The sequence below is a fragment of the Balaenoptera physalus genome, assembly GCF_965194825.1.
Source record: "Balaenoptera physalus genome assembly, chromosome: 3".
Taxonomy (NCBI): domain Eukaryota; kingdom Metazoa; phylum Chordata; class Mammalia; order Artiodactyla; family Balaenopteridae; genus Balaenoptera; species Balaenoptera physalus.
In genome coordinates this window covers 50,451,725-50,512,672 of record NC_138890.1, presented here as the reverse complement: position 1 = coordinate 50,512,672, position 60,948 = coordinate 50,451,725, and the positions used below count along the sequence as shown (strand labels likewise).

Here is a 60,948-nt window from a genome sequence, read left to right as displayed (position 1 = left end):
AATTTCACAATTTGTATAGAAACACAAAAGACCCCGAACAGCCAAAGCAATCTTGAGAAAGAAAAACGGAGCTGGAGGAATCAGGCTCCCTGACTTCAGACTATACTACAAACCTACAGTAATCAAGACAGTATGGTACTGGCACAAAAATAGAAATATAGATCAATGGAACAGGATAGAAAGCCCAGAGACAAACCCACGTACATATGGTCACCTTATCTTTGATAAAGGAGGCAAGAATATACAGTGGAGAAAAGACAGCCTCTTCAATAAGTGGTGCTGGGAAAACTGGACAGTTACCTGTAGAAGAATGAAATTAGAACACTCCCTAACACCATACACTAAAATAAACTCAAAATGGATTAAAGACCTAAATGTAAGGCCAGACACCATCAAACTCTTAGAGGAAAACACAGGCAGAACACTCTATGACATAAATCACAGCAAGATCCTTTTTGACCCACCTCCTAGAGAAATGGAAATAAAAACAAAAATAAACAAATGGGACCTAATGAAACTTAAAAGCTTGTGCACAGCAAAGGAAGCCATAAACAAGATGAAAAGACAACCCTCAGAATGGGAGAAAATATTTGCAAATGAAGCAACTGACAAAGGATTAATCTCCAAAACATACAAGCAACTCACACAGCTCAATATCAAAAAAACAAACAACCCAATCCAAAAATGGGCAGAAGACCTAATTAGACATTTCTCCATAGAAGATATACAGATTGCCAACAAACACATGAAAGAGTGTTCAACATCATTAATCATTAGAGAAATGCAAATCAAAACTACAATGAGATATCATCTCACACCGGTTGGAGTGGCCATCATCAAAAAATCTACAAACAATACATGCTGGAGTGGGTGTGGAGAAAAGGGAACCCTCTTGCACTGTTGGTGGGAATGTAAATTGATATAGCCACTATGGAGAACAGTGTGGAAGTTCCTTAAAAAACTAAAAATAGAACTACCATACGACCCAGCAATCCCACTACTGGGCATATACCCTGAGAAAACCATAATTCAAAAAGAGTCATGTACCAAAATGTTCATTGCAGCTCTAATTACAATAGCCAGGACATGGAGCAACCTAAGTGTCCATCAACAGATGAATGGATAAAGAAGATGTGGCACATATATACAATGGAATATTACTCAGCCATAAAAAGGAACGAAACTGAGTTATTTATAGTGAGGTGGATGGACCTAGAGTCTGTCATACAGGGTGAAGTAAGTCAGAAAGAGAAAAACAAATACCGTATGCTAACACATATATATGGAATCTAAAAAAGAAAGAAAAATAAATGATCAGAAGAACCTAGGGGCAAGACAGGAATAAAGATGCAGACCTACTAGAGAATGGACTTGAGGATATGGGGAGGGGGAAGGGTAAGCTGGGACAAAGTGAGACAGTGGCATGGACATATATACACTACCAAACGTAAAATAGATAGCTAGTGGGAAGCAGCTGCATAGCACAGGGAGATCAGCTCAGTGCTTTGTGACCACCTAGAGGGGTGGGATAGGGAGGGTGGGAGGGAGGGAGATGCAAGAGGGAAGAGATATGGGGACATATGTATATGTATAACTGATTCACTTTGTTATAAAGCAGAAACTAACACACCATTGTAAAGCAATTATACTCCAATAAAGATGTTAAAAAAAAAGAAAAGAAAAGAAAACACTTATGATTACCAAAGGGGAAAGGGAGGGAGGGAGGGATAAATTAGGAGTATGGTATTAGCAGGTACAAACTACTATATATAAAATAGATAAGCAACAAGGATTAACTGTATAATATAGGGAACAATATTCAATATCTTATAATAACCTATAATGGAAAATAATCTGAAAAAATATAACTGAATCACTTTGCTATAAACCTGAAACTAACACAATATTATAAATAAACTATACTTCAGTTTTAAAAAAAATGTTATGTAACTTGGCCAAGATTACATGAAATCCATTCTATATATATATATATATATATATATATATACACACACACACACACACACACACACACACACACATACATACATATCTTTCACATTTTCTTCATCCATTCACGCATGGAAACAACTTTTTCCATGTCTTGGCTATTGTAAGTAATGTTGCAATGAACACAGAGGTGCAGATATCTTTTCAAGTTAGTGTTTTCTTTTTCTTCTGATAAGCTGCTAAATTTTGAGATACTCTGTTACACAGCAATAAGATAACTAATATAACCAGCTTCCCTTCCCACCACAACAGTTAAACTTTGTTGCACTGTACACTTGTCCTTTCATCTCTGCCCCCTCTACCATCCTTGCATCACCTTGTGTACTTCACATCACCCAACTATCTGTAGCCAAACCCAGAAGTCATCAAACCTGCTGAACCGCTTGTGGTACAAACAGGAACAGATCATGGACTAAACTTGGAATTTGAGGAACATTTAATGAAGGGACTATTTGCAAAAAGTGTGAGTGGGGTGGAGGGTAATCACAAGGAATACTGCCATACCCCAGGGCTAGTGGAGGTGGGCTTCTGTTTGTAGCCTGAGGCCTGACAGGGTAAGGGGAGGGAGCACCTGCTGGGATCTGGAGACAGAGAGAACTGTGTGAAGAAGGCCCCTGACAGGAGTTGGACCTTTGGGTACAGGACAGAGCCAGGCATTGACATCTCGGGGGTAGAGCATAGAATGCAAAACACCTCAGTTCCTGCTGGTGCTTCCCTCTTAGCTAAACCCAGCAGAAAGTCAGACATCAAGGAAACCTATGTTAGTTTGGGTTCCCTTAGAAGCAGACTATGCAATAAGGGTTTAAGTAAAAGTCACTTATTTGAGAGGTTCAGGGTAAACTATTAGAGGAGTGAGGAAGTGACACAGGGAAGAGAAGGTAGCCAATAAGATTGTGTTATTAAACCAGTTATCAGAGTGGGTGACTGGAGCTGAGACCCATAGAGAAACTCAGGAAAACAATGTAAACACATGCCTCAAAATGGTTCCAACAATTTTGCTGTTAAAAAAATAATTCCATCAAAGGGTGAGGGAGTTGGGGTATTTATACCTCTACAGTCTTTGGTCAAGAGCTGCTCCTGGAGATGGGTGTTAATTCCTGGGTATGTATGGAATGCCAGGCTGGCAGACTGGCCTTGTGTGGTTCTGGGAAAAGCCCTCAGACACAAAGGTGCAGATAGTAGCAGTTGGAAGTCTGTGGAGAACAGAAGTGGGTGAGGTCCAAAGGATTTGAGTAAGGTATTGACAGTGTCTCCTACAGGGCCTATTGATGTGGGATAGATGTGGTACAGATGCACCTCCCCGTGTACAATGCAGAATGGAGAAGTATGTGGAGGGTGAATCTGGAGGGACAAGTAAAACTTACATGCATATCTAAAGTAGCTAAGTAATATTTACCAATACTCTGTAAAATTTAGAAGCACCATTTGGATTTCAAAACAATTTTTCATTTTGATTCTCACAATTACTGTCCTCTACCCTCTATCACTGTCATGCCTCTAATGGTCTGACTGTGCACTAACTACAACAGGAATTACTCCAGTTCATGGATTAGAAAACAGAGGCACAGAGAGGACTTAACTCAGTAACAGTCAGTTAGGTGCAGGACATTTAGTCAGTTCTGCCACTTAATGGCTGGGTTATCTTAGACAAGTTAACTTATCCTCTTTGGGAGGTTAAGTTAATAACATTTTCACCATAGAATTGTTACAAGGAATAAGTGGTATGATGCATGTAAAATCCTAGCTACACGGTACGTGCTCTTAAAACAATGTCTTTTAAGTAAGTAATCTTTTTTGGGAAAAAAAAAGGCAAAGGCTTTTATTACATATATTTTTCTTGAGCTCACAGTTTACATCAAAAATTAGTCCAACTGGACTGAGATATCTTCCAGTAATAGGCATTCTCTTTTCTCTCAGCTACATGACTGTGTGATAATTGAACACTTTTGAATTAAGCCATGAGAATTGATTCAAATAATTATAGCCACATTAACGAGACCATGTGACCATCACTCTGCTTGAAAGCTATAAAACAGAAACTTTCATTTCCTTTTCTTTCTTCCTGTCTGCTCAGAAACTTGTTTAATCTCAAATTCCACGTGTTTGGAGAGTTCCATCATTTTACCTTCTTGCCTAATCATTAGTTCAATTAGTTCTTTCAGCTACAGTAAAAAAAAAAAAAAAAAAGTTGTAATTTAAAAAATTCCTGCATCTAGTTTTCAGGCTAAAAGCATATTTCTTTAGAGAATTAGCAAGCAAGTGGGGCTTCCCCAAAAAGTAAGAAGGCATTTTGCCCAAGGATGTGTAGAGCAAAAAGACCTTGGGAATTTTTTCAGGGGAGAAGGGGAAGGGAGGGAGCACAGTGATCTCACGAGTCCTGGTGCTCAGTTCCGGACTTCCTGGAAAGAACTGAGCTGTTCAGGGGCCTGTGAAGAGGGAGCTTATGTCTGAGCCAGGACATAACCATATGTGGAACAAGATGGATCACCTCACATTCACATACTTTTAACTCAAAATGGTAGTCATTTTATGATCTGTGAGTCTTAGCTTTAAAGGGATTTTGGAAGTGTAAGTGACTTCAAAGAATATCTAATTTAACTCCTTTTTTTTCACTTTTGGGGTCAAAAGACCTAGAGAGGGGTAGGGACTCATTGAAGATCACATAGCAAACTAGTGATAGAGCCAGCAGAAGAAGCCATGATGTAGTATGATTTAGTGCCAGTTTCGTGCCCATTACCTTGTGCCCATGCTGCACTCACTTCCCTCTGTCTCCCCGGCCCTCCACCATTCCAGTGGAATCCTCTGCTTGTGTGCCTCCAGTGTAAGGAGCTCATGAACACCCCAAGAAAGCTTATTCTGTTCCATTTTCAGACAGCTCTAAAAAAATTGTTTCTTAGAGTGAACTCAGAGTTGCCTCTCCTTGGCTGACACTCTTTGGTTCTAGGTTGGCCCTCAAGATGGCTTGCTCTGTCCTAGTGTGTCGTGGAGCTTTGCTCAGAGTCCGCATGGCCTCCATGAACCCCCCATCTCTAGATCCTGGTTTCTTGCAATTCTGTATTTTTCTGGTCTGCTTTAGAAGCTGAGAGGAATCTTATATTCTACACACACGCAATTACCTAGTTAAGGTTTCCTTCGGACTGTGGGAACACAAATGTGATGACTAATTTTATGCGTCAGCCTAACTGGGAAATGGTACCTTGATACTTGGTCAAACGCTTCTTGGTATTGCTATGAAGGTTTTTTTTTTTTCATCTCAAGTCAGCAAACATTTATTAAGCATCTACTTTGTGGCAAGGACCATGCCAGGCACAGGAGAGGCAGAGACAAATGAAATCAGGTTCTCAAGGTACTTACAGCCTCCAGGGAGGAAGCTTTATTTATTTATTTAGGCTGCGCTGGGTCTTAGTTGCGGCACATGAGATCTTCGTTGCGGCATGTGGGATCTTTTAGTTGTGGCATGCATGCAGGGTCTAGTTCCCCAACCAGGGATCGAACCCGGGCCCCCTGCATTGGGAGTGCAGAGTCTTACCCACTGGACCACCAGGCATGTCCTGCTATGAAGGTATTTTTTTAGATGAGATTGACATTTTAATAAGTAGACTTTGAGTAAAGCAGGTTACTCTCCATAATGTGGGTGGGCCCCATCCAATCAGTTGAAGGCCTTAAGAAAAAGACTGTCCACCTCTGAGGAAGAGGGAATTCTGCCAGCAGATGGCCTTTGGACTTGAGCTGAAGCATCAACACTTCCCTGGGCCTCCAGCCTGCTGTCCTACCCTACAGATTTTGAAGTTGTCAGCCTCCACATTCATGTGAGCCAATTCCTTAAAATAAATAAATCTCTTTCCCCCCTTATCTCTTTACAATACACACACGCACACACAATTGGTTCTGTTTCTTTGGAGAATCCTGACTAATACGATGTTTTCAAGCATTGAACTTTGCCTTTAGGCAGAACATCAGACCTGGAAAGAGAAGCTTTGGTTGATCTCTCAGCATCCATCATTCATTCATTCAACAGAGGGAACATTATTCTGTACCAAGTGCTGGTGATAGAAAAGAAAATATTGCAATAAGAGTTATGAACTTAGGGCCTTGATAAAATCAGACCCTGGCCAAAATCATAGCACAGAGTGACAGAGAATTTAGGCTCTGTAGTCAGACAGTCCTGGGTTCATGTCTGGCTTTGACAATTGCCAGTGACCTTGGGAAGTCACTCACCCTCCCTGAGCCTCAGTTTATTCTCCCCATCTATATGAGGGGATTAGATTAGACGATCTTTAGTTTTCCCTTTAATTTTGTACAAGCAGTGTCCTAATTTATCAAAAATTCAGGAATTGAAGAACTGTAAATAGTATCAGTCAACCAATAGGATGACAAAGGATGCTGAAATAAGATTGATAAATTAGATGCAAAATGGGTTGATGCTCTATAAGGCAAGAAAAACATCTACTTTAGGGCCCAGGAGAAAAACCTATAGATGAATATAAAATTCATATTTACTATGTATACAAATAAGCAGTGTTATCAGTCATAAGCTCTTTCACGTTCATGAGTTGATCCTATTTCATGTTCACTAAAACCCCTGGAGGTAGGCACTGCATTCACAGTTTGTAGAAGAGAAGACTGAGACTCATAGACATTAAATACTTTGCCCAAGTCACACAGTTAGTAAGTGCCAGAACCAGGATCTGTTTCTAACGCTGTGTTCTCTCCAAATAGTTTGTCCAAGTATAATTTTGAAAATGTTAAAAATATTCATACATATAGTGAGTGTGTATCAAAGTTTTATTTAGATGTTTAATGGAGGAAATAGTAGGATGACAAAGAATGCTGACAAAATATTGATGTTAGGTACAAAATTGGTTAATACCATATAGGGCAATAAAAACACAACTTTTGGGGTTATCTTTTCTATCAGATAGAAATAATTTGCATCTCTACTAGACAAACCAACCAACCAAACGACCAAACAACCAATCAACCAAACAAACGAACTGTACCTTATCAAATTTTCTACAAGTTAGCATCTAACTTTACAGAGCTGTAAAATGTCTGGACCCTAATTAACAGTAAGGGACCAGTGGGGACTCTGGGGGTCCAGTGTTTAAGACCTCGCCTTCCAATGCAGGGGGTGCAGTTTCGATCCCTGGTGACGGAGCTAAGCTCCCACATGCCTTGCGACCAAAAAACCCAAAACATAAAACAGAAGCAATACTGTAACAAATTCAATAAAGACTTTAAAAATGGTCCACATCAAAAACATCTTCAAAAAAACAAACAAAAACCCCCCACAAAGAACAGTAAATAGTAAATCAAACAAACGTACATATTTCTAGAGAGTCAGATGATCTTTAAGCAGGCTTGTTAGGCCATGCTCTTGTATGATGTTGACAAGACATCTGGTTATCCTTTTGGTTTATATCTGAGTGCTGGATAAGTTTTCTTATCAGTCCACCTCTATGACTACAAACTTCAAAAATTATTTATGATCACAAAAATGGCTGATTTCATTATATGTTGGGGATATTTGACCTGACTCATTTGCATAGACGCCTCATTGTTGTATGGTCAGCAAATCTAGAGCATGGGTACTGAACAACTACTACAACCAGAGGATTGACTTCTGTTTGGAGATTTCGTAAAGAACTAGGATTGAATGTTCATTACCCACTATCATTCCACACATATTTTTAACTTGATTGAGATATAATTCACATATCATACAATTCATTCATTTAAAGTATACAATCCATCAGCTTTTAGTATGTTCACAGAGCTGTGCAATTATCATAACAATCAATTCAGAAGATTTTCATTATCCCAGCAAGAAATCCCACATTCTTTATATGCTGCTCCCCACCCCCTCACTACCCCCAGCCCTAGGAAACCATTAATCTTTCCATCTCTATTGACTTACCTGTTTTTGATATTTTATGTAAATAGAATCATATAATATGTGGTCCTTGTGGCTGGCATCTTCCATTCAGCATAACATTTTCAAGGTTCATGTTGAAGTCTGCACCGGTACTTCTTTTTTTTTGTTGTTGCTGAGTAATATTCCATTGTATTGTCATGAAGATTTATTCTATGTTTTCTTCTTAGAGTTTTACAGTTTTAACTCTTTCATTTATGCCTGTGATCCGTAGGAATCCAATTTTATTCTTTGGCACTTGGATATCCAGTTGTCCCAGCACTTTTTTTGAAGAGACTCTTCTTTTCCCACTTAATTGTTTTGGCACCCTTGTAATCAATTGACTGTAAATGTGAGGGTTTATTTCTGGACTCTCACTTTTATTCCATTGATCTATATGCTTATCATTATTCCAGTACTACACTGTTTTAATTACTGTAGCCTTGTAAGTTTTGAAACTGGAAAGTGGGAATCCTCCAACTTTATTCTTTTTTTAACACTGTTTTGGCTACTTGGGGTACCTTGCATTTTCATATGAATTTAATTTATAAGCTTGTCCATTTCTACAAAAAATACACTTGGGGTGTTCATAAAATTGCATCAGATCTGTGTCTATTGAGATGATCATGTTATTTTTGTCCTTTAGTCTCTTGATGTGGCATATTACATTGATTTTTGGATGTTAAACAACCTTGCATTCCTGGAATAAGTCCCGCTTGGTCATGGTGTTTTTGTGTGTGTGTGGCCTTGTTGCTAGGCGCATATATGTTTAAAATTTCCTGATGGATTGACCCATTATAAAATGTGGCTCTTTTAATATAATTGGATTTACAACTACCATTTCATTTTTTAAATATCTCATATGTATTTTTGTTCTTTTATTCCTCCTTTACTGTTTTCTTTTGTATCAAGTAATATTTTCTAGTGTTAATATTTCAATCATTTAATGATTGATGTTTAAAAATTGCTCTTCTTTGCTCATCTATTCCAGTATGAGAAAACCAAAGCTAAGAAATTAACCTCTATCAGGCTTTACTTGAAGTCCCTAAAAATAAGTGAATTCATCTTTTCTCGAGGTCCTCAACATTTGCTAAAGTTCCTGACCTGCCAGCAAGTGAAATTCTTACTATCTTACTAGCATAATGCTGGGCTCTGTAAGCCATAAAATAGGTTTATCAGGCCAGTCTCCTGGGAGGACTTCATAGTCTTGCTTCCACAAGGAGGTACAACTCTTGTTCCTTAATGGTTACACAATCATATTTTCTCAAATATAAAACTCTTTGGATGGCTTTGTTTTCATAATAGATTTGTCCAATTGCAGCCTGATAAAGATTAAGGGCAGCTTCTTTGAATCTTGGTGGTTATTCTTTGCAAATAATTACATTACTAGGGGCTCAGAGAAAGTATTCACTTTTGAACTTCGAGGGATCAGTGGGAACAAAATATCATTTAAAAATATTTCCTTTTAGTTTGTATAAGCCTACCTTGCTAAACTGAGGGTTAGAGATAGATCAGGAAGAAAGCAAAGAAGCAACAGAGAAAAAAAGGACATCCTCATAGGTATATCAAATACAAAACATTAAAAATAGTCCAGCAACAATATTCTACAATGCATAACCACAATCTACAATTATGTTCCCGTCATCAACTTATTAGGCTTATGTGATTTATTCTTGACTCACAAATCTTGGACCAGAAGTGTACTTCCATGAAGTTTTCACTTCTGGACTAACAAGAGTCCTAGAAATCCTGATATAGATATAGATATCTACTTGTGGTTGCAATGTCAGCTTATGTGGAGAAGCCTAGCACTATAAGTCTATTCCAGTTAAGAGTACCTGGTGCAATCTTTCCCACCAAGTCATTTGGACTGTCCTATGTTGAAGACTTTACATGCAGCAGAAGACTTGAGGTAAGCATGCAAGGAAAGCAAAAGTCACTTGATCTTGATTAGACTGAAGGCTTTATCAATTTATTAGAGAAAACAACTACATCAGAATAGAGGAGAGTAAAATCCTATTAGGTTGTGGACTTTGTCAGTGTTTCCTCAAAGGCAAGAATATACTGTGGACATGGGGATACTGACAAATCTACTTTAAAAGATGAACATAGGGAAGATAGAAATTATTTTTTTGATGGGACAGCTTGTCCCAGTTTGTGGGCTTAATATTTAATGCATATCCTACAACAGGATTAAGCCAATTAAGAAATATGGAGCATACCGAGACTTCCCTGGTGGTCCAGTTGTTAAGACTACACGCTCCCAATGCAGGGGGCCTGGGTTTGATCCCTGGCCAAGGGACTAGATCCTACATACTGCAACAAAGATCCCGCGTGCTGCAACTAAGACCTGGGGCAGCCAAATAAATAAATATTAAAAAAAAAAGAAATATAGAGCATATTAAACACAGCTAATTAACTTTACTATCCCTCCTGATTGTGAATGACACATCATGGGTTATATGGTAAGAGGCCAAGCCTTTGGTATTTTAGTCATCTAGGAAGCAACAAAGATGGTTTGACATGTAAAAACACATTAATAATTACATTTTTATAAACTACAGAACAGATCTTGGGAAGGTAATATTGTAAAGAATTTTCAAAAAACCATCAACAGCTTAAGATGGAAGCCTAGATGCCTAGGAACAATGAATGGTTGTAGCTTGGCTACCTATTAACCAGTGTGACAATACACTGGTGCTAAATAAACATAACTGTAGGTATAATTACAAGGAACTTCAACTATCTAAGAAATGAGGAATTTCTGCTACTGTTTTTTTTGTTTTGAAATAATCAAGGCCATGACAAAGTCAGCAGAAAGTACAGACAGTTATTCTGGTCAGATATATAATATCTGATATTTGGGCAGATTACACAGAAGTTAAAAATAACTATTACTATCTCTTGTTGATAACAAACTGAATAGTCCAAGACTAGTTTGTCATTTTAACATAAAGGAAAAAAATCAAGTTCTACTCTTGTATTAATATAACAATTTGCAGCACAGACCTTTTTTTTTTTTTTTTTTAAATCTCCTTTTTAATTTTTATTTATTTATTTATGGCTGAGTTGGGTCTTCGTTTCCGTGTGAGGGCTTTCTCCAGTTGCGGCAAGCGGGGGCCACTCCTCATCGCGGTGCGCGGGCCTCTCACCATCGCGGCCTCTCCTGTTGCGGAGCACAGGCTCCAGACGCGCAGGCTCAGCAGTTGTGGCTCACGGGCCCAGCTGCTCCGCAGCATGTGGGATCCTCCCAAACCAGGGCTCGAACCCGTGTCCCCTGCATTGGCAGGCGGATTCTCAACCACTGCGCCACCAGGGAAGCCCGCAGCACAGACCTTTTTAACAAGTCCTATGAGTAAACGCATTAAAGCTGAGCCAATTTTGTCAAAAGTTTTAACATATTTCATTCTTTCTTTTGAGACTTACAATTTGTAGGTATTATAAACCATAGAAAACAAGGTTTTCTTTCCCTGAAACTTCTACAACTTACCCATTCAAATTTTGTCTCTTACTAATCTTCACATTCTGGCACAGTCAGCCATTTATTTTACTTCAAGAAAAAATTGCTCTTTTTACGTTGATAAACACAATCACACTCATAATCTTACATACACATTCATATTTCTTTGCTACTTCAATTCTTAATATAGTCTCAATGGCCCATATAAATTAAAACTTTAAAAAAATAAATTTATTTTATTTTTGGCTGCATTGGGTCTTTGCTGCTGCACACGGGCTTTCTTTAGTTGTGGCGAGCGGGGGCTACTCTTCGTTGCGGTGCTCAGGCTTCTCATTGCGGTGGCTTCTCTTGTTGTGGAGCACGTGCTCTAGGCACGAAGGATTCAGTAGTTGTGGCTCGCGGGCTCAGTAGTTGCGGCTCACGGGCTTAGTAGCTCCGCAGCACATGGGATCTTCCTGGACCAGGGCTTGAACCCGTGTCCTCTGAATTGACAGATGGATTCTTAACCACTGCGCCACCAGGGAAGCCCAAAACTTTTTAAGCTTATACATTTATATGAAGAGAATTGACATTGTCACAACTAGATTTTTCTTCTAGAAAAGTGATAGGTTCATACATTAGTTCGTATCTTATTTTGTGTATCTCAAAAAGATTTTTCTAGTTCCCATCATATTGAATAAAATGGGATCCTAACATAATAGAGAGCCCAGAAATAAACCCACACACCTACAGGCAATTAATCTTCAACAAAGGAGGCATTAATATACAATGGAGAAAAGATAGTCTCTTCAGCAAGTGGTCTTGGGAAAGCTGGACAGCTGCATATAAAGCAATGAAGTTAGAGCACACCCTCACACCATACACAAAAATAAACTCAAAATGGTTTAAAGATTTAAATATAAGACATCATACCATAAAACTCCTACAAGGAAACATAGGCAAAACATTCTCTGACATAAATCGTACCAATGTTTTCTTAGGTCATCCTCTCAAGGCAAAAGAAATAAAAGCAAAAATAAACAAATGGGACCTAATCCAACTTATAAGCTTTTGCACAGCAAAGAAAACCATAAACAAAATGAAAAGACAACCTACAGAATGGGAGAAAATATTTGCAAATGATGTGACTGACAAGGGCTTAATTTCTAAAATATACAAACAGCTCACAGAACTCAATAACAAAAAAAACAAGCAACCCAATCAAAAAATTGTCAGAAGAACTAAATAGACATTTCTCCAAAAAAGACATGGAGATGGTCAAAAGGCACATGAGAAGATGCTCAAAATCGCTAATTATTAGAGAAATACAAATCAAAACTACAACGAGCTATCACCTCACACTGGTCAGATGGCCATCAACAAAAAGTCTACAAATAATAAATGCTGGAGAAGGCATGGAGAAAAGGGAACACTCCTACACTGTTGGTGGGAATGTAAATTGGTGCAGCCGCTATGGAGGTTCCATTAAAAACTAAAAATAGAGCTATCATATGATCCAGCAACCCCACTCCTGGGTATATATCTGGAAAAGATGAAAACTCTAATTTGAAAAGATACATGCACCCCAATGTTCATAGCCACACTATTTACAATAGCCAAGACACAGAAGCAGCCTAAATGTCTATTGACAGATGAATGGATATATATATATAATAAAATATTACTCAGCCATAAAAAAGAACTAATAATGTCATTTGCAGCAACATGGATGGACCACCTAGAGATTATGATACTAAGTGAAATAAGTCAGACAGAGAAAGACAAATATCATCTGATATCTCTTATATGTAGAATCTAAAAATAATGATACAATTGAACTTATTTACAAAACAGAAATAGACTCACAGACACAGAAAACAAACTCACAGTTACCTAAGGGGAAAGCGGGGAAGGGGTAAATAAGGAGTTTGGGATTAACAGTTACAAGATGCTATATACAAAATAGATAACCAACAAGGTCCTGCTGTATAGCACAGGGAACTATATTCAATATCTTGTAATAACCTATAATGGAAAAGAATCTGAAAAAAAAAATATATATATATCTCACTTTGCTGTACACCTGAAATTAACACAGCGTTGTAAATCAACCAAACTTCAATTTAAAAAATGGGATCCTATCCATTTCTCTTTTTTTCCAGCTTTACTAAGATATAATTGGTACTTAACATTGTATAAGTTTAAGATGTATAAAATGTTGATTTGATACATTTACAAACTGTAAAATTATTACCACCACAGTATTAGCTACCATCTCCATCCCATCATATAGCTACCATTCCTTTTTTTTGTGCTGAGAACATTAAGTTCTACTCTTTTAGCATATAAATTACAAATTTTAACCAATGTAACTACCTTCTATTTCCTCATGGAGGTAACTGTAGGCAAGTAACTGAGTATGGTTTGAAATACACAAACGTTTAGCTATGAGCAAAGCAAACATAAAACTTCCTATGGCCACACATATCCCTTTTAAATTTCTTAAAGGGGCAAATCTGAACATATACATTAATATACCCCAAAGGTTTATCTACTCTCAAACATAAAAATAAGAGGCATGTGTGGTGTGTATGTGTGTGTGTACATACCATGCTTGGTGACCAATGTTTTTGTATTCTATCTTCCTTAAAAATTATTCAGCCATCTAAAGATTATTCACCAACTTACTTGATTTAATATCAGTCAAAATTCTTAAAGACCTTGGAAATTATGTTTAAGCTGATATATTACAGAGTAACATAATCACAAATGACATAAACAGTTTAGGAAATTCAGGTTAACTACAATCTCCATGATAAAACACTCTCCATCACGGTATCACAATATCTTGTTGTGTAGTCTTCATGGTTTCACAAATTGATATCATCTCGCTTATTTATTTGTTTACTTACTTATTGTGAACATTTTACCACTAGATGTAAACACAAGAAAGAGAATTTGGGGCTTCCCTGGTGGCGCAGTGGTTAAGAATCCGCCTGCCAATGCAGGGGACACGGGTTCGAGCCCTGTTCCACGAAGATCCCACATGCCGCGGAGCAACTAAGCCCGGGCGCCACAACTACTGAGCCTGCGCTCTAGAGCCCGCGAGCCACAACTACTGAAGCCCCAGCACCTAGAGCCCGTGCTCCGCAACAGGAGAAGCCACCACAGTGAGAAGCCCGCGCACTGCGACGAAGAGTACCCCCGCTCGCCGCAACTAAAGAAAGCCCGCGCGCAGCAACGAGGACCCAACACAGCCAAAAATAGATAAATAAACAAATAAATTTAAGGGAAAAAAAAAAAAAAAAAGAAAGAGAATTCGCCTTCCTTGGTGGCCAGAACATGTAGAAGACTTTCAATGAATAGTTTTGAATAAAGAAATATACGAATACTCAATAATTGTATCAGACAGGAGGAATAGGTCTCATTTTACTACTTTACAAGTGAGGCAACTGAGGCATTAATGATCATTTAGCTACTGAGTGACAGACTCAGAATTTTGGTTTCCTGATTTCTAACGCAACATACCACATTATTTCTCACAACTAAATAAATGCTCATGTGCAAGTGAAAAATATACAAAAGAAAATACACTGAAGAAGAATATTGTTGCACAGATGTGATTCACAGAGAGGGTATCAGAAATGGATTTCATCCTAGTGGGGGGACCTTTAGGCAGTGTTTTGATAGAAGCCAATGTCATTAGACTACAGCTTCTTTTATTCAAATTCCCCCCACTATGGGGGGGGGGAGGGTGGAATCTCCCAGTAAGTATTACTTATTTCTTTGAGCTCCTGTTGTTTTTCCCTTTGGTGTACTTGTAATGGAGGATTAAGAAAGAGAAATGTCAGTTGTTCCCTGATTTTTGTTGTAACAAAAGCTTGTTGCTGAAATTAGCTATTCTCCCCCTCCTACTACCCCAACACAGCATCCATTATTCTTCCCTTCCAAAGCTGTCTTGGTAAAATCAGCCCAGCTGAGACACCAGACCTAACATGGGATATCTTCCATAGGATATTCAAATTTCTTCTTCTGGCTTGCCTTTTGGGTGCCAGGGCAAATTATTACTAAAGAGAGACTGAGACACTGCCAAATGGGAAAGGCAGACCAAGCCTGGCTGCAACTGGCTCTGTCCGGGGCCTCTTCATTCTCTAAGAAGGAAGCCAGTGTTCATACAGGGCACATGGAGTTACCAGCTGTCCACGCAAAGGAACCCCTGCGCCCTTCCACTAACCAGGGAATATTTTGTATTAAGTTGAGATTATCCTCCTTTAACTTTTTATTTTTCCCTGTCAATAGTTTTGTATTAAACTATTCAGAATTGTGTGGTACTTGTTTTTAGGATCCCATACTTCTCTTTTCATTAAAATATGCTGTTGAGTGACAATTCCCAGAATTTTCGTCAAATAACTTCTCACGTCAGTCCCCTTCATCCGCATTGCTTTCCCTCTAAAAGACTGGCATCTGGTAGTGATGATTTAGAAGTCATTTCTGCTCACCTCATCCCTGATTCAGAGAAAAGAGTAGGGGTTAAGTCTGGCGCTTACGCCGTATGAAATTTAGTCCTGAGCAAGTATGGTTCCTACTGTACAAATCTACTGGGCAAAGGAAGAAACTGAAACACAGCTGGGCTCCAAGACTCCTCAAGTTTGCACTGATGGTCAAGGCCTGAGCTCCTGTTTTTTAGAACAGTAAGACTGAAGAACGCTGGGCTACTGAATTAAATATTGTAGGTGCCGAGATGGGACTGGGAGTCCCCCTCACTGGGTAGATCACAGAGGTGTGTAGGAGATCGCAGAGTTGGCACTGTCCTTGTGGAAGCTGGGTGGGGAACGAGTAGGGCCTGGGAGGCCTCTCAGACACTGAGCTCTAATGGGCCTTAGATTGGGCCATTTCACTGTTATCACAAAATAAACAGGACGTGCAGAGGCACGTTATAGCGGGCAACCACCCAGCTTCATTCATGCTGGCCCTCCAACCCTGTCCTCACAACACGACTGGGAGACAGGTGTTCCTGTCCTCATTTTACAGAGAATGCAACAGTCAGCGAGGTGAAGCCTCTTGTTAAGGATCCTACGCTCAGTACATTGCACAGGAGGAGCTTTGAGTTGTGCTCCTCCATTCAAACCTCCTTCCAAACCAAACTCCAACCAAACTAAAGGGCTAGACTTTCCCATGTGTAAGACTACAGCTGGAAAGGATCACGGAGGACACATTTTAGGTCAAGTCTCTCTGTTTACAATACAAGAGAGTGGAGACCCTCGACAGGAGAAGTGATTGCTAAGGTCACACGGCGAGTGCGTGACAAGTGGCACTCTCGGAGCCCCGAGACTCGGTTTCTTCTTTCCTGTGCAGCCCGCTGGGGAGGCAGGGGGAGGAGCTGAGCCGGGCTGCAGCTGCCGAGGCCCCCGCGTTCCGGGGGCGGTCCCTGGCGGCCGCGCATTCCAGAGCCACCCGAGCAGAGCGTGCCCCGTGCCCAGCCGCGAGTCCCGGCCACTGCTGCGCGCTTCCGCCTGCCCGCGGCTTGGAGCTACGGGGCGCATTCGGGGCCGAGATCCCAGGGCTAGGGGTCGCATCCCGCTGCTGGGGCCCGTACCGTCCGAGGAGACCTGGAGAAGCGTTCCAGCTGCCTCTACCCCAGGAACTTTTCGCAGACCTGGCACGATCCAGCAGCGGCGGGAGCCGTGGGTTTTCAAAGGAGCTGTGCGGATCCAGGGTGAGTGGGGTTATTAAGTGTCGTGCCTGGGACTCTGGCTCTCGTGCTGCCTCTACCCCAGTGCTCTCCCAACTGCCCTCTTTTTATCTCCTTTTCTTCCACATTTCTCCCCCTTCATCACTTTTGCTTTTCTCTTTTCTCCTTCTGTCAGCCCCTAAGTTCCAAAGACCTTCGGTGCTCGATCTTGGGCCTCCCCGGAGGCCGGAGCTTGGATGGGTGGGCTCCCAGCCCCACCGGAAACGGGCCTCTCTCGCGTTTCCCTGCTCCTGCCCGGGGTTGGGGAGCGCGCCCCCTCCTCCAGCAGGCTCTGCTGCCTCTTTGCTGTGCAGGCGCGGCGTCAGGGCTCAGCTCCCCAGCCTGAGCACCGCTGTGGGCGCTGCGCCGGCAGTTTGGGTCTTTGCACCACCCAGAGCAGCAGGCTATCTGTCTTACTTTTCTCAACGTCCCACGTGGAGGGCGCCAGGGGTTTGGAGTCAGGGGTGGTGGGTTCCAGCCCTGGTCTGTCACGAGCAGTTTCTCTATCTGTGAAATGGAGAAAATACCCTTTGCATACAGATCAAATGAGAAAGGGAACGTGCAAAGTATCTTGGAGAGAAGCCTTCCTCCCAAGCTCCCTCCTGCCTCTTTACTTAGGACTTGGTTGTTGCAATTGCCAGTTCTCTTGCACCCCTGAGCCCCCTTGAGTGCAGGGACTGTCTCTCATCCTCAGCGCTTGGCACAGGGCCTGGTGAACAGGCGCCCGATACTGCCTACTGAGTGAGAGAGAGATGTAAACCATTAAAAACCCAAACAACTGTCAAGGTTGTTTTTTGGATTCAGTGGCCAGGCTGGGCTCTTATGCATGCAGCTCCACTTGTTTCTTCTTGACTCGTTCTAGTCTTGTTGGCACCTGGGGGCTCTTGAGTCTCCCATTTGCCTATAGATTCCCTCAAAGCTCTAGGCTGTAGTGTTGAGAGCTGCTCAGTTATTCAAGGATGTAAGATTCCCTGATCATCTGCTATGATCTGTGGTCCCAGTGTGGTGGGTAAATGGTCCATAGTCCGGACGGGTTGTGAATGCTTGAATAGGGTGGGGCTGGGCGTTGGGTGAACATTTCCCTGGGAGTCAGGAGACACTCTGGGTTACCTTGAGGGGTTTCCCTATCTGGACCTTGCTTCCCCCACCTAGAAAATGAGGAAGTGGAGGTGGAACACTTGGGTGTCTGTGGTTAAGGGGGATGTGCTTTGGGGGTTATTCAGGCCACTCAGCAATCCTCTGAGCATATACGAGACAGCCCAGCTGAGCCTCAGGACATCACATACTTCTGTCATAACAACAACCAAAAACAGGCAAGGAGAAGCGTTTCTCTGCTCCAACCGAGACCTCCTGTTTCCAGCTGTCTTGGGGTTATGAATCATGCCACGGGGGTTATAACTAGTGCCCCATCAGATCTTCCAGACACTGACCTCTCAGAGCGTCAGTGCTGTGGGCTCCGTCCCGTAAAACGTCTGGGGATTCCCTGTCTCTGGCCCAGCCTGAGAATCACTGAGCCGTGGTGAGGTGTTTGAGACATAAAACAAATCAGAGACTCTGGGGACCAAGTGTGGTTGGGTCACATATTGGGCCCAGGGGTGTCAGACCAAGGGGTAAAGAGGTAGTTACAGCCTCAGATGCTTTCCCAGCCATATTCTGATCCTTTTTTTTTTTTTTTTTTTTTTAAGAAAAGTGCGTCTCAGAATAAAATGACTCACAAGCAATTTTTGTTAGCAGTAGCTAGAGAATGGGTAACTGACCATTCTGGTGAATGTAGTGGTGGTCCTGCACCTGGTCCTTCTTGTGGCATTTCTAAAAGAGGCCCCCACAAAGATCCACCTTGTCGACTATCAGGTAAAATAAAAGAACATATTCTAGAGGAAATAATACCCACAGAACTTAAAAAAAAAAAAATGCTGCCAGAAAGTGTAGAGTCTGCTCTTCCAGGGGAAGGCTCAGTGAAACACGGTATATTTGTAATAGATGTTTGTTCGCCCTACACAGAGATGCTTACTATACTGCCTATCACACTCTAACGAAATATTAGAATGCTTTAGTGGGACATGTACAAAGTTTCAAATAAATACATTAAGTGCAAAAAAAAAAAAAAAAGAAAAGAAAAGAAAAAGTGCTTCTGTTTCTTCTCCGTGGATTAAAGCATAAAAACACAGGAAATATTTCCAAGGAAAGAGTAGCTTTATCTTGATTGTCTTACACTGCCACTACTGGCAGTGGTATCAAAGACACACGTGTACTCGCACTCACAGTTTATAAGAGTAAATGTTGGTATTACCACACATTGCTGACCCCCTCCCTGATTGGCCAGGTAAGCTGAATAAAATATAATAATAATCATACTTGACATTTATTGAGTGCTTGCTATTAGCCAGGCATTATTTTAAGCATTTTACATAATGCTATGATCTTTACCATAATCCTATGAGGTAGGGACCATCACTGCATCCATTTTATAGATGAGGAAACTGAGGTCCAGAGAGTAACTCACGCATGATCACACAGGAAGTAAGTGGCAGAGCTGCAATTTGAACGCAGGCAGTTTGGCTCCAGGGTCTATGCTCTGAACCTCACTGCAGTTGCGGGGATCTGGATTCAGATCTTGTCTCTGCCACTTACTTACAGGGTGACCTGGGGGAGTTAAGTGAGAATTTGGCAGCCACTGGTCTAGTGAATCACTAGGGACTCTAGTACCCTTCCAACTCACTAGGGAAACAGACAGTGAAAGTCACATGAGAGTGGTGTACATCTGGGAGTAAAGGCTAAGAGTTAGGTAGCCAGGAAGGGCAACAGGTCAGAATTATAAGTGCCTAGCACATTAAACAACAGCAAAACAGATTCAGTGACTAAATTGTGTGACTTTAAACTACTTAGTTGTGTGTAGATACAGCTTCCTTATTTTGTTGATTTGGACCATGGTTGGCTGATGGGGCATGTGAATTGCTGGTGACCCACTACATAGGACCAGGGGAAAAGAAATGGAGGAGGGAGAAGGAAAGACAGAGAAAACAACTGGGTTCCCCAAATCAGTTTCAATGAATGATGACACATATCTGTCACACACATCACTCCTCCTAATTCCCTACCCCAGGCTGACACTGATACTCAGGACTTTTCAACAAACCTCCACAGGGCAGGAGAATCCTTCTTAACACGGTGCTCCGGACGGCCTCTACGGATTGATTGTGAAGCGTCTGTCTAGCCCTCTCAGGCTTCCCACTTCGTTCCTCAGGGATATGTGTGGTCAAGGAAGTAACGAGGGGCAAAACAGGAGACCTTTCCTTTTGAGTGCCCTGGGTAGCATCTTAGGAAACACCTTGGGGCTTTTTAAAGATTAATCTTCTGTTTCCCTCACTCTTCTCTATGTTTTCTTTAATGGTTTTCAACCCAACACACCATCTTGTGTTGACCTGGGGCGGAGCTCTCCGGGGAGCAGAGTCAGTCTTTGAGAGCTGGCCCCTTAGGGGGTCACCTTGTCCATCCTCTCCTATTGACCTACAGGAAACTGAAGCTCACTTTGAAAGAGGGACTTACGCAGGATCACACCCTGCATTTGTTTTCTAATGCTGTAACAAATTACGGCAAATTTAATGGCTTCAGATATATTGTATTACAGTTCTAGCAATGATAAAGCTAGTATGGGTCTCCCTAGAGTAAATCGAGGCATCATCAGCCTGCGTTTCTTTCTGGAGTCTTTAGGGGAGACTTGGTTCCCTGCTTATTTGAGTTGCTGGCAGAACTCAGTTCCTGTGGCTGTAGGACCAAGGTCACTGTTTTCTTGCTGGCTGCAAGCTGAGGGCCATTCCCTGCTTCTCAGGCCACTGCACTCCTCGGCGCACAGCCCCCTTCCTCCACCTTCAGGGTAAGTAACAGCCAGTCAGGTCCTTTCTCCAACTCTGCTGCCTTCCTCCTCACTTTTAAGGACGCGTGTGATTAGATTGGGTTCACCTGGATAATCCAGGATAATCTCCCCATCTCAAACTCCTTAACTTTAATCACAGTTGCAGAGTCCCTTTGCCTCTTCCCTTGGCTCCTGCCTCTGAGCCATGCTTCCTTGTTCATATTTAAGGTTTGAGGACCAAGATGTGGACATCTTTGTGGGGTCATTATTCTGCCTACCATACACAGCAAGGCCCGCTTTAGCAGAAGGACTTGTTCTGGATCACACATCTTGGCAGGGGATTCACACCACTGCGGTGCCCTTGCAGCTCTATCACTGACACCCCTCTGCCCCCCCAGGCCGCCGAGAGCCGATCTCATGGAGCGTCTCCTTTGTCAGCCCAGCAGCAGCAGGCACTTAGTCACTGGCAAATAACAATGATGGATGGTAGAGGCTTAAACAGGATGCTGTGGATTTGGCCCGGGTTTCTCCTCTGCTGGCTCCCTGTTGGTTTCTAAGACTCTGTGATTGGCTGGGTCAGATGGTACGTGCAGTCTTGAACAGCTCTGGCTGCTTTCTGATCTCTTTGAAATATCCTGGTGTTTTTCCATTTTTCCAGCCACAGAGGAGCAGATAGAAACTCATGCAGGGAACAAGTCTTTAGACTGTTAAGAATTTTGGAGGAGATAGAAGCCAACTGGGGTAAAATGAGAACAGAATGCTCCTCAGGGACCTCGGGTCATTGGAGAAAGTCCTCTCATTTGCTTTATTTCACATGTTTGATAGTTGTGTGTCCTGCCCACTCCTTCCACTGGCCCCTTTCTTTGGAACAAAGGTCCCTGGTGAAATGGACTCCTTGCTGAATTGGTAAATACTTGAGGCTAACTATTACATAACACTGTTTCCAAGAGTAAATGTGAGACTGGGATGGCCTTCTCACACTGGACTTGTCGTGAGAAATCCCCTTCCCTTTTATCAGCCTCTCTGTCCTCTTCGGAGAACAGAGAGAGAAAAGTCCATACTCCGGGCCGTAACCCCCCAACCCCTACACATCCACCTCAATGCCCAGCCCCTGAACACAGGGAATCAAAACCTGAATTTGACTCACCAGCCCAAGCAAGTCAGTAGGTGGGACGCCTAGAGGACATTATTCTGAAAGGCCAGTGCTCCTTTGCCTGGCACGTACAAGGTGGACTGGGAAAGAAAGAGGCCCCGTAATCCTTCCTCAGTGTACAGAGGTCAAGTCAGAAGGTGTTATTTTATTCAAGAGATAAGGTTCTGACTTTAAGGTCGTTGAACTTCTACAGGGATGAGGATCCTTTCTGGACTTCCCCCACTAACTAAGTTCTAGGAGTTAAGCTCAAATCTAAAGTTCCCCAGTCTGTCCATATTCATTTCTTTGTCAGTCTCACATTCATTGGGCACTTACTGTGTGCCAGAGCAGAGCCTGTGATGGGTGCTAAGTGAACAGCAGAGAACAAGAGATGATGCATCTACTCTCCTAGTACTTGCACTGTACTTTGAGTGGGCAAAGATGGCCAATAAAAACAAACAAACAAGCAAACAAACAAGCTAGTTTCAGGCTGTGAAAAGTCTATGAAGAAAATAAAACAAGGTATGAGATGGAGAATGGCTGGTGGATAAGATGGTAATTTAATAGGGTGGGTCTGGAAAGGCTTTTCCAAAGAGGTGGTGTTTAAGTTGAGATCATGGCCACTGAGACACTGGATATTGAAGAGATCTAGCGGCAAGAGCATTTTAAGAAGCGGGAACAGCAAGCGCAAAGGTCTTGAAATGGAACAGCACTTGGGACACAGGTCACTAGGTACCCCAGGCTACTAGGTGGCCAGTGGGGTCCCTTCTTGGTACTTGAGTTGCCCTCTCTGTCTGGCCTAAATGCGCCTTTCTTTTCTGACAATCTCACCAGCTCTTTCAGAGGGTAGAGCTTTAGGAAGAGGTGCTACAAACTGGGCCTTGCTGGTAAACCCCCTAGTCTACTCCCCTGTGCTGCTTCAAGAGACGCCTCCAGCCTAAGTGACTCAGAGCTGGTTCTAGCTGCCTCCTCCCTGGCCTCCGTGTCTAGTAGAAAGGAGTCATCAGCCCTGTCTGCTCAGAGCTCTGGCAGTGCCGGACTAAGGCCACACCTGCAGGAAGCCACCTGCCTCTATCTGCCTTTTCTCCCACTCTGGCATAATTAAGTTTGCCTGCCATCAGGAAGTCATTTCTTTTATTGCATTCTTCCTTGGAGAACTCCTTGGTGGTAAAACTGGTTGGATAACCACTGGCAGTCTCTCAAAAGTTAACTGTTAGCTGCAGTTCAGATGTGGAGAGTGTGCATTTCTGGTGGAAGGTCAAAGCTGGGACAGACATCAACAGCTGTTTGTTTATGAAACTATCACTGCAGTTTCCTAGATTAGTCGCAGAGCAGTCATGGTGCCCAAACTAATGGTGGAGCCTCTGAACTTTGTGTGAGTTTGGGAGCTGTGTTCACTAGCTCAGTTTCACATTTATGAAGCCCTTACTGTGTACCAGGCATTGTCCGAGTAAGTGCTTTATGTGCATTAGCTCATTCAACTTCCATGGCATCCCTATGAAGAAGTTACTATTAATAGTTATTATTATTCCCATTTTAAAATGAAACTGGAGCTTTAAAAGGTTAAGTTTCTTGCCAAAGCCACCAGGACTACATGTGCTCCCAACACACCAAGTATCTCATCAGCTCTGGGCTTTGTTGATGATGTTTATTCTACTGATCTTGCCTTTCCCTGTATTTCTTTCTTTTGAACTCCTACTTACCTTCAAAGTCCATATCAAAAGCCCCCTTTTTTGTCTTCAATTTTACTTAGACAAAAACGAAGGCATGAGGATTAATATTTTTTTGAGCGTCTGTTATTTTCCAGGACTCCATACATATTATCTCACTTTATCCTCGCAATAGGATGTTGCAGTGCAGTGCTTTTAGAGTCCCTATTTTAAAGATGAGAAGACAGGTTTAGTGTTTTTAAATAACTTGTCCAACGTCATACTTCTAAGGGTGGAAAGCAGGATTCAAATCAAGTACTCTCCTTCTTTCCTCCTTGGAGATAGCATGTAGTTTGTACCTTTAGTCCACTTTTCTGCCTTGTGTTGTAATTCATGTCTTTTCCTCCAGAAGAGCCTGAGCCTCTTAAGGGAAAACACTGTATTTCTCTCTATCTCCACACCCACTCCCCAGTGTTAATCACAGTGCCATAAATGTTTATTGAATTAGAATGAATTGCTACTCTACTAGCTTCACACTTGGACTGGAGGAATAGGTCAGGTTAACCAGTGCTGCTGCTGGTTGATTAAAAAAAAATTGTTAATATGGATTAAGCATCTATCATCTTTGTTGATAAAGCGAAGACACAGTCCAAGTTAGGGATGCTAACAAACTCTAGCCAAAGTGGGTGGATATTTGCAGAGAGTCCCTATGGTCAGGAATTATTCATCATAGGACGAACATCTGTAGAGTGCTTACTGTTTGTCAGAACACTGCTAAGTACTATATGTGATTATCTTATGGAGTTCTCCTAACCCTACAAGGCAGATACTATTATTTTCCCATTTTTGTTTTTGTTTTCAGCTGAGTAAATGGAAGCATTAGGAAGTTAAAGTAACTTATACAAGGTAGGTCAGCTAGAAAGTGGTAGAGCCACATTTAAATCCAAGCCGACTGGCTTCTAAGACTGGGCTTTTAACACTACTCTGCAGTCTGAGTGTTTAGGAGCTAATTCCCTGCTGTTTCCAAGTATTCTCTCCACTCTAAGAGCTTCCATCACCTTACCAGATTACAGGAGCTTGGGGCTTTGCTGACTTAAGAAATGTTTATTCAGTACCTATACCACTGAGTAGAGAGGGAAGGCATTCTGTGAGGAGAACGGAGCTGTGCTGGGTAAAATCAGTGATGGGGCAGAGCTGGAACCCAGGCAAAGTCCATTCCTCTCCTAGTCTTTCGTTCTCTATGCATGTTGGCTTTTTTTTTTTCCAATTTGGTGGAGTCTCCCACTACAAGTAGGATTCCAGTGTCTCTCCCTCTCTTCTCTGATGTTCTTACCCAAGGTGAGGAATAAATAAGTTACAAGGCTTAGTCATTACGTTCTTCACTGGGTTGATTTGCATTTGGACCTTAAGTCAAAGGGATGAAATACAAAGGTTAGAACTATATCCATGAGTGCTTCTGACAGGACACTGCTTTGCTTTGCTTTTGGTGTGTGGGTGTGTGTGTGGTCCTGGAAAACTATCTCACTGACTCACCTTTGGGGAAGTTGTTTAGGGCTCTGGGCCTAAAGGTCCCCTTAGGTTTTTATGTGGTAAAAAAGGTACAATCAAGAAGCCTGTACCAGCCACTATGGAAAGCAGTATGGAGGTTCCTCAGGAAACTAAAAATAGAATTACCATATGATCCAGCAATCCCACTCCTGGGCATATATCCGCACAAAACTTTAATCCCAAAAGATACATGCACCCCTCTGTTCATAGCAGCACTATTCACGATAGCGAAGACAGGGAAACAACCTAAATGTCCACTGATGGATGAATGAATAAAGAAAATGTGGTACATATATACAATGGAATACTACTCAGCCATAAAAAAGAATGAAATAATGCCATTTGCAGCAACATGGATGCAACTAGAGATTATCATACTAGGTGAAGTATTTCAGAAAGAGAAAGACAAATACTATGTGATATCACTTATATGTGGAGTCTAAAATATGACACAAATGAAACAGACTACAGACATAGAAATCAGACTTGTGGTTGCCAAGGGGGAGGGGATTGGGGGAGGCAGGTTAGGGTTAGCAGATGTAAGCTATTATACATGGAATGAATAAACAACAAGGCCCTACTGTATAGCACAGAGAACTATATTCAGTATCCTATGATAAACCATAATGGAAAAGAATATTTTAAGAAAGAATATATATATGTATAACAATCACTTTGCTGTATAGCAGAAATTAACACAACATTGTTAACATTGTTAATGTTAATGTTAATCAACTATACTTCAGTACAAAAAGAAAGAAGACTGGCTGTCTCTCATTCGTTATATTAGTTTATTCTCTATCACTGCTTTCTCCGACCCGATGCCCCACAGTCTTCTCCCAGCTCCCATCTGAAACAGGATAGTGATGGAATTGAAAAGAGCACTGCGAATCAGGAGGCCTGAGTTCTCCCCTGGGTCCTGCCATTAACTTGCTATGTGACCCTGGGCAAGTCATGTCCTTCATCTATAAAACGGAAGGTAGATTATGTGGTTTAAACTAGATAGTGTCTAAATTCTGTGTAGATTTCTAGAATACCATTACTTTGTAGAACTTTCACCTCCATGGAACAAACCCAGTAGGATTTATTAGTTTTCTATTGCTACCATAACAAATTACCACAATTTTGTGGCTTAAAACATACATTCAGAATCTCACAGTTTCCTTGGGTCAGGATTGTAAGCACAATTTAGCTGGGTCCTTACAGAGCTTCCGTCAAGGTGTCAGCCAGACCTCATTGGCATCTGGGGGATCCATTAGGGCAGAATCTGCCTGCAAGCTCTTTCAGGTTGTGGGTAGATTTGTTTCTTGCAACTCAAGGCCAGCAGAAGAGTATCTTTGACCTAGGGAAAGCTTCAGCCCTCTTTTAAAGGACTTCTACCCAATTAAGTGAGACCCACCCAGGGTAATCTTTTCCATTACTTTAAGTATTTGTTTATTTATGGCTGTGTTGGGTCGTCTTTTCTGTGCGAGGGCTTTCTCTAGTTGTGGCAAGCGGGGGCCCCTCTTCATCGCGGTGCGCGGGCCTCTCACTGTCGCGGCCTCTCTTGTTGCGGAGCACAGGCTCCAGACGCGCAGGCTCAGTAATTGTGGCTCACGGGCCCAGCTGCTCTGCGGCACGTGGGATCTTCCCAGACCAGGGCTCGAGCCCGTGTCCCCTGCACTGGCAGGCAGACTCTCAACCACTGCGCCACCAGGGAAGCCCTCCATTACTTTAAAGTAAGCAATTCTAGAACGTTAATTACATCTGCACAATCCCTTCTCCCTTGTTACGTGACCCAACCTAATCACAGGGTAACACCAGGGAACGGAGATTATGGGAGCCACCTTAGAATTCTGCTTACTGTCATTGCTTTACAGAAATAGCCTATTTACAGTTGTAACTGGAGCATACTAGAACCAGCTCTCTATTTTCTGAGTCAGGTCAAATGACTTAATGTATGAAATAAGTTCTAAAACTTACTTGTTCCTACACTAAAACTACTCTGCTTTGAACTTGCTTTTTGAATGCAATACGTTATGCTTCCCTTTATTCTAATGTAATAACTCTCCAAGTTATTCTCTTCCAATACCATTAATGAATATATAGTTATTCATAGCGGAAATAATCTAAATGTTAACTTTTTATTTTAAATTAGTTTTTCTACTTGAAATTATATATTGTAGAAAACTACTAATTTAAGAAGTCTTGGGCTTCCCTGGTGGCGCAGTGGTTGAGAATCTGCCTGCCAATGCAGGGGACACGGGTTCGAGCCCTGGTCTGGGAAGATCCCACGTGCCGCGGAGCGGCTGGGCCCGTGAGCCACAATTACTGAGCCTGCGCGTCTGGAGCCTGTGCTCTGCAACAAGACAGGCCACGATAGTGAGAGGCCCGTGCACCGCGATGAAGAGTGGCCCCTGCTTGCCGCAACTAGAGAAAGCCCTCGCACAGAAACGAAGACCCAACACAGCCATAAATAAAATAAATAAATAATTAAAAAAAAAAAATTAATTAAAAAAAAAAAAAAGAAGTCTTCTGTGTCCTTAGGTGTTTTCTAAAATCTTTTTTGTTCCATCAGTATTTGAGAGAGATGTGTTGAACTCTCCCACTATAATTGTAAATTTGTCCATTTCTCCTTATAATTCTGAGATTAGGTATATAAAAATTTAAAATCATTTTATCTTTTGGTATCTCTAGTTATACTTTTTGCCTAAAAGTCTACTTTATCCGATGATAAGATAGCTCTACTAGCTTCCAAAATTTGCGATAGATGGTATTCCTTTTGTTTCCATTTACTTTCAACATTTCTGAATCCCCATGTGTTTCTTGTAAAAAAAAAAATTATATTTTTATATGCTCTGATAGTTTTTGTTAGTTTCAGTTTAAATTTACTATCTTTTTATGTGCTTTCTATTTGTCCCACCTGTTCTGTTTCCCCCCCTTTTTCTTGTTTCCTCTGAAAATCATGTACCCTTTTGCTGCTTTTAAATGGCTACACTAGAGATTACAATATACATCCTTGATTTAACAAAGTCCAATGTTATTTGGTTATCTTGCCCTTTCCCAAACAATGCCAGAAAATCAGAACACTTTAATTCTGTTTCTTCTGCTATTTATTTACTGTCATTGAATATTTAAATCCTGTATTTTTTTTTTTTTTAATTATTTATTTATTTATTTTATTTTTGGCTGTGTTGGGTCTTCGTTTCTGTGCGAGGGCTTTCTCCAGTTGCGGCAAGCGGGGGCCACTCTTCATCGCGGTGCGCGGGCCTCTCACTGTCGCGGTCTCTCTTGTTGCGGAGCACAGGCTCCAGATGCGCAGGCTCAGTAATTGTGGCTCACGGGCCTAGTTGCTCCGCGGCATGTAGGATCTTCCCAGACCAGGGCTCGAACCCGTGTCCCCTGCATTGGCAGGCGGACTCTCAACCACTGCGCCACCAGGGAAGCCCTAAATCCTGTATTTTTATCTGAAAATTTATTTCATCTTAATACTTTTTAGTTATTTTTGTTCACTTTAAAAAAAAATCATTCTGCTTTCTAGATTCCACTGTTTCTGTTGAGAAGTTAGCTCTCAGTCTAACTCGTTTTCATTTGAAGATAATCTTTTTTTCTCTTTGTCTCTGGCTTTCAGCAGATTTACTATAATGCACCTAACTATGGATTTCATTTTATTTATCTTGCTAGGACTTCATAGGGCTTCTTTAGTTTGTGAATTGATGTCTTTCATCAGCTTAGTTCTTTCTTTCTCTAATGTTGTTTCTGCCCCATTCTCTCTTCTCTCTTTCTAGGACTCCAGTTACATGTATGTTGTATTGTGTCACTGTTTCCTCTATACCCCTTACCCAGTTTTCTGTATTTTTCACCCTTTTATTTGTCTGCTTCATTATGATTTTTTCTCTCTGATCCTCCACTTCACTAATTCTTTTTTCAGCTATGCTTCATCTGCTGTTAAGTCCATTCATTGAGGTTTTTTTTTTTTCAATTAACTGTATTCTTCAGTTCTAGAATTTCTATTTGGTTCTTTTAAAAAATCTGTTGTGTTCTTTCTTATAGTTTCCAGCTCTCTGTGAAAATTCTCAATCTTGTTTTATTTTCTCCTCAAACATAGTAATCAAGGTTACTTAAAGTGTGTGTCTGTCTGACAACTCCAATATCTGGAGCCCCTGTAAATCTTTTCTTTTTTTTTTGGCTGCGTTGGGTCTTTGTTGCTGCGCGTGGGCTTTCTCTAGTTGCGGTGAGCGGGGGCTACTCTTCGTTGCAGTTCGCGGGCTTCTCATTGTGGTGGCTTCTCTTGTTGCAGAGCATGGGCTCTAGGCATGTGGGCTTCAGTAGTTGTGGCACGAGGGCTCAGTAGTTGTGGTGCACAGGCTTAGTTGCTCCGCGGCATGTGGGATCTTCCCGGACCAGGGCTCGAACCCATGTCCCCTGCATTGGCAGGTGGGTTCTTAACCACTGTGCAACCAGGGAAGCCCTGTAAATCTTTTTCTATTGTCTGTTGTTTCTGATGGCTCCATTCTAGTCATCTTGCCTTTTTTCACTGCTGCTTATTTTTGGTCATGATTGGACATTTGAATAAAAAATTTGAAATTTGAATGAAAGTTTGAATTGTGATGTTATCTCCTCTAGAGAGGATGTAAGTTTGCTTCTGCCAAGCACCTGAAGGTACTAGTGATCTGGAACAAACTTAATTCAATTTCAGGGACCGTGATGATTCAAAGCTGGGTTGCAGTCTCCAGGATTCGTATACTTCTTGTTCACTCTTAGTACTAAGAGTGCTCTTTGAAGTCCAAACTCAAAATGCAGGGGTTTTGCTTTCTCTGTCTTGGCAGTCTTGTACTTTTGAGTCTGTCAGAAACACTGCTTAGCTTCCATCCTCCACTAATGGAAATGCTGCTTCAAATGCCAGGCTCACCTCCCTGAATTTCTGTCTTCTTCCAGATCTTAGCCTGGTAATTCTTCATTATTTTGCTACTTCTTAGTGCCTTTGAGCAGATTTTTGGGGGGCCTAATTTTTCCAGTCCTCAGTAAGAAGATTGGTCAAAATTATCTAGTTTGTCGTTAACAGAAGTGAAAGTCCTGATCTTTGTAGATTGCGTCTCTCTTTTTTAAAACTGAGGTGTAATTAGCATATGACATTATATTAATTTCAGGTGTACATGATTCAAAATTTGTATATGCTGTGCAATAATCATCACAATAATTCTAGTTACCATCTAGTCACCAAAGTTACAATTTTTTTTTTCTTGTGATGAGGAGTTTTTTAAGATTTATTCTCTTATCACTTTTCAAATATGCAATACAGTACTCTTGACTATAGTTACCATGTGGTATATTACATCCCGACAACTTATTTATTTTGTAACTGGAAGTTTGTACCTCTTGACCCCCTGCACCCATTTTACCCACTCTCTGATGCCTCTTCCCTCTGGCAACCACCAGTCTCTTCTCTGTATCTATTGGTTTGGTTTAGTTTAGTTTTGTTTGTTCATTTGTTTTTTCATATTTCACATATAAATGAAATCAAATGGTATTTGTCTTTCTCTGACTGGCTTATTTCACTTAGCATTAATACCCTCAAGGTCCATCCACGTTGTCACAAACGGCAAGATTTCATTCTTTTTATGGCTGAGTAGTATTCCATTGTGTATATACACCTCACCTTCTTTATCCATTCATCCATTGATGGACACTTAGTTTGTTTCCATATCTTGGCTATTAAAAATAATGCTGCAATGAACATAGGGCGGCATATATCTTTTCAAATTGGTGTTTTTGTTTTCTTTGGCTAAATACCCAGAAGTGGAATTGCTGGATCATATGGTAGTTCTATTTTTAATTTTCTGAGGAAGCTCCATACTGTTTTCCATAGTGGTCACACCAATTTACATTCCCACCAACAGTGTACAAAGGTGCCCTTTTCTCTACATCCTTGCCCACACTTATTTCTTGTCTTTTTTGTAATAGCCATTCTAACAGGTTGAGGTGATATCTCATTGCGGTTTTGATTTGCATTTCCCTGATGATTTGTGATGTTGAGCATATTTTCATGTGTCTGTTAGCCATCTGTTTGTCTTCTTTGGAAAAATGTCTATTCAGATCCTCTGCCCATTTTTTAAATCAGATTTTTGTTGTTGTTGTTGTGTTGTATGAATTCTTTATATATTTTGAATATTAACCCCTTATTGGATATATGCTTTGCAAATATTTTCTCCCATTCAGTAGGTTGCCTTTTTATTTTGTTGATAGTTTCCTTTGCTGTGCAGAAGCTTTTTAGTTTAATGTAGTTTTTTTTATTGTTTATTTTTGCTTCTGTTGCCCTTGCCTTTGGAGTCAGATCTGAAGGATCCTTCCCAAGACAAATGTCCAGGAGTTTACTGTCTATGTTTTCTTCTAGGAGTTTTACGGTTTCAGGTCTTTAATCCAGTTTGAGTTAATTTTTATGCATGTTGTAAGATAGTAATCTAATTTCATTCTTTTGCATGTGGCTGCCTAGTTTTCTCAATGCCATTTGTTAAAGAGAGTGTCCTTTCTCCATTGTGTATTCTTGCCCCCTTTGTAGTAAATTAATTGACCGTATATGTGTGGTCTTATTTCTGGGCTCTATTCTGTTCCAATGATCTGTTTGTTTTTATGCCAATACCATGTTTTTGTGATTACTGTGGCTTTGTAATATAGTTTGAAATCAGGGAGCATGATGCTTCCAGCTTTGTTCTCTCTCCAGATTGCTTTGCAACTCAGGATCTTTTGTTGGTTCCATACACATTTTAGGATTGTTTGCTCTATTTCTGTGCATACCTTTTCTTAATTCTCTAAATCTAGAATGCCCTTTGACCAAAAACAGTAATAGTCTGACCTGGACTTAAAAGAGAGCTATGGATCTGGCATCTCCCTGTTCATACTCCTGGGTCTGTGTGGGTGCTTTGGAGGTAGCTGTACGTAGTGGTGAATACAGGGTCAGGAGACCTGAGTTTGAATCCCGTTTACTAATTTTATGATCACAAGCCAGTTAACCTCTCTCAGATTTAGTTTCCACATCTGTAAAATAATATATCCTGCACAGGATTACTGTGAAGTTTAAATAAATTAATGTATGGGACGAGGCCTAGCACAGTCCTTAGCAGTTGGTATTTGTTAAACAAATGCTGGCTTGTGTAATTCTGTGTTTAAGGGGAGGGATACTTCTTTATGCTCCTTGGAATTAAAAGAGTCATGTCTTTTGAGTAAATAATAGTAACTCCTAAGAGAGTATCATGTATATAGCAAGTACTTAACAAGTGAATGAATGAATGAACACCCTAGACAGAGTTACTGGTCCTGAGAGTGCTCAGCCAAAAACTATACAGTGCTCTGTCAGAGCGGTGAAAGTTACTTGTTGCGGAGTGAGTCTCATAATTGAAAAGAAGGTAGATAGCACAGATTAGTCACTTTGAATTTGGTTATTCTATAACTCCTGACTTGTAGGAAATTTTAGTTTATGAAATGTATATTTTTTTGTTGGCACTAGAAAATTTGCCATATGATAGAACTGACTGGAAGGATTCTTTTTTTTTTGTAAAAGAACTTTCAGTTACTTTAGAAAAATGGTCCCAAAAGTAAAATTTGATGTTTCTGAAGCAGGCAGCAGGGAACCTCTGCTTTCCTTCCTAGACTGGACAAAACACACTACTTGATAGATGGGATGAATTGCCCACTTTTGGAGAAGGTACAATGTTTTCCTCCTTTGGAGGAACTACTATTTTTTTCTTTTCTTTTCTTTTTTTTCCCCCTTACACTTAGTCTTATCAATGGATACAAAATAGTCATTTTGGGATTCTTAACTTTTCCATTGCTTAAACTTGTGGTCTAAAGTGGAACCATGATGTCTCCAGGTCACAGGGCAGGTGGTGTAGGGCCTAGATGGTGTCGGTGGCTGATGGAGCTAGTGGCTCCTTTGTTTGTCAGCTCAGGGTGACTTTAACATAGTTTCTTAGACAAACATATCGAACATATGTTAAAGTTTATTATTTATTAACGAGGTAAATAGATAAAGTATACCAGTTTGAAGTAACAAGAATTTAGGCCTGACTGCTGTTTTACCTTCCACGGTCATAAAAACATTATATTTTTATCAATGATAAGGTTAAATTTGTGACATGAATGGCTTGTGCCATATTCCAACTTGACGTATTCATCAGAAATCACAAGTAATATATCTGTAAAGCAAACAATAAGCTTATTGATCTATAGTTATTCATTAGATGTGCCAAGAAACAGAGTTTTATGCCCTCACAAGGAACCAGTCACCCAGATGCCAGATAGAGCCCTCACAAGGAGCCAGTCACCCAGATGCCAGATAGAGGTCAAACAGAAGTCAGCGAGTCCTGCTTTTTCTCAAGCCAATTTTTCCAGCATGCCATTAATGGTGCTGAACATATGGTTTGTGTAGTTCTCATTTGGGGGAAAATTTCTTTTCTTTCACCGTGGGGAAGGGTGGAAGTTCCTGGAACCTCTGTTACATGGGAGGGAATAGCTCATCAGAGAACACGCTGGAGGACTGAGAGGGCTGAAACAGGGAGAGGGAGCTCCCTGTGCCCTCTGACTCCTGGCCACGTGAATGGCCAGCCTTAGAGCCCTGAAGGGCCCTTGGAGAACATCACAGCTTGTGGCTTTCAATCTGTCTTCTGAGGAGCCCAAGGGGTCAAGGAGCAGCTGAATAGCTGTGCTGTACCAAGTAAGCAGGCTGTGCTAAGTGGGGACACCAAAAAAATAACTGGGAAAAGCTATGTTCTCAGATCTTTTCAGTTAGAAGAAAAAAATTACTTTAAAAAAAAAAATTATTAGCACCTTTAATTATTATTTATTTATTTATTTATTTATTTGGCTGTGTTGGGTCTTCGTTTCTGTGCGAGGGCTTCCTCTAGCTGCGGCAAGTGGGGGCCACTCTTCATCGCGGTGCGCGGGCCTCTCACTATCGCGGCCTGTCTTGTTGCAGAGCACAGGCTCCAGACGCGCAGGCTCAGTAGTTGTGGCTCACGGGCCTAGTTGCTCCGCGGCATGTGGGATCTTCCCAGACCAGGGCTCGAACCCGTGTCCCCCGCATTAGCAGGCAGATTCTCAACCACTGCGCCACCAGGGAAGCCCGAAAAAAATTACTTTAATTTCATTATAACATGTACATTTTGGTGTTATGGTTTAGTATTGCTTTGAGTTTGAATTATATATGTGAAGGGGGTGGGCACCCTAATCTCTAGTGCTTAGGGCCTCTAAGGACATTTATTCAGCTCTGCTTACTGGATAGGACCCCAAACCCCTCTCGCTGAGCACTCCCCAGCAGTCTAGAGGAGCTCCAATTTTATCTGTTTTTGTGACTGGGTTTTAAACAATTTCATGTGTGAAAAAGTAATAGTGGTACAGTCTGGAATACAGGTTACAGACAAAGTTTCATTTATTCATCGATTTGTTCTGTTTTGTTTTAATTAGAGCCAGTGATCTGATCAGATTTATGTCTTTGAGTGATCATTCTGGAAGGGGGTGGGCTTGAAGGTGGGGTAAGACCTTTGGGCTTCAGTTTTGCCACCTGTGAAACAAGGCTAGTTCTAGCTTCAGTGGTTTTTGGTTGTGGATGAGCCCTGAAGCCTGAGTTCCCGTAAATGACAGGTTTTCCTTATGAAAATCAGCCAGGGAGATTATGTGTTCCTGGCATTTGGAGTTACAGAGACTGTTTGATGTTAATGGGTTTACCGGAAAGGGCTTTTGTGGGGTTCTTTTGGCCTAAGGCAAGCTAACTATTGATGTAATCAGGAGACCACAACGAATGTTTTCCCCCACCCCTGTCCCTCTTTAACAGTGTGCGTCTCCTGTGACTCACGCTTCTGTGCCTTAGACCTTGGAGAAAGTGACCATGTTTCTGAGGCTGAGGCAGGGCCAGCCTGTGCCTCTTCCTCCAGGGCAGGCCCCCTGCCTTATAATCCTGTGGCCCTGAGAGCCTCGCTGGAGGCTTCTCCTCCATCCTAGAACGTGCCCGCATCTGACTTAGACTGGCTACAGAGCACGGAGGAATCAGTTCCCAAATCATGGAGCTAGGAAGAGTGGTAGAGGCCTTAGAGATCAGGGGTTCCCAAAGGTGGCTGCACATTCAAATCACCTGGGAAATGGGGGTGGAGGAGGCCCCTCTGGAGTCTAATTCAGTAAGTCTGTAATGGGACCTTGAAGCAATGTTTTTTAAACTGTCCTTAGGTGGTTCTCACTTAGCACGGTATATGGCATTTGGTGACCACTAATCTAGTCTCATACTTTAATTTTATTTGGCTTGAAAATTGTATGTGTATATATTTAGTCTTTTTTAATAAAGAAAAAACAAAAACAAAAAAGCCCATTTCTCCATCAACTGATTGACTTGAAAAAAATTAAAAGTAAGACATGCTCATGTTTATAAAACTCAACAGTATGAAAAAAAATGAAGAATGAAAAGCAGGAACTTTTCCCACTCCTAGTCCAACTCCCAAAGGTAATCACTATTAACATTTTCTTCGGATTCTGCTCATAAATGATTTTACTTTTATATATCCTCACCTATCTATCTACTTAATTCTACAAAATCTGAACCAAAGAAATTATCCTATACACATTATCCTGCACTTTATTTTTTTCCCCACTTAGGACTATTTTGGAGCTCACTACAGATCATCATTCTTTTTAATAATAACTATTAAATAAGTTAATATTTGTAACACACTTGGAACAGTGCATGGTGTGTAGCAAGCACTGTATATTTGTTAAATAAATGAATGAAAATTGCTGCCTGGTATTCCATTATATGGATATACTCTACTATTTATGGATACTTCTGTTGTGTTGGTTGCTATAGCAGACAGTGCAGAAACAAACACCCTAGTATGCATATCTTGGAGACTGTACCTTGGGTATGGTAATCAGTAAACTTACTTAATGCGGCCACAGTGGGCATGGAGCCAAAGGCATTAAAAAGGAAAAGCTATTGATTTAGGTAAAAGCAGGAAATAGGACTGGAATTGGGGATTTTGCCTGGGACCTTGAATCACAGAATTATAAATCTTTGATCTAGAAGGAACTGTAGGAGATTGTTTATTCCGGCCTTGTGACTTCTGGGCAGGGAACATATTGCACCTGTGGTTCCCAGGTTGTGCACTGAGCCCTGGGGAGCCGCAGTGAACTCATTGGAAGAGTGTGTGTCTGGGAGCTGTGGGGTCTTTAAAATTTTTGACAGGAATATTGATATTTGACAACTCTCAGACATTGTGCAAACTACTAGTTCAAGATAGTTTACAGTCTAACATTAATCATACTACATTCCTTTTGGTGATGCTATATTTTGTGATGCTGAGTTTTTGGCAGTTGCCATGATACTGCAAGCACTGCACACAAATGAGTGTGGAACAGGAAGTGAGCACGGCATCGTCCCATCTGACTCCAAAGTTTGAAAAAGTTGTGCAATGCCTCACAGTTTCACACATGCCGTAAGTAACTGGCTAAGAGTGAAATACAAATTTTTTTCTTTCAATTTCTGTGTATTATTTTTTCAAACAGCTACTCATTTGCTAGGACATAAATGTTTATTAAATTGAACCTAACTACGTAATAAATGGAACTGCTAGGTATTTCTTTTGGCCTGGAGTGCTGTGAGAAAATTACTGAAGGCGCTGTGAATCAAAAAAGTTTGGGAACAACTGATTGACATCTTTATCCATCAGAACTCTTTTAACTGCAAGTGAGAGAAACCAAACTGACACTGGCTTTAGCAAAACTAGAGGATTATTCGCTCATATATCTGGGCCGTCTGAGGTTGCAGATGGTGTCAGACTGGCTGGGTTCAGGTACTCAAATGAGGTCGTCAGGACTCCACTTCTCTTTCCATCTCTAGGACATGCTGTCACATGTGGGCAAGATAGCCCCATGCCCATCCTTTCCAGACTCACATCCTTTAGTTTAGCAATTCCAGCAGAAAGAATCATCTTTCCCAATAGTTTGTGAATAAAAGCCCTGGGAGGACTTTGGTTGACCTAGCCTGGGTCACTTGCCTATTCCTGAATTGAGGCTATGGAGATTTGTAATGGCCAAGCCTAGGTCACATGTGCTTCCCTGTGCTCAGGTGTGTGCCCTAACTAAACCACACAGAAAAGGTAGGTTCTCCAGAAAAGAGGAGGATCTGTTACCAGGAGAAGGGGAGAAGGGGTGCAGGACCAAAAACAATGAATTTCCCATTTTACAGATGAGGGAACAGACTGGTGGTATGATAGTTTAATAGTTAAACATGAAGACTCTGGAGTCCCACCCACCTGGCTTTGCTTCCTTGGGCAAATTAACTACATCTACATCTTTTAAGGCTTTAGAGTCTTCATCTCCAAAATGGAAATAACTGAAGATAAAGGCCAAGAAATAAAAAAAGCATGACAATAATAGTCCCTACCGCAAAGGGTTGGTGGTTGAAGTGAGGACTAAGTGAGTTAATACACGTAAAGTGCTTAGCATAGGGCCTGGCACATAGGAAGCCCACAGTAAATGAGGCCGTTACTATTATTGATCAGGCAACATTAACGAGTACACAGCAGCTGGTAAGTGACCTACCTTCTGACTCCTGGGGTACAAAACGGTGAATTCCTCTTTCCCGTCTGTTGCAGAGTGAAGCAGCATGGATGCCGTCAGCCAGGTCCCCATGGAAGTCGTGCTCCCCAAGCACATCCTGGACATCTGGGTCATTGTCCTCATCATCCTGGCCACCATTGTCATCATGACCTCCTTGTTGCTGTGCCCGGCCACTGCGGTCATCATCTATCGCATGCGGACTCATCCTGTCCTCAATGGGGCCATCTGAGAACCTCCCAAGAGGGGCAGGTGAGGGATGAGGACAGCGTCCCTGCCCCCAGCTTCTCCCCCTTTCTCAGAAGAGCCGCAGGAGGGACTTTGGAGCGTGGACTCTGGAGCTCGCTATGTGAGGAGATCCGAGTTCTGGTTTTGATTCTGCCACTGGCCAGTGGTGTGGGTTCGGTCAAGGGACCTAATGCTATGAGTTTCAGGTTCCTTATTTTCCAAATGGGGATCGTGATTCCTGCCCGTCCTACCTCATGGGGTTGTGAGAACCAAATGACCTAGTGGAGGTTAAAGCTGTTGGTGAGTAGATACACAGGTGTTACTGCTGAATGCTGAGAAGCTTTGAAGAACCAAAGACCCTAGCTGCTGATGAGGGCCTTCAAGGTGGTGAGGGAGATACTGGGGCAGAGCAGTCTTTCCCAGTGCCCCTAAGGTGAAGGCAAGAAAAGGCACCCTGTCATCATTCCAAGGGACCAACAGCATGTGGCTCAACGTTATTTTCTTTGAGGTGCCACTCCCTTGAGTTGTCTAATTTGGGAGGGAATTGAGCATGGCACGGGGAGGGAGATGGGTGGATCTTCCTGGGACACCGGAATCTGCAGTTTGGAGGGGCTCTGACATTTCTTGGCAATGCCAAGGGAGCTGGGGCGATGGGCTTCTTTCTGCATTAGCGTCCCATAGCTTTGACGCTCAAGCAGTGTTGGCAGATGCAGGGTGGCTGAGTTCCCTGGCCAGCTTTCAGGATACCCAGCGCCTGCCCCGTCCCCTGTGTGCCCCTCCGCCCCAGCCCCTGCTGTTATTAGGTCCGCCGCATAACGTGTACTCCCTTCATCCCCTCCCACCAGCACTGCAACCATTCCAAGATGTTCGAGATGTACGAGATGTTCCCAGCACCTTTGGAACTAACTCAAACAATGATGTTTATTTTAAACGCTACAATTGATATTTATATGTATAGAGAGATTTCTGGACCGCTCAAGCTCTTTGACCAAAATCAGGAGCATCTGGGGATTTGTTAAATTATGTAAGAAGATAGCACAGATTATCGGGATATTATTGTGTGAAAATGATGCTTTTATGTTGATCTGATTTCATTGATGTACATAACTAATTTCCAATAAAGTGCTAGAATGAGCATGTCTGAAGTCTTTCTTTAAAGAGCACCTATTAAACTCAGTAAGAGGATTCCACTGAATTTATGGTCTTAGGGACAGATTGAATATAGGAATAGAAAGGGAAAGAGGACAATCAAATCAACTTCAGTAAGTGGGTCTAGCTTCAGTAAGTGGGTGAATAGTTATGCAGTTTACACAGACATAGAATGCAGGAGGGAGAACAGATTTTGGAAGTAAGATGACTTTAGTATTTAGTATCAGGTTTAACATGTTGAGTTTGAGGTGCTTGTGATATTCAGGTGGGTACTTTCAGGATGCAGTTGGAAACCTGGGAAAGATTTTATAGCTGGGATTATGTTTGGGGGCATTATCTGCATAATTAGACTGGGAGGAGTGAGGTGCTAATGCAGAACTGGGAGAATGCTAAAGAGGAGTGGAAGGGGAAGAGGGGGGAAAAGACAAAGCAAGGAGACGGAAAAGGTCATGTGATGTGAACTGATTATGAGAGGGATGCAGTCGTACTCTGTGAGCGCAGGAAGGATGGGGGGTTAGGAATTGGAGACAGTGGGAACGGACAACTCTTTCCAGGAATAGAACGTAGTATAGAGGTAAGAGAGGAAGGTTTCGGAGAAAATGGTCAAGGGGGGATAGATATATGTGACGAGATTCTGATTGGTTTGCTCAGCATCTATTCCAATTTTTTTTTTTTTTCTAATATGCCTTCCTGGGTGGCAGAGGCTAGAAAGTGAAAAACTATACTGAACATGAAAAACTCCCATTTTCCTAACTAAACTTTAGCCAGAGATTCATGTGTGATTTAGAGTTAGCTAATTGGATGCGTGCATTGGAAGCTGAGTTTGGAATCTAGTTGGGTTGGGAGAGATACTGCCAGGTGTGAGGCATTCATGGTGCTGATGTGAATCCAATAAGAATCAGTAGACTGGGAACTGCTGGGTGTGCGGCCAAGGCCGTGTGTGCTGCCCAGTCTTTCCGAGTCAGATTCCTGGTCTGTAAGGCAGAGTGTATCAGAATTAAATGAGAAAATCCTTCCAAGGCTCTAGGGTGTCTGAACGTGAGACTTTCAGGCAGTCCACCAGATGGTGATACGGCTCTTTTTTTCACATGGAACAGTCAGCTCTCAGAAGTTTCCAGAGTCAATCCCCTCACATTCCTAGCAGCTCAAGAGGTTATTTTACAGTTCTGGTTTCAGAGACTCTGGAGGTACCAGAGGGACCATCCAGTCCAACCTCCCCTGTAATGAAGGAATCCCCTTATTAACCCTGGGGTTGCCAGTTGTTGCCTATTTGGTATTTCCCTAGACCACCTGCCTCAGGTTCACCCAGGAGCATTTGCTTATACACGCAGCTTCCAGGGCTCTGCTTCACACTTACTAAGAGTCCCTGGCAGAGGGTTCTTGAGTGTCTGCTTTGTAAAAACAAGCTCTATGGGTGATCAGTGAACAGGTCAAAATTGGAGAACCAAGTGCCAGGGAAAAGGAGTCCTCTTCTTGCTGAAACGACCCCTTGATAGCTGTTCTGCTAGAATTCTTCCTTCAGTGAGAGAGAGGTGGGGACCCAGGGGCACCAGCTCGGCCCTCTTGGGGCCACCCTGAAGAGATCAACTTCCTTTCCTGTGACAATGTCTGAACAATTTGAAGATAGCGATCATGACTTACCTCATCTTCTCTAAGTGAAAGATTCACACTTTGCATTAGGCATTGGTTGTCATCCTCCCTCCCTCCCTTTCTGGGAGACAGTATAGCCAGAGATTAAGAGCAAGGGCCTGAAGAATCTTGGCTTTGCTATTCACTAGCTTTATGATTGTGGGCAAGTAACATAGACTCTTTGAGCCTCAATTTCCTCACCTGTAAGACAGATGTAAAATTATACTTACATCACAGAATTGTTACGAGTATTAAATGAGGTCTCACAAATGCAAGGTGAAAAGGTAAAATACAGCAAATAATCAATGTGATCTATATGAATGAGTCTCAGTTTCTCGAGCCTGTCTGATGGTCATGACAGTTACTTCTGAGTGTGGGGAGGATTAAATGACATAATGTAAGTAAAGTATTTGGCCAGTGTCTGACTCATAGGAGTCTCTCAATAATGGTAACTGTAAGGTAGCCAATAATGTAAAAACACTAAAGGCCTATGATCCTAATGGGGTGGGATTTTAAAAATCACTAGTTAAAGCAGTGAGTTGAGCAGAAAACTTCCCCACTGGCACCCTGTAGGATTGGCACTAAATTCGCAAACGTCCTTAGAACTAATATAAAAATTGTACTTCTTCTCCCTTCAGAAATTACTTCATAACTAACTCACAATTAATAAAATACAAAGTTTTCAAGTTATAATTCTTCACAGAAATTGCCTTCTAAACTTTAAAGAGTGCAAAGAAACATTTAAAATCTTTAAGGTAAAACTTTAGTCAGGTCTCTACATAATTTTTGCTAAAGAGAAAGAATGGAAAAAGGATTGTGAGATGAAATGATGGTAAGAATAAAATTGCCTTTGAAACCCTTAATCCCAAAAGTTGAAGTAGCAACTTTTAAATTGTCCAAATCACACAAATAATTTAATTGAGGTGTATGGAAGGCTCTTCAATTCCCATAAAGATTTACATGCTAGAAAAAAAGTTTCTGTGTTAGCAGGTCTCTAACATTTTTTATCAAAATCATAAAAATTATTGAATGTATTTAAATTTGGACAGCTACCATTATACAGTGAATTGTTTACATGCACAAACTTCTGAGTCAAGCAGACTGAATTCCCATCTGGCTCCGCCAGTGTGTTCTTGAAAGTAGCTGTCTCGGAGTCTCACTGCCCTCATTAGTAAAAGGGAAGGTTGTGTTGATCTCTGCAGGGCCACTGGAAGAATTAAGTCAGGCTCTGTACCTAAAATATTTACAGAGAGCCGGGCCTGTGTAAATACTCAATGCTTATGTTACCTAAAAACAAAGGAGGATTGTTAGCTCTATCGTAGAGAATATAGATACAAGTGGGGCAGTTCTGCTGGATTGGTCTCCCTAGATTGGTTTCACCCAAATACCTCAGGGAACACTCATTCCCAGGGCATGAGCAGGAGAGTGGAAAGGGTGAGCAGGTTGGGGTGGAACTGGGGTGGGAGAGGGTAAGAGACAGCTTTTCTGTGTTCCTGGACCCAGTTCCAAAGTGCATGTGAGTTGTGGAGGTGCGGGCGTTCCCTGCACCAACAAGCAATTCTCAGACACCAGTAGGTGTTCAAGAGTTCAACTCAATTCTGGAACCTGGGAATAGCATTAGATTCTACAGGTAAAGAACTCAGTCCCATAAGACCACCCTCTATTTTAGATGCCAATGGCAAGCCTAGGTTGTTACGTGTCCTTCTGGCCCACTGGCTATAAATCAGAGGTTTCCATGACCTCCTCCTTGGGTTTGATTAATTTGCTAGAACAGCTCATAGACCTCAGGAAATTTACTCCCTACATTACCCATTTATTACAATGGATATCAAAGGATTTGAATCAACAGCCAAATGAGGAGACGTATAGGGCAAGGTCCCAAACAAAGGGGCTTCTGTCCTCATGGAGTTTGGGGCTGGGTAAGGTAGAACATGAAAAACGTTCTGGTTCCCAAACCTGGAAGCTCTCCAAACTTCCTCCTTTTGGGTTTTTATGGAGGTTTCATTAATAGGCGTGATTGATTAACTCATTGACCATTGGTGATTCATACAATCTCTAGCGTCTCTCCCGTACCCAGAAATCAGGAGGTGGGACTGAAAGTTCCACCCCTCTATTCCTGGCAGCCAGCCCCCATTCTTAAGTGCTTTCCAAAAGTCACCTCACGAACATAACCCGGATGTGGTGAAAAGGGGCTTGTTATGAATAATAACAAGATACCTATTTCACCTTTATGGCTCTGAAGGGTTTTCAGGGACTGAGAACGAGACCAAATATTATAACAAAAGAGCATTGCTCTTATTGCTAAGGAAATTCCAAAGGTTTGGGGAGCTGACAGCCAGAACTGTGGATGAAGACCAAGTATAATGAGAAACATATTTTGGTCATCTGAATGACCAAGTATATATATTTCTTATAAATTACAATATCACAACAGCTAAACAGTCTGAGGAGAAATTAGGGTAAGGTAAGCTAGCTAAAGCTGAGTTGGACGGTTGTGATTGGTGAATGTCAGGGTTCCTTGTGGGTGTTTCCAGTAAACGACTGAGGTTTTGATCTGTGATGTGGGCTGGGCTGTGGGCTCACCCTCCATTTTGTGGCCCAATATATGAACTCACTTTATCACAACAGTATGAGAAATATATTTTAATGAATCTTTAAATTGTTATTAGTGGCTTTAGAATTTCCACCACTGGGGTTTTTTATACTTCATTACTTTTAATCAAGATTTGTACCTCAGAAAACATACTTAAAATTTTGTTGTTACTGTTGTTGTTGTTGTTGTTGTTAGAAAAAATCCAGTATGACTGCTGCTGTGTCACTTGTTCACGGCAATTATCTGGGACATGTATAACAAAGAATGCATAACTAAAAATGAAGATATTTTGTGCTCTAGGAATCGAACCGCAGTTGGCCAAAGAATGATTTATGGAATCCCTGAACATCAGGGCAGTAGATTGCTCTTATTTTCAATTTTTCCATACTTAGTACTAAACTATTTCGAACTTATGGGAAGGTAAGCTAAATAAACCACAACTTTTCATTTTGTTGCAAGAAGCCTGACACTTTCAAAAGGGACTAATACTCTTTCTTGGTGTAATGGATTGAATGGTGGCCCCCAAAAGCTTTATCCACTTCCTAATTCTCTGAACCTATGAATGTGAACTCATTTGGGAAAAAGGTCTTTGTTGATGTCATTAAGTTAAGGATTTTGAGATAAAGAGATCACCCTGGATTATTTGAGTGGGCTCTAAATCCAAAGACAAGCATCCTTATGAAAGTCACATAGAGGAGAGACACACAGAGAGAAGAGGAAGAGGCAATCTGACCATGGAGGCAGAGACGGGAGTGATGTGGCCACAAACCAAGGAATGCTCGGAGCCAGCAAAGGACAGAAGAGCCAAGCAATGCATTGTGCCCCAGAGCCTCTGGAGGGAGTGTGGCCCTGCTGACACCTTAATTTCAGACCTCTGGCATCCAAAACTGTGAGAGAATAATTTTCTCTTGTTTTAAGCCACTAAGTTTGTGGAAATTTGTTAAGGCAGCCCTAGGAAACTAATACACTTGGTAAACTGATGTAGGATGACAAAGTTTTTCAACAACTGTATGAATGGACTAAAAATTCTAAAAAGTAAACAGTAATGGATAAGGAGAGATAACATGATACACACTGGAAAGGGAAAGGAAAAGGAGAAGGAAGGGGTTCAGGGAAGAGAGAAAAAGAAAGGTGGTAATCATAATGTGAGCTAAGATTTGTCAGGCTTCCAGCAAAAGTATAAACTGTTGGGGTCCAGGGCAGGCTGTCCCCAAATATTCCACAGTGGCATATTATTTTGAATTACAGTCATTTAAGAAACGGCTAACACAAGAGGGACACTTCAACCCTCCTGTCTCCCATGTGAAAGGTGCCCTCCCCACATCTGGAGGTAAAAGGACACACTTATCGCCAGAGATAGGGAATTCAGCCTGAGAATCCTGTATAAACAAACCTTGCTACTTCTTTAATTCACTACCCAAGCCCCAAATCTGTTTAGATTCTTCACTAATTAAGCACCCAAAGCCTAAGTTTGTCCTGTTGATTCCTCACAAATTTATTGTTTGTCTAAAAAGTATAAAAGCTGTTTCTTTTGTAGGAATATGCTATCATTTGTTTAGTCGTTTTACTGTTTACGGACATTTAGGTTGGTTCCTATTTGGGGCTATTATGAAACGGGCTGCTAACACTCTTCTTTGAATCTTTTTGTGAACATGCTTTAATTTCTCCTGGATAAGTGCCTGAGTGGAATTGTTTCGTCATAGGTTAAGATGCAAATTTAATTATATAACCAACTGCTGGACAGATCTTCAAAGGGGCTGTACATTTTATACTCCCACCAGCAATGCATGAGTGTTCCAGTTGAGTTACATCCTTGTCAACATTTGGTATAGTCTTTTTTATTTTACTCATTAGTTTTGACATTTCTGTGAAATGATATATCATTGGTGGTTTTAATTTGCATTTCTCCATTGACTGAAGATATTGAGCACTTTTCCAGGAGTTTATTAGCAAACTACTGTTCTTTTCTGAAGTATCTGTTCAAGTCTTTTGCCTATTTTTAAAAATTGGGCTTTTTGGGAGACCTTCAAGATGGCAGAGGAGTAAGACATGGTGATCACTTTCCTCCCCACAAATACATCAAAAATACATCTACATGTGGAACAACTCCTACAGAGCACCTACTGAACGCTGGCAGAAGACCTCAGACTTCCCAAAAGGCAAGAAACTCCCCACGTAACTGGCCGTGCGGCTGACAGGGTATTGGTGCTCCAGCTGGGTGTCAGGCTGTGCCTCTGAGGTGGCAGAGCCGAGTTCAAGATAATGGTCCACCAGACACCTCCCAGCTCCACGTAATATCAAACGGTGAAAGCTCTCCGAGAGATCTCCATCTCAAAGCTAAGACCAAGCTCCACTCAACGACCAGCAAGCTACAGTGCTGGACACCCTATGCCAAACAACTAGCAAGACAGGAACACACCACCACCCATTAGCAGAGAGGCTGCCTAAAATCATAATAAGGTCACAGACACCCCAAAACACACCACCGGATGTGGTCCTGCCCACCAGAAAGACAAGATCCAGACTCATCCACCAGAACACAGGCACAAGTCCCCTCCACCAGGAAGCCTACACAACCCACTGAACCAAGCTTAGCCACTGGGGGCAGACACCAAAAACAATGGGAACTACGAACCTGCAGCCTGCGAAAACGAGACCCCAAACACAGTAAGTTAAGCAAAATAAGAAGACAGAGAAACACACAGCAGATGAAGGAGCAAGGTAAAAACCCACCAGACCAAACAAATGAAGAGGAAATCAGCAGTCTACCTGAAAAAGAATTCAGAGCAATGATAGTAAAGATGATCCAAAATCTTGGAAATAGAATGGAGAAAGCACTAGAAATGTTTAACAAGGACCTAGGAGAACTAAAGAGCAAACAAACAATGATGAACAACACGATACATGAAATTAAAAATTCTCTAGAAGGAATCAATAGCAGAATAACTGAGGCAGAAGAACGGACAAGTGACCTGGAAGATAAAATAGTGGAAATAACCAGCACAGAGCAGAATAAAAAAAAAAGAATGAAAAGATTTGAGGACAGTCTCAGAGACCTCTGGGACAACATTAAATGCACCAATATTAGAATTATAGGGGTCCCAGAAGAAGAATAGAAAAAGAAAGGGACTGAGAAAACATTCGAAGAGATTATAGTTGAAAACTTCCCTAATATGGGAAAGGAAACAGTCAATTATATCCAGGAAGTGCAGAGAGTCCCATACAGGATAAATCCAAGGAGAAACACACCAAGACACATATTAATCAAACTATAAAAAATTAAATACAAAGAAAAAATATTAAAAGCAGCAAGGGAAAACCAACAAATAACACACAAGGGAATCCCCAGAAGGTTAACAGCTGATCTTTCAGCAGAAACTCTGCAAGCCAGAAGGGAGTGTCAGGACATATTTAAAGTGATGAAAGGGAAAAACCTACAACCAAGATTACTCTACCCAGCAAGGATCTCATTCAGATTCGACAGAGAAATTAAAACCTTTACAGACAAGCAAAAGTTAAGAGAATTCAGCACCACCAAACCAGCTTTACAACAAATGCTAAAGGAACTTCTCTAGGCAGGAAACACAAGAGAAGGAAAAGACCTACAATAACAAACCCAAAACAATTAAGAAAATGGTAATACGAACAAACATATCGATAACTACCTTAAATGTAAATGGATTAAATGCTCCAACCAAAAGACGTAGACTGGATGAATGGATACCAAAACAAATCCATACATATGCTGTCTACAAGAGACCCACTTCAGACCTAGGGACACATACAGACTGAAAGTGAGGGGATGGAAAAAGATATTCCATGCAAATGGAAATCAAAAGAAAGCTGGAGTAGCTATTCTCATATCAGACAAAATAGACATTAAAATAAAGACTATTACAAGAGACAAAGAAGGACACTACATAATGACCAAGGGATCAAGCCAAGAAAAAAATATAACAATTGTAAATATTTATGCACCCAACACAGGAGCACCTCAATACATAAGGCAAAAGCTAACAGCCATAAAAGGGGAAATGGACAGTAACACAATCATATTAGGGGACTTTAACACCCCACTTTCGCCAATGGACAGATCATCCAAAATGAAAATAAATAAGGAAACATGAGATTTAAATGATACATTAAACAAGATGGACTTAATTGATATTTATAGGACATTCCATCCAAAAACAACAGAATACACTTTCTTCTCAAGTGCTCATGGAACATTCTCCAGGATAGATCATATCTTGGGTCACAAATCAAGCCTTGGTAAATTTAAGAAAATTGAAATCGTATCAAGTATCTTTTCCAACCACAACGTTATGAGACTAGATATCAATTACAGGAAAAAAATCTGTAAAAAATACAAACACATGGAGGCTAAACAGTACACTACTAAATAACCAAGAGATCACTGAAGAAATCAAAGAGGAAATCAAAAAATACCTAGAAACAAATGACAATGAAAACACAGTGACCCAAAACCTATGGGATGCAGCAAAAGCAGTTCTAAGAGGGAAGTTTATAGCAATACAATCCTACCTCAAGAAACAAGAAACACCTCAAATAAACAACGTAACCTTACACCTATAGCAATTAGAGAAAGAAGAACAAAAAACCCCCAAAGTTAGCAGAAGGAAAGAAATCATAAAGATCAGATCAGAAATAAATGAAAAAGAAATGAAGGAAATGAAAGCAAAGATCAATAAAACTAAAAGCTGGTTCTCTGAGAAGATAAAAAAAATTGATAAACCATTAGCCAGACTCATCAAGAAAAGAAGGGAGAAGACTCAAATCAATAGAATTAGAAATGAAAAAGGAGAAGTAACAACTGACCCTGCAGAGATACAAAGGATCATGAGAGATTACTACAAGCAACTATATGCCAATAAAATGGATAACCTGAAAGAAGTGGACAAATTCTTAAAAAAGCACAACTTCCTGAGACTGAACCAGGAAGAAATAGAAAATATAAACAGACCAATCACAAGCACTGAAATTGAAACTGTGGTTTAAAATCTTCCTAAAAACAAAAGCCCAGGACCAGATGGCTTCACAGGTGAATTCTATCAAACATTTAGAGAAGAGCTAACACCTGTCCTTCTCAAACTCTTCCAAAATATAGCAGAGGGAGGAACACTCCCAAACTCATTCTACGAGGCCACCATCACTCTGATACCAAAACCAGACAATGATGTCACAAAGAAGGAAAACTACAGGCCAATATCACTGATGAACATAGATGCAAAAATCCTCAACAAAATACTAGCAAACAGAATCCAACAGCACATTAAAAGGATCATACACCATGATCAAGTGGGGTTTATCCCAGGAATGCAAGGATTCTTCAATATATGCAAATCAATCAATGTGATACACCATATTAACAACTTGAAGAATAAAAACCATATGATCATCTCAATAGATGCAGAAAATGCTTTTGACAAAATTCAACACCGATTTATGATAAAAACCCTCCAGAAAGTAGGCATAGAGGGAACTTTCCTCAACATAATAATGGCCACATATGACAAACCCACAGCCAACATCATTCTCAATGGTGAAACACTGAAACCATTTCCTCTAAAATCAGGAACAAGACAAGGTTGTCCACTCTCACCACTATTATTCAACATAGTTTTGGAAGTTTTAGCCACAGCAATCAGAGAAGAAAAAGAAATAAAAGGAATACAAATTGGAAAAGATGAATTAAAGCTGTCACTGTTTGCAGATGACATGATACTATACATAGAGAATCCTAAAGATGCTACCAGAAAACTACTAGAGCTAATCAATTAATTTGGTAAAGTTGCAGGATACAAAATTAATGCACAGAAATCTCTTGCATTCCTATACACTAACAACGAAAGATCAGAAAGAGAAATTAAGGAAACACTCCCACTTACCATTGCAACAAAAAGAATAAAATAACTCGGAATAAACCTATTTAAGGAGACAAAAGACCTGTATGCAGAAAACTATAAGACCCTGATGACAGAAATTAAAGGTGATACAAACAGATGGAGAGATATACCATGTTCTTGGATTGGAAGATTCAACATTGTGAAAAGGACTATACTACCCAAAGCAATCTACAGATTCAATGAAATCCCTATCAAACTACCACTGGCAGTTTTCACAGAACTAGAACAAATAATTTCACAATTTGTATAGAAACACAAAAGACCCCGAATAGCCAAAGCAATCTTGAGAAAGAAAAACGGAGCTGGAGGAATCAGGCTCCCTGACTTCAGACTATACTACAAACTTACAGTAATCAAGACAGTATGGTACTGGCACAAAAACAGAAATATAGACCAATGGAACAGGATAGAAAGCCCAGAGATAAACCCACGCATATATGGTCAACTTATTTTTGATAAAAGAGGCAAGAATATACAATGGAGAAAAGACAGCCTCTTCAATAAGTGGTGCTGGAAAAACTGGACAGCTACATGTAAAAGAATGAAATTAGAACACTCCTTAACACCATACACAAAAATAAACTCACAATGGATTAAAGACCGAAATGTAAGGCCAGACACTATCAAACTCTTAGAGGAAAACATAGGCAGAACACTCTATGACATAAATCACAGCAAGATCCTTTTTGACCCACCTCCTAGAGAAATGGAAATAAAAACAAAAATAAACAAATGGGACCTACTGAAACTTAAAAGCTTTTGCAGAGCAAAGGAAACCATAAACAAGACAAAAAGACCACCCTCAGAATGGGAGAAAATATTTGCAAATGAAGCAACTGACAAAGGATTAATCTGCAAAATATACAAGCAGCTCATGCAGCTCAATATCAAAAAAACAAACAACCCAATCCAAAAATGGGCAGAAGACCTAAATAGACATTTCTTCAAAGAAGATATATAGATTGCCAACAAACGCATGAAAGGATGCTCAACATCACTAATCGTTAGAGAAATGCACATCAAAACTACAATGAGGTATCACCTCACACCAGTCAGAATGGCCATCATCAACAAATCTGCAAACAGTAAATGCTGGAGAGGGTGTGGAGAAAAGGGAACCCCCTTACACCGTTGGTGGGAATGTAAATTGATACAGCCACTATGGAGAACAGTATGGAGGTTCCTCAAAAAACTAAATATAGGACAACCATACGACCTAGCAATCCCACTACTGGGCATATACCCTGAGAAAACCATAATTCAAAAAGAGTCATGTACCACAATGTTCATTGCAGCTCTATTTACAATAGCCAGGACATGGAAGCAACCAAAGTGTCCACTGACAGATGAATGGATAAAGAAGATGTGGCACATATATACAATGGAATATTACTTAGCCATAAAAAGAAACGAAACTGAGTTATTTGTAGTGAGGTGGATGGACCTAGAGTCTGTCATACAGAGTAAAGTAAGTCAGAAAGAGAAAAACAAATACCATATGCTAACACATATATATAGAATCTAAAAAAACAAAACAAAAAAATGGTCATGAAGAACCTAGGGGCAGGACAGGAATAAAGACGGAGATGTAGCGAATGGACTTGAGGACACGGGGAGGGGGAAGGGTAAGCTGGGACGAAGTGAGAGAGTGGCATGGACATATATACACTACCAAATGCAAAATAGCTAGCTAGTGGGAAGCAGCTTCATAGCACAGGGAGATCAGCTCCGTGCTTTGTGACCACCTAGAGGGGTGGGATAGGGAGGGTGGGAGGGAGACGCAAGAGTGAGGAGATATGGGGATATATGTATATGTATAGCTGATTCATTTTGTTATACAGCAGAAACTAACACACCACTATAAAGGAATTATACCCCAATAAAGATGTTAAAAAAAATTGGGGTTTTTTGTTGATTTCTAGGTATTCTCTATATAGTCTCGTGCAAGTTCTTTGCTGATATGTGTTTTACAAATACTGTCTCTCAGCCTTGTTTTGTGGCTTGTCTTTTAATTTTTAAATGGTGTTTTGATTAGCAGACATCTCTAATTCTGATAAAGCCTAACTGAATAATTTTCCTCTTATGGTTCACACTTCTCGTGTTCTGTCCAAGAAATCTTTCTCTATCTCAAGGCTGTGAGGATATTCTGCTATGTTATTTTTTTTTTTAGGTTTATGGTTATGGTTTTCCAGTGAGGTCTACGAACCATCCCAAATTATGCCTTGAAGTCAAGTGATGTAAATCTTCCAACTTCTTTTTCAAAATTGTTTTGGCTTTTCTACATCTTTTGCATTTTTACATAAAATTAGGAATCAGCATGTGAAAAAACCCAGCTAGAATTTCGATTGGGTTTACACTCACCCATGCTCTTCTCCCTGGTTCCTCTCACGGAGTGTGGGATGGGCAAGCCCCTCTGCTTCCAGCAACTGAAGGCTGGATTTTGTAGAGATGGGGACCCTAATGATTGGGGGCTTTTTCCCTTTTGGGTCAGATGAGAACAGTTTTACTGAATGGAAACTGTTTAAGCAACATCCGTACCTGTTACATTACCAGGCCTGTAATGTTTATAAGTAAGTGAATGTCTCTGGCATTTTGTTTGAATGGGCTGGTTTTCTTCATTGTGCTTGGAGAGAACCCAGAAGAAACATGTTGTCCCCACCCTATTATCTCTAAGTGTCCTTAGACTTCTGTGTATCAAATTGAAACTCCAAACTAAAGACACAAACCATCCCATGCCCCTCCTGATCTTTTCCCAGGGCTCTCTCGCTGCAGCTTAGTACCTTACCAGGAGGACATCGGCGAGCCCCTGAGCCCAGCACTGGAAGGTGCTTCGGGGCTGTCCTGGCCATTAACAGTCTGGGCCTGAGTACAGTGTGTTTGGCAGCAGTAGCTGCTGGAGGTTTTCTGTTCTAGGCACCAAAGTCCAAGCCACTCCTTTCTTCCTCCTGTGGAGGTGGGAGGACCTGCTTCTCTTTTTGCATTTCTTTCTGGGAGGGTCCAGCCATTTAGGTCCAGAGAGTCTGCCTGGAAAGTGGCTGGTTGTTGAGTTATCTCCCTGAGTCTCTAAGCTCAGCTCAGAAACCTGCAATCCTTCAATTTCAGGAACCTGAGAACAGCTCCCAGCAGAGGGTCAATGCTGTCCTTATCTGGGGACAAAATAAGCTCAACGACTCCTATATGATGACTTGGGAAAAGCAGCCTTTTTCATAAATTCCTCTAATGTATGGAGCTTTTGGATACTGAATTTCTGGGGAGGGTGCACTTATACTAAGGATCCTTGACCAGCCCCTGAATCAAGCAGTAATGGTGACCATCAAGGAGTTGAAGAAATTATTTCGGCCAGGCCTATCAGTCAGGACTGTCATTTCTTATAAGCACATATAGTTACTTTTCTAATTCTGTGAACTGCTGTGAAATTAAAGTTTCAATACCGTGGATAATAACACAGTACAAAGAGATCTTAATTGCAGTATAGTCACCAGATCTGATCAGATGGTGATTGTCCAGCTACTGATGGGAAGGTGGGGGACAGGGGCTCTCAGTCATGCTGACACAGATTGAGCTCTTAAAATATGAGCCAATTCAACTACAACTGGACTCCCAGAAAGTAGTAGCTGGGAGAAATCACCACAATGTTCAGCTCAGAGAGCAGTTGGGATGAAGTTACATGTCAGTCTTGCTCTGAGCAGTAAGAGTGTAATAATTAAAACTGGTGGAGGCAGGAGACTAGCCTCTGAATGGGAGTGGTCAAGGGGAAGGTGGTGGACATGGTGGTGGACATGGGCATGAAGGGGAGAGGGATCATCTTGTAGCTGCAGATATTTCTGTGTCTTCCATACACACTTTGTCAGTATGTCTGTAAATATCCCTTTATGTTATTCTCTCCATTTCTTCCAACACTTCAGTTTTTCTTTAATTTTATATCTGTAATTCTCATTTTCATTTAACTCCTGAATTTTTGGACCTGCTAAGTTATGTTTTTTCAACTCATGTTCATTGATAAGCAGTGTGATTTAGTGGTTGAGAACACTGACCTCAAACCAGACAGCCTGCTTTTATCCACAGGCTACTCCAGCTATTAGCTGTGATCCTTGGACAACTTACTTAACCTCTCTGTGCTTCAGTTTCATCATCTGTAAGATAAAAATGATGATATTAATAGTATGAGACTCTATAGGGTGTATGTGAATACTATTTGAGATATATACATAAAGGGATTTAGAAGAATGATAGTAGTTTCTATGTAAGTATTTGTGACTACTTTTACATACACTACTTGTCATTTTCTAGGAAATCAAACAGTTCTGGCTATATTATTATTTTGTTTAGTTATTGCAAACAAAGAATGCCTTTCTGTTTGTCAGTCATCTTTATGCAAAGGAAGTACCCCAGGATAGCAATTTCGGTTGCAGTGTTAAAACAGTAGTAGCTGGATCAAAAATAGGAGAAAGAAGGAAGTTTCAGAATTTATTTTTATCTTAAAACACTACAGAAAAACTTGAGAGAACAGAACGCATGGCGATGGGCCCATGACTATATCACCTGCTTTGCTCCCTTGCTCTCTCCATCTTCCTCCCACTTCCTTTCCTCTGTTATGTATTCCTCTCTCCTCTCTGTTATCTTCCACTTATATCTACATTTTCCCCATCTTCACCATTAAACTCCTAGAATTCCTAAATCAGTGAAAACTCATTCATTTGACAAAGTTATTGAGCACTAACCAAGTGTTAAGAACTGAGCAAACTCAGGGCTCGAAACATAATTACAAATAAAGCCTACCTTTTTTGCTCCTTTTTCCCTCCCTACTTATGAAAAGAATCTAAAGAGTGTAGACAGTCACCCAAATCAACAGTGGCCATGCAGGGGTATGCCTCACACTTCATAAAATAGATATGTGCAAGGTACTGCAGGGGAACAGAGGAAAAGTTGTGCATGCAATGGACCACGTGTGAGAAAGTCGTCCAGAAAAAATGACTCTTGACTTGAATTTTTAAAATGGAGTAGTAATTCACTAGATGGAGACAAAAGTGAAGGGCATTCTAGACAGAAGAAACAGCAAGTTTGAAGGCACATATGTATCCAACATCGTGGCATGTTTATACAAAAAATGATTGGTACTTTTTGGCTGGAGACAAAAGAAAGTATGTGAAACCGTGTGAGCAGTAACAGAGTTAGGAAGCATCAATATTACAAAGTACTTTATGTTCTAAGTCACAGAGTTTTGGTTTTAATCTTTAAGTCAGAGACCAACTGTTAAGTGGCATGCAAGTTCAGTGAAATTTGGGCAGCTGCGAATCAGTCCAGCCAAATGTTGCCATGTAGCAATGTAGGCTCAGTGTTGCCAGGCCATCCGGGTTATCAAGAGACACTCGAATCCAGAAGGTAAGTAAAATATAGTTTTTAAATGTTGGTAACTAAAGTAATATGTCAATTATCAAGAGATCCAAACCAAACTTCACCTCTGTTAGGCAGTAGGAGCCATTGAAAAACTTAAGTTTTGAGAAGATTGCCTGGGATGCAGCGTGGAAGGCACACGTATTCAGTGGCCACTGTGGCAACAGGCTGGTGAGTAAGGAGAGCATGCTGTAATCCCAGAAAGAAGTCAGAGGCAGTGGGAACAGGAAGTTTGAGACACTGTATAGTGATGACTGAAGATAATTTATTGATTTATCACCCTGGACTTGAGAGAGAATGTAGGATAATTCTCAAGATTCTGGATTATTCAGTTAGATGGGTAAAGGTATGGTACACTGAGCTGAGGAATAAAAGCAGAGTTTGGTGGAAAATGAGTTCAGCTGTAGAAAATTTGGATCTCTGGTGGCTTTCATTAATCTGATTGGAGATGTCCAGTACATACTTAAGATGTATGTTTGGACCTTATCAAAGAGACCTAGACTAAGAATATAGTTTCTGATTTATTAACATGTTATTCAAAGCTTTTCATTTTAAAAATTTCATCAGGGGCTGCATATTATACTTAAGTATTTGTTCCATGAAGAAAAAGAGAGCCTAGGATAGAGCTGTATAAAACATGATTTTGGGGAAGCATGTGAAGCATCAGAAGCATTACATGAAACTAAACAGTGACTAAAAATGATAGGTGAAAGTAAGTGAGAGCTGACATACAAAATCCAATGATGGATCTTTAAGGAAGTATAAGTGTCAAATACCTAATAAAGATGAAGAAACATATAAAGAAAATGTCCATTGGTTTTGGTGCTACTAAGGTAATTGGTGAATGTCCATTGGCTTTGGCACTACTAAGGTAACTGGTGAACTTAGAAAGAATATTTATAAATATTACAACTAGGAATGTAAAAGGGCTTTAAAGAGATGTGGAATTCTCTAAATCCATAGATAATGTGGAAATTGCACTTTAAGGAGATGGGAAATGATCCTAGAAGGATGTATGGTCTATGAAAACAATAAATTAGTGAATATGTAGAAACAACTAACAGAAAGATTTTTATATAATAGTGGTAGTAACATCTAAATATAAGAGACTAAAACAGTCTACAGAATGGAAAGGGAAGGGAGGAATGTCAAATTATTGTTTAAAATTCAATGACTTAAGAATGCACGCTAATTTTCCACAGCAAAGGAAACCATAAACAAGACGAAAAGACAGCCCTCAGAATGGGAGAAAATATTTGCAAATGAAGCAACTGACAAAGGATTAATCTCCGAAATATACAAGCAGCTCATGCAGCTCAATATCAAAAAAACAAAAACCCAATCCAAAAATGGGCAGAAGACCTAAATAGACATTTCTCCAAAGAAGATATACAGATTGCCAACAAACACATGAAAGGAGGCTCAACATCACTAATCATTAGAGAAATGCAAATCAAAACTACAATGAGGTATCACCTCACACCAGTCAGAATGACCATCATCAACAAATCTGCAAACAATAAATGCTGGAGAGGTTGTGGAGAAAAGGGAACCCCCTTACACTGTTGGTGGGAATGTAAATTGATACAGCCACTATGGAGAACAGTATGGAGGTTCCTCAAAAAACTAAAAATAGGACAACCATACGACCCAGCAATCCCACTACTGGGCATATACCCTGAGAAAACCAGAATTCAAAAAGAGTCATGTACCACAATGTTCATTGCAGCTCTATTTACAATAGCCAGGACATGGAAGCAACCTGAGTGTCCATTGACAGATGAATGGATAAAGAAGATGTGGCACATATATACAATGGAATATTACTCAGCCATAAAAAGAAACGAAATAGAGTTATTTGTAGTGAGGTGGATGGATCTAGAGTCTGTCATACAGAGTGAAGTAAGTCAGAAAGAGAAAAACAAACACCGTATGCTAACACATATATATGGAATCTAAAAAAAAAAAAAAAAAAAAAAGGTTCTGAAGAACCTAGGGTCAGGACAGGAATAAAGACACAGATGTAGAGAATGGACTTGAGGACATGGGGAAGGGGAAGGGGAAGCTGGGACGATGTGAGAGAGTGGCATGGACAGATGTACACTACCAAATGTAAAATAGATAGCTAGTGGGAAGCAGCTACATAGCACAGGGAGATCAGCTCTGTGCTTTGTGTCCACCTAGAGGGGTGGGATAGGGAGGGTGGGAGGGAGGGAGATGTAAGAGGGAGGAGATATGGGGATGTATGTATATGTATAGCTGATTCACTTTGTTATACAGCAGAAACTAACATACCATTGTAAAGCAATTATACTCCAATAAAAGATGTTAAAAAAAAAAAAAAGAATGCATGCTAAGATTTCAAGTGCAACCAGACAAAGATTAGAGAGCATAATTTACAAATCAGAGAGAGAAGTGGAATAAGAAAATAAACTGATGCAATAAAAAAGGGGGGGGGGGATATTTTAAATGGTACTACTATCAATTAAAACGTAAAATGGTTAAATGGTAAATATGTCAAATATAAAAAAAAATACTAAAAGGCCAGTGTATTAAACTTACAATTAGTAAGACATGAATGGTCAGATTAGATTTTTTAAAACTTGAACTTGATGCTATTTACAATAGCCACACCCAAAACATATGACCATAGAAATTTTGAAAATAGAAGAATGGAAAAATATGTCAGTAAAAAAGTAACCTAAACCAAATAACTGGTGTGACTATTTTACATTATGAAAATGTTTTAAGATGAAACACATCATTAGGCATAGGGGAGTAAGTACGAAATGACAAAGAATTTAATTCTTTAGGAAGATACATCACTTCCAAACATATATGTACCTAATAAAAGAGCTTTAAAGTTGATAACACACAAAATAATAGAATCACAGAGAGAAACTAAGAAACCCACTGTCAGAATGGAATAGTTAAACATATCTTCCCATTATCGACAAGTCAAGGAGATTAGAATCACACGAGTAATCTTATCTTGAGCTAATATAGATATATAGACATCTGTATCTAGCAGTTAAAGAACTCACATTCTTCTCAAGGCTATAAAACACATTTACAAAAATTGATTCTGGGGGCTGGGCTTCCCTGGTGGCGCAGTGGTTGGGAATCTGCCTGCCAGTGCATGGGACACGGGTTCGAGCCCTGGTCTGGGAGGATCCCGCATGCCGCGGAGCGGCTGGGCCCGTGGGCCACAATTGCTGAGCCTGCGCATCTGGAGCCTGTGCTCCACAGCGAGAGAGGCCGCGATAGTGAGAGGCCCGCACACTGTGATGAAGAGTGGCCCCCACATGCTGCGGCTAGGGGAAGCCCTCGCGCAGAAACGAAGACCCAACACAGCCAAAAATAAATAAATAAATATTAAAAAAAAAAAAAATTGATTCTGTACTAACTAGGTCATAAGCTCATCTTCACAAATTTAAAAGAAGAGGCATCATTACAGATCATGTTTATTGACCACAACAATTAGAAGTTAGTAACAAGAAACGTGACTTTAATCCCTAATATGTTTGCAAATTAAAGGCACGTTTATAAATAACCCATGGGTCAAAGAAGAAATCATGCCAATTGATATATAAATGAATTAATGATTGTAAATAAATCATGTATCAAAAACTTTTTGGTTTTGTATATTTTAATTTATACTTATGGCTTATTATATTAGGAATGGAGACTGCAGAATAATAGTGAGTCCAAATAAAGAAGGTAAGAAACATACAACAAAATTATTCCCGATAAAGCAGTGGGAAGGCTCTAAGAGTAGATTATGAAAACAAAGGAAACTAATAAAAATGATTGATTTAGAAAACAAAGGTAAAATGGAGAGAATCAAGAAAGCCAAAAGAGAAATTTAAAAATACATAACTACCAATCCAGTATAGATTAAAATATAGTAAGAGAGTACCATCAAATAATTTATATTGATAATTCAACAGCTTAGATGAAATGATTGTTCCTGAGAAAATATAACTTACTAAAATATATCAAGAATAAAAAACCTAAATAGTCCTATAACAATAAATGAAACTGCAAAAATAGTTATTATCTTCTCTTATAGGAAACACAAGTACAGCAGTTATATAGGCAATTCTCCAACAGTTTCAAAAAGAGTTAATTCCAATCCTTTACAAAATCTCTGAATATGAAAAAGGAGGGAACTACATCTTAATTTATTCTGTGAAGTTAGTTTAACTTGATAACAAAACCAGATGAAGACAGGATAAGAAAGGCACACTAGAGTGTCTTTTTACCCATGAATGTATATATAAGAATTAAAACAAATTATTGGCACAATAAATCCAGCAGTCATTAGATGATTTTTCATTTTGACAAACAGACAAACATAAATGTAACTGGAGTCCTACAGGCAGAAGAAAGTAGAGAACAAGGTAGAAGTAATATTTGAAGAGATAATGACTAAGAATTTTCCAAAAACAATGAAAAATATCAAGCCAAAGGTCCATGTCTGGAAAACCTCAGGTAGAATAAATAATGAGCAATATAGACAACAAAAACCCCAAATAACCAACCAAATAAACAACTCCACCCACAAATCTAAACTCATCATTTTTGAACTGCTGACAATCAATGATAAAGAGAAAATCTTGAAGACATCGAGACAATAAAGACATTAAATCAGAGGAATAAAGATAAGAAATACGTGTCATAACTGGAAGACAATGGTATGACATCTTTAAAGTTCTGAATCTCAAAACTGTCAACCCAGAATTCTAGTCACAATAAAAATATCTTCGAAGTCAAGGTGTCAGGAGCTCAGATGAGCTAGAGACAGCTGAGCTGCCAGGTGTTGGAGTATCCAATTAAGACAACAAGGCAAAATGAAAATTAACAGGCAAGTTTTTAATCACTTACTGTCATAGTACAAGCAAGAGGCTAAACAGGAGAAAGCACTGACTCCTCCATTCCATTTTCCCTCAAGGAATGGTGCGTCAGTTAAGGGTTAAGTGGATTAGCACAGATGTGGGGCTTGTCTCACTGCTGAGGGAGCCCTGATCAGAAAGCTCCCGCAATTTCATGGACCTGGAAGCCAGGGGCAGGGAGAGTAGGCTAGACTTGGAAAAGTACTGAGTGCTGAGTCAGTGCGGAGAACATGGCTTCAAGGTTCCCTCCCCTCTTCCCAACAAAGCGGTTTCGGCAGAAGTGTCTGACGAAGGCTTCTGCCAAGAGCCCCAGTGAAGAGGCCTCCAGAGGCACTTGAACTAGGAATGCAGATATACATACGAGCATAGGTGGCCGGGGGTCGGGGTGGGGGGGTGGTGCGGGGGGGTGGGCCTGCGTCATTGACTGCAATTCCTTTCAGAGACTGCAATGCACAGGCTGTGCTCCAAGTCTGGTGTGGGGAGGGCAGCCAGATAAAGCTATAAAAAATTAATAAACAGAAACCTCCATTAAATAGAGTTGGGAGACCAGAAAGGGGAGCTCTCACACCCAGCACCACTGCAGAGCCCAAGAGCAAGAAGTCTCCTCTCCTTTCCAGGCAAGGACACAGCCAAAGAAAAGCCACGGACTCTTTGTTAACTGCAGCCCTCCCAACTTCCCTTTCCCCTTTTCTTCTTTTGCTGTGTGGGGACTTGCGTGTGGCTCGCCATGGTTGCAGATCCCGAACTGCAATTCTCTGCTGATCCTGAATGAACCCATCTTTGCTGGAGAAATATCTGGCAGTCTATGTTTCAGGTCCAGAAAGACTTTGTAATTGCCTATGGCCAGATCTGAAAAAAAATCACACATAGGTTTTTAGTCAGAAACAGGACGACTTGAAAGGTAAAACAAAGACTCTATGAGACAAATAAAAGTTGAGAGAATTCACTACCAGCAGAATGTGCTAGAAAAATGTTAAGGACATTCTTTAGGGAGGAGGAATATTATAGTAGACAGAAACTGCAACACCAAGAGTGAACCGTAATGTAAACTATGGATTTGGAGTGATTATGATGTTCAATGTCGGTTGCCCCTCTGATGGGAAATGTTGATAATGGGGGAGGCTGTGCATGTGTGCGGACAGGGGAATCTATGAGAAATTTCTCTGCCTTCCTTTTCATTTCGCTTCAAATATAAAACTACCTTAAAAAAATAAAGTCTCACAAAACAAAGAAACAAAAATCCAAACCACCACTCTTGCCATCATTTATGTTTTCATTAGTCTT

At 40.8% G+C, this 60,948-nt stretch overlaps 2 protein-coding genes and 1 long non-coding RNA gene across 3 annotated transcripts in view; 2 read left to right on the top strand and 1 right to left on the bottom strand.

The window, feature by feature from the left end:
* Window positions 1-16,827: 16,827 nt before the first annotated feature.
* Window positions 16,828-39,212, top strand: SMIM3 (small integral membrane protein 3). The gene is made up of 2 exons (XM_082455061.1): window positions 16,828-17,076; window positions 37,888-39,212. Exon 2 carries the CDS (start codon window positions 37,899-37,901, stop codon window positions 38,079-38,081), a length of 183 nt encoding a protein of 60 aa, XP_082311187.1. The 5' UTR covers window positions 16,828-17,076; window positions 37,888-37,898; the 3' UTR covers window positions 38,082-39,212.
* Window positions 39,213-55,913: 16,701 nt separating this feature from the next.
* LOC309657498 overlaps window positions 55,914-60,948 on the top strand; it is a 145,626-nt gene continuing 140,591 nt past the window's right edge. Inside the window, exon 1 of the long non-coding RNA XR_014261828.1 lies at window positions 55,914-56,666. This is a non-coding gene — a long non-coding RNA (uncharacterized lncRNA). The remainder of the gene's footprint in view (window positions 56,667-60,948) is intronic.
* The window catches only part of LOC309656992 (uncharacterized protein), a gene marked incomplete at its 5' end in the record, with an annotated part of 119,572 nt that continues 118,250 nt past the window's right edge, over window positions 59,627-60,948 (bottom strand). The window contains one exon of the mRNA XM_082453983.1: window positions 59,627-60,513. The remainder of the gene's footprint in view (window positions 60,514-60,948) is intronic.

Coding starts and splice junctions, on each gene's coding strand:
- SMIM3 (XM_082455061.1), top strand. CDS start 37,899: ATGGATGCCGTCAGCCAGGTCCCCATGGAAGTCGTGCTCCCCAAGCAC.